This window comes from Salmo trutta, chromosome 28 (genome assembly GCF_901001165.1).
Source record: "Salmo trutta chromosome 28, fSalTru1.1, whole genome shotgun sequence".
In the NCBI taxonomy this organism is placed as follows: Eukaryota; Metazoa; Chordata; class Actinopteri; order Salmoniformes; family Salmonidae; genus Salmo; species Salmo trutta.
The window spans coordinates 34,788,377-34,859,977 of NC_042984.1; the positions used below are offsets into that span (position 1 = coordinate 34,788,377).

The 71,601-nt window shown below is 43.6% G+C and overlaps 2 protein-coding genes and 1 long non-coding RNA gene across 8 annotated transcripts; all 3 read left to right on the forward strand.

Moving 5' to 3' along the window:
• Positions 1–12,851: 12,851 nt before the first annotated feature.
• Positions 12,852–28,957, forward strand: plod1a (procollagen-lysine, 2-oxoglutarate 5-dioxygenase 1a). Of its 4 annotated transcripts, XM_029719764.1 has the most exons (20): positions 12,854–13,028; positions 13,207–13,747; positions 13,858–13,949; positions 14,125–14,258; positions 14,826–14,989; positions 16,002–16,114; positions 16,315–16,378; positions 18,252–18,349; positions 18,536–18,637; positions 19,556–19,687; positions 20,834–20,955; positions 21,206–21,310; positions 21,488–21,613; positions 21,861–22,002; positions 22,934–23,047; positions 24,916–24,981; positions 25,420–25,524; positions 25,641–25,787; positions 26,423–26,548; positions 27,943–28,957. In XM_029719764.1, the coding sequence occupies exons 3-20, from the start codon at positions 13,914–13,916 to the stop codon at positions 28,096–28,098; spliced, it is 2,052 nt and encodes a 683-aa protein (XP_029575624.1). In that variant the 5' UTR covers positions 12,854–13,028; positions 13,207–13,747; positions 13,858–13,913; the 3' UTR covers positions 28,099–28,957. The 4 variants fall into 4 exon arrangements, 3 of the variants coding, with proteins under 3 accessions (XP_029575623.1, XP_029575622.1, XP_029575624.1); XM_029719763.1 differs by lacking the exons at positions 13,207–13,747; positions 26,423–26,548 and adding an exon at positions 26,849–26,974 and having other exon boundaries at positions 12,852–13,028; XR_003870268.1 differs by lacking the exon at positions 13,207–13,747 and having other exon boundaries at positions 12,853–13,028; positions 26,423–26,974.
• A 749-nt stretch (positions 28,958–29,706) lies between these two features.
• mfn2 (mitofusin 2) lies at positions 29,707–54,515 on the forward strand. 3 transcript variants are annotated; one of them, XM_029719765.1, is made up of 18 exons: positions 29,707–29,920; positions 33,871–34,049; positions 36,108–36,243; positions 36,453–36,615; positions 39,154–39,278; positions 40,676–40,784; positions 40,909–41,016; positions 44,878–45,031; positions 46,459–46,526; positions 46,808–46,929; positions 47,093–47,219; positions 47,343–47,447; positions 48,069–48,171; positions 48,340–48,563; positions 50,146–50,301; positions 50,522–50,718; positions 51,555–51,689; positions 52,792–54,515. In XM_029719765.1, exons 2-18 carry the CDS (start codon positions 33,875–33,877, stop codon positions 52,859–52,861), a joined length of 2,277 nt encoding a protein of 758 aa, XP_029575625.1. In that variant the 5' UTR covers positions 29,707–29,920; positions 33,871–33,874; the 3' UTR covers positions 52,862–54,515. The 3 variants fall into 3 exon arrangements, with proteins under 3 accessions (XP_029575625.1, XP_029575626.1, XP_029575627.1); XM_029719766.1 differs by lacking the exon at positions 29,707–29,920 and adding an exon at positions 30,583–30,746; XM_029719767.1 differs by lacking the exon at positions 29,707–29,920 and adding an exon at positions 30,583–30,741.
• LOC115166093 (uncharacterized) lies at positions 41,023–41,582 on the forward strand. Its single transcript, XR_003870269.1, has 2 exons — positions 41,023–41,341; positions 41,379–41,582. It is a non-coding gene; the product is annotated as an uncharacterized LOC115166093 (long non-coding RNA).
• Positions 54,516–71,601: the final 17,086 nt, after the last annotated feature.

Sequence of the window (71,601 nt, forward strand, 5' to 3'; positions counted from 1 at the left end):
GTGCTCAGTTTCTGGTGTGCCTATAAAGCCCCAGTTGTCAAAGTTGTTAAGCATGTCCTGACTGATAAAGAGCTCTAAATCAGTCTTCAGCATCTCCTCTTGGTCTTCTTGTCAGTCTCTTCTTTTACTTGTGTGTCTACCTTTTTTATCATATCTTGTTGCATTTAGTTTATTTTTCTTTCATGACTTTTCTTTGCTTGTCCTTTTTACCATCTGCTCCCCTGTGCTTCATTCCACCATCCATCCCACTTCCCAGTAGCTCTAGCTCTTGCATGAACATGTCCTCGTTGCACTCTTCTTTTGCTTGTCTACAGTCGTGGCCAAAAGTTTTGAATGACACAAATATTCATTTTCACAAAGTCTGCTGCCTCAGTTTGTATGATGGCAATTTGCATATATTCCAGAATGTTATGAAGAGTGATCAGATGAATTGCAATTAATTGCAAAGTGCCATGCAAATGAACTGAATCCCCAAAAAACATTTCCACTGCATTTCAGCCCTGCCACAAAAGGACCAGCTGACATGTCAGTGATTCTCTCGTTAACACAGGTGTGAGTGTTGACGAGGACAAGGCTGGAGATCACTCTGTCATGCTGATTGAGTTCAAATAACAGACTGGAAGGTTTAAAAGGAGGGTGGTGCTTGGAATCATTGTTCTTCTTCTGTCAACCATGGTTACCTGCAAGGAAACACGTGCCGTCATCATTGCTTTGCACAAAAAGGGCTTCACTGTCAAGGATATTGCTGCTAGTAAGATTGCACCTAAATCAACCATTTATCGGATCATCAAGAACTTCGAGGAGAGCGGTTCAATTGTTGTGAAGAAGGCTTCAGGGCACCCAAGATCGGGGCACCACCAGTACAGAGCTTGCTCAGGAATGGCAGCAGGCAGGTGTGAGTGCATCTGCACGTACAGTGAGGCAAAGACTTTTGGAGGATGGCCTGGTGTCAAGAAGGGCAGCAAAGAAGCCACTTCTCTCCAGAAAAAAACATCAGGGACAGACTGATATTCTGCAAAAGGTGCAGGGATTGGACTGCTGAGGGCTGGGGTAAAGTCATTTTTCTCTGATGAATCTCCTTTCCGATTGTTTGGGGCATCCGGAAAAAAAACTTGTCCGGAGAAGACAAGGTGAACACTACCATCAGTCCTGTGTCATGCCAACAGTAAAGCATCCTGAGACCATTCATGTGTGGGGTTGCTTCTCAGCCAAGGGAGTGGGCTCACTCACAATTTGCCAAAGAAAACAGCCATGAATAAAGAATGGTACCAACACATCCTCCCAGAGCAACTTCTCCCAACCATCCAGGAACAGTTTGGTGATGAACAATGCCTTTTCCAGCATCATGGAGCACCTTGCCACAAGGTAAAAGTGATAACTAAGTGGCTCGGGGAACAAAACATCAATATTTTGGGTCCATGGCCAGGAAACTCCCCAGATCTTATTGAAAATTTGTGGTCAATCCTCAAGAGGTGGGTGGACAAACAGAACCTCACAAATTCTGACAAACTCCAAGCATTGATTATGCAAGAATGGGCTGCCATCAGTCAGGATGTGGCCCAGAAGTTAATTGACAGCATGCCAGGGCGGATTGCAGAGGTCTTGAAAAGGGTCAACACTGCAAATATTGACTCTGCATCAACTAAATGTAATTGTCAATAAAAGCCTTAGACACTTATGAAATGCTTGTAATTATACTTCATAGTAACATCTGACAAAAATATCTAAAGACACTGAAGCAGCAAACAATGTGGAAATTAATATTTTTTTCATTCTCAAACCTTTTGGCTACGACTGTACTTTGACTTTCTGTTCCTTTGAACTTTCTTGTGTGATTCTTTTGTTTGTCGTCCTTTTTAACTCTCACTGTTACAAACCGGCTCAGAGTTCGCAACAAAAGGGAGACAACGTGGAGACAAGGAGTATCAAAATATATATTTATTAAATAAAGTAACTAAGTAATTAACAATGGTGTGTGTGTAATCAGTAATCAGTAGTGTGAGTGTTTTGCATACCTGAATGTAATAATGCAGGGTGTTGAAAGGTGCCAAAGCAAATAACCAAAAAGCCACAAAACTACACAACCAAAATCAACAAAGTGTCTGCGTGGAGAGAGTCTTCTCAATGACTGGAAGAGGTGCCTTTATCCTGGGACACACCCGAGCCCAGGTGTTTCCCATTTAGCTGACGACCCTTCTAACTCCGCCCACCGGCATCCTAATAAAGAAACAAGAACAAAGAGAGAGAATACGGCAGACAGAGTGGGAGGGTCGTCACACTCACGAATTCCTTGTTCAGATCTTCAGTGTCACTTTATCTTTTAGACATTTAAAATGTTTCATCCATCTCCCTCACCCTTTCCTGAAATTCTCTGCTTCCTCTCCATTTTCCTCTTCTCTCTCCCTCCACAAAGGCTCTCCTCTTTCATCCTCTGCTCATTTTCAATTGTTTCTCCTCTGGTTTTCTCCTGTCTCCACCTCTCTTCCTCTCTCGAAGGCTTTTTCATTTTGTCATTTTCAATGTTGTTGCCGTTGTTCTCCATTTTCCTCCTCTCCTCTCCGTCTTAGTTTTTATTTTCCTTCTGAACTTCCTATTTTCTCAAGATTATTTCCTCTTCATTTCTCTCACCCATCACTTCCTTCTCTTTTTTCGTAACTTCACTGTCACTTGACAAGACTTTCTCCTCCATTTTATTGCTATCACTTTTCTGTCCCATCTCTTCATTGTGCCTTTCCAGATCTTCCATGACACTTCATGTATTTTCTGGTCATGTGGTTTTTGGTCTTCCCTTTTCTTTTAGACATTTAGATCTCCCACTCCTGCAAGCTCTCCTTAGTCATCCTCTATCCATTCTTCATTTTCCCACTCTTTACCTTATTTTCCTTCTGAACATCCTTCTCTTTTTCCAAAATGATCTCCTGAATCTCAGAAAATGTCTCTTTCTCCCATTATCACTGATTATTACCCCTTCTGTTTGAGGTTTTTTGCTTTTCTGCACCGTTTCTCTCATTCTTTTATCTTCCTTCCTCCATTCCTTTTGTAATCTATTGACTCTTTTATCCAGTTAACTCATTACAAGAACCTGGAGGTTATCAATTTGCTCGTCAACCCAAATCCTCTCCTGGAAAAACATGACCTCCATTGCCTCCCTATCCAAATGCTTTCTCATTATGAATGTATTCCACGACTGAAAGATAAATATGAATCGACATCAATGATTTTGAAAGTCACTTGTCACTCATACTAGCATACTAGGCCTTTATTATCAATGATAGAGGGAAGCTCTAGTGATGTGCGGGTTAACTCATGACCCCGCGGGTTAAGGTCAGAAAATATAATATTTAAGATCGGGTAGGTGGCCGGAAAAATCTTAGGTTAAAAGAAAGCAAATATATAGCCTATTCTTCAATAAATCAAATGTTATTTGTCACGTGCCGAATACAACAGGTGTGACCTTACCGTGAAATGCTTACTTACAAGCCCTTAACTAACAATGCAGAGTTGTTTTAAAGTATGAAAATATTTGCTAAAATAAATTACAAATAATAAACTAAAGTAATTTTTTAAAGTAACACAAAATAATAAGGCTATATACAGGGGGTACCGAGTCAATGTGGGCAAGTAAAGGTTAGTCGAGATAATTGAGGTACGGGAACACGAAGTGTGGTAGGTGGGGGTAACGTGACTATTCATAGATAATAAACAGCGAGTAGCAGCAGCGTAAAAAAGGGGGTCAATGCAAATAGTCCGGGTAGCCATTTGATTAACTGTTTAGCAGTCTTACGGCTTGGGGGTAGAAGCTTTTAAGGAACCTTTCAGACCTAAACTTCATGTTCCGGTACCGCTTGCCGTGCGGTAGCAGAGAGAATAGTATGACTGGGGTGGCTGGAGTCTTTGATAATTTTTAGAGCCTTCCTCTGACCCCACCGGTATTGAGCTCATGGGTGGCAGGAAGCTTGGCCACAGTGATGTACTGGGCCGTACGCACTACCCTCTGTAGCGCCTTTCGGTTGGATGCCCAGCAGTTGCCATACCAAGTGGTGATGCAACCAGTCAGGATGCTCTCGATAGCGCAGCTGTCGGACATTTTGAGGATCTAAGGACCCATGCCAAATCTTTTCAGTCTCTTGAGGGGGAATAGGCATTGTCGAGCCCTCTTCACGACTGTCTTGGTGTGTTTGGACCATGATAGTTTGTTAGTGATGTGGACCCCAAGGCACTTGAAGCTATCGACTCACTCCACTACAGCCGTGTCGATGTGAATGGGGGCATGCTCGGCCCTCCTTTTCCTGTAGTCCACGATCAGCTCTTTTGTCTTGCTCATATTGAGGGAGAGGTTGTTGTCCTGGCCCCACACTGCCGGGTCTCTGACCTCCTCCCTATAGGCTGTCTTATCGTTGATCAGGCCTACTACCGTTGTGTCGTTGGCAAACTTAATGATGGTGTTGGAGACTTGCGTGGCCACGCAGTTCTGGGTGAACAGGGAGTACAGGAGGGGATCATGGAGCAAAGAAGCCCTGGCGTGGCAGATGTGTTGTTGCCTACCCTTACCACCTGGGGGCGGCCAATCAGGTAGTCCAGGATCCAGATGGAGAGGGAGGTGTGAGCTTAGCTTAGTGATGCGCTTTGAGGGCACTATGGTGTTGAACGCTGAACTGTAGTCAACAAACCAAATTCTTACATAGGTGTTCCTTTTGTCCAGGTGGGAAAGGGCACTGTGGAGTGCAATAGAGATGGAATACTATTGGTAGGAGAGAATAGGGCACTGTGGAGTGCAATAGAGATGGAATACTATTGGTAGGAGAAAATACTATTGGTATTTGAATGGCTGTCAATTACCCATTGGATATTTTGACAGTATGAAGATCGCAACATTAAGTTGATTGTCTTTAGAATTCTACCTTACTGGCATATCAAAGAGGGAAAAAAGTCAGATATGAACAGCTATGAGAACTTACCAGTTTGTGAGTGTCCTCTGCCAGATCCAACAGTCTGAATCAACATCTGGGATCCAAACCACCCGTGGAATGTTTGATGTCATAGACCAACAATGTTCTACAATGCACCCGTATTTGTAATGTCATAGACAAACAAAGATCGCCAATTAAATGTCATCCTTGTATGACATAATGCCACCTCCATCTGTCCCTCTGTCAATATTTTTCACCCCTGTCCGCTGTTTATTTTTTTAACTGTTCTTTAATTTCCTCTGTATATACAGTCCCTTCAGAAATGATTCACACACCTTGACTTTTTCCACATTATTTTGTTACAGCCTGAATTTAAAATTGATTAAATTGAGATTTTGTCCCAATGATCTACACACAATACCCCACAATGTAAAAGTAGAATTAAGCTGAAATGTATTGAGTCAATTCAACCCCTTTGTTATGGCAAACCTAAACACGCTCAGGAGTAAAAATGTACTTAACAAGTCACATAAGTTGCGATAATAGTGGTTAACGTGGTTTTTGAATGATTACCCTATCTCTGTACCCCACACATACAATGACCTTACACAGCCTGAAGGTGTGTTTTGGGTCATTGTCCTGTTGAAAAACAAATGATAGTCCCACTAAGCGCAAACCAGATGGTATGGCGTATCGCTGCAGAATGCTGTGGTAGCCATGCTGGTTAAGTGTGCTTTGAATTCTAAATAAATCACAGACCGTGTCACAAGCAAAACACTATTACACCTCCACATTCATGCTTCACGGTGGGAACCTCATATGTGGAGATCATCCGTTCACCTACTCTGCGTCTCACAACGACACGGCGGTTGGAACCAAAAATCTAAAATTTGGACTCATCAGACCAAAGGACATATTTCCCCTGGTCTAATGTCCATTGCTCGTGTTTCTTGGCCGAAGCAAGTCTCTTCTTATTGGTGTCCTTTAGTAGTGGTTTCTTTGCAGCAATTTGACCATGAAGGCCTGATTCACGCAGTCTCCTCTGTACAGTTGATGTTGTCTGTTACTTGAACTCTGTGAAAGCCTTTAGTTTGCCTCCAAGCTGAGGTACAGTTAACTCTAATGAACTTATCCTTTGCAGCAGCGGTAACTCTGGGTCTTCCTTTCCTGTGGCGGTCCTCATGAGAGCCAGTTTCATCATAGCGCTTGATGGTTTTTGCGACTGCACTTGAAGAAACTTTCAAAGTTGTAATTTTCCGCATTGACTAACCATATCTTGAAGTAATGTTGGACTGTCGTTTCTCTTTACTTATTTGAGCTGTTCTTGCCATAATATGGACTTGTTTTTTTACCAAATAGGGCTATCTTCTGTATACCACCCCTACCTTGTCACAACACAACTGATTGGCACAAATACATTAAGAAGGAAAAACATTCCAAAAATTAACAAGATACACCTGTCAATTGAAATGCATTCCAGGTGACTACCTCATGAAGCTGGTTGAGGGAATGCCAAGAGTGTGCAAAGCTGTCATCAAGGCAAAGGTTGGCTACTTTGAACTATCTCAAATATAAAATATATTTTGATTTGTTTAACACTTTTTTGCTTACGACATGATTCCATATGTGTTATTTAGTAGTTTATGTCTTCACTATTATTCTACAATGTAGAAAATTGTAAAAAATTAAGAAAAATCCTGGAATGAGTAGGTGCGTCCAAACTTTTGACTGGTACTGTATATACTAAGCGGTGTCAGAGGAAGGCACAAAAAATGGTCATAGACTCCAGTCACCCAAGTCATTCTCTCTGCTCTCTCTGCTACTGCACGGCAAGTGGTACGGAGCGCCAAATCTAGGTCCAAGAGGCTCCTTAACAGCTTCTACCCCCAAGCCATAAAACTGCTGAACAATTAATCAAATGGCCACCCAGACTATTTACATTGACATCCCCCCCTTTGTTTTTACACTGCTGCTAGTCGCTGTTTATTATCTAGGCATAGTCACTTTAATCCTACCTACATGTACATATCACCTCGACTAACCTATACCCCCACACCCCCTGTTTATAGCCTCGTCATTGTTATTTTATTTTTTACTTTAGTTTATTTAGTAAATATTTTCTTAACTATTTCTTGAACTGCATTTTTGGTTAAGGGCTTGTAAGTAAGCGTTTCACGGTAAGGTGTTGTATTCAGTGCATGTGACAAATGCAATTTGATTTGATTTTAATAAAAATATTCAAAAACATGCATCCTGTTTGCAATAAGGCACTAAAGTAATGCTGAAAAAAATGTGACAAAGAAATTAGATTTTTGTCCTGAAAACAAAGCATTATGTTTGGGGCAAATCCAATACAACACATCACTAAGCAAGGTTACCACTTCATATTTTCAAGCATGGTGGTGGCTGCATCATGTTATGGACATGCTCGTCATGTCATCAGCAAGAGAGTATTTTTGGGGAATAACATTTTATGGAATAAGGCTAAACACTGGCAAAATCCTAGAGCAAATCCTGGATCAGTCTGCTTTCCAACAGACATTGGGAGACAAATGTACATTTCAGCAGGACAATAAGTGTCAGGGTGTTGGGTGCGTACTGGTAGCAAAGTCAGGTGCAGGAGAGCAGAGAGTTGTGAACAGGTGCACACTTTATTGAGGCAGGAGAAAACAGCAGACGGACGCAACTGCGTCAAAACCTCCAGCCACAATAGCAAAAGTGCAGAGCGCAAAACACCGTCACAAAAGCTAATGATATCAAAATAAACATACTACGTGCAATAACACGGATCATAAACACCAGCCTGGCGCGTAACCTCAAACACGTAACACAAAACAATTTCACACAATGACATGGGGGGGAACAGAGGAATAAATACATGCAGTGTGATTGGGAATGTAAACCAGGTGTGCAGGAAACAAGACAAAGCAAATGGAACAATGAAAAATGGAGCTGCGATGGCTAGAAAGCCAGGTGACGCCGAACGCCGCCCGAACAAGGAGAGGAGCCGACTTCGGTGGAAGTCGTGACAGTACCCCCCCTTGACGCACGGCTCCAGCGGTGCGCCGACACCAGCTTCGGGGACGACCCGGAGGGCGAGGCGCAGGGCGATCCGGCCGGTGACGGTGGAACTCCCACAGCAGTTCAGGGTCCAACACATCCGCCACTGGAACCCAGCACCTCTCCTCCGGGCCGTACCCCTCACACTCCACGTGGTACTTAAGGCCCCCCGCCTCGAATCCAGGATGGAATGAACGGAGTACGCCGGGGCCCCCTCGATGTCCAGAGGAGGTGCGGAGGAACCTCCCGCACCTCAGATTCCTGGAGTGGACCAACCACCACCGGCCTGAGGAGAGACACATGGAACAAGGAGTTAATGCGGTAATCGGGGGGGAGTTGTAACCTCTAACACACCTCGTTCACTCTCCTCAGGACTTTGAATGGCCCCAAAAACTGCAGGCCCAGCTTCCGGCAGGGCAGGCGGAGGGGCAGGTTTCGGGTCGAAAGCCAGACCCGGTCCCCCGGTGTGAACACCAGGGCCTCACTGCGGTGATGGTCTGTGCCCATTTCTGGCGCAGCACAGCGCGCTGAAGGTGGACATGGGCGGCGTCCCATGTTTCCTCCGCGCGCCGGAATCAGTTGTCCACCACAGGAGCCTCGGTCTGACTCTGATGCCAAGGAGCCAGAACCGACTGATACCCCAATACACACTGGAAGGGGGTGAGATTAGTGGAGGAGTGGCGGAGCGAGTTCTGGGCCATCTCTGCCCAGGGCACGAACGCTGCCCACTACCCCGGCCGGTCCTGGCAATAGGACCTCAGAAACCTACCCACATCCTGGTTTACTCTCTCCACCTGCCCGTTACTCTTGGGGTGAAAACCTGAGGTAAGGCTGACCGAGATCCCCAGACGTTCCATGAACGCCTTCCAGACCATTGACGTGAACTGGGGACCCCGATCAGACACTATATCCTCAGGCACCCCGTAGTGCCAGAAGATGTGTGTAAACAAGGCCTCCGCAGTCTGTAGGGCCGTAGGGAGACCAGGCAAAGGGAGGAGACGACAGGACTTAGAAAAACAATCCACAACGACCAGGATCGCGGTGTTACCCTGTGAGGGAGAAAGATAGGTCAGGAAATCTACCGACAGGTGCTACTGACAGGTGCGACCACGTCCGTTGTGGAATGGGTAAGGGTTGTAACTTACCTCTGGGAAGGTGCCTAGGAGCCTTGCACTGGGCGCACACTGAGCTCCTGCATAAAACATAAACCCTCACGTCCTTAGCCAAGGTGGGCCACCAGTACTTCCCAGTCAGACAGCGCACCGTCCGACCGATTCCTGGATGACCGGAGGAGGGTGTCGTGTGGGCCCAATAGATCAACTGGTCATGGACAGCAGATGGAATGTACAGACGCCCCGCTCACACGACTGGCGCTACCAGGCAGGAGGCCGGGAGTATGGGAGTCTGATCCATGGGCCGCTCCTCTGTGTCATACAGCCTGGACAGTGCGTCTGCCTTCATATTCTGGGAACCTGGTCTGTAGGACAGAGTAAACACAAAACGGGTAAAGAACATGGCCCACCTTGCCTGATGAGGATTCACTCTCCTCGCTGCCCGGATGTACTCCAGGTTGCGGTGGTCAGTCCAGATGAGAAAAGGGTGTTTAGACCCCTCAAGCCAATGTCTCCACGCCTTCAAAGCCCTAACCACAGCCAACAGCTTCCGGTCCCCCGCATCATAGTTCCGCTCTGCCGGGCTGAGTTTCTTCGAGAAGAAAGCACAGGGGCGGAGCTTCAGTGGCGTGCCCGAGCGCTGAGAGAGCACGGCTCCTATCCCAGCCTCGGACGCGTCCACCTCCACTATGAACGCCAAAGAGGGAACCGGATGGGCCAGCATGGGAGCCGAGGTAAACAGAGCTCTTAGGTGCCCAAAAGCCCTGTCCGCCTCAACCGACCACTGCAGACGTACAGGACCCCCCTTCAGCAGTGAGGTAATGGGAGCTGCCACCTGGCCAAAACCCCGGATAAATCTCAGGTAGTTATTGGCAAACCCTAAAAACCGCTGCACCTCCTTTACCGTGGTGGGAGTCAGCCAATTACGCACGGCTGAAATGCGGTCACTCTCCATCTCCACCCCTGATGTGGAAATGCGATACCCTAGGAAGGAGACGGCCTGCTGGAAGAACAGGCATTTCTCGGCCTTAACGTACAGGTCATGCTCCAATAGTCATCTAAGTACCCTGCACACCAAGGACACATGCTCGGCGCATGTAGCGGAGTATATCAGAATGTCATCGATATACACCACTACACCCTGCCCGTGCAGGTCCCTGAAAATCTCATCTACAAAGGATTGTAAGACTGATGGAGCATTCATCAACCCGTACGGCATGACGAGGTACTCATAATGCCCTGAGGTGGTACTAAACGCCGTCTTCCACTCGTCTCCCTCCCGGATACGCACCAGGTTGTACGCGCTCCTGAGATCCAGTTTAGTGAAGAAGCGCGCCCTGTGCATTGACTCAATCGCCGTGGTGATGAGAGGTAGTGGGTAACTGTACCTCACCGTGATTTGATTGAGACCTCGACAGTCAATGCACGGGCGCAGACCTCCCTCCTTCTTCTTCACAAAAAAGAAACTCGAGGAGGCGGGTGAAGTGGAGGACCGAATGTACCCCTGACGCAGGGATTCAGAGACATATGTCGCCGTCTCTGCTTGCGACAGGGGATACATGTGACTCCTGGGAAGTGCAGTGTCTACCAGGAGATTTATCGCACAATCCCCCCATCAATGGGGTGGTAATTGAGTCGCCTTCTGTAAGCCAAATCAGCATATTCTGGGGGAATGCGCATGGTGGAGACCTGGTCTGCCACCGTGGTAGCATCAACGGAAACCCCTACACACCTCCCCGAGCACTCTCGCGACCACCCCGTGAGAGCCCTCTGTTGCTATGAAATGGTGGGGTCATGATGAGCTAACCAGGGAAGGCCTAGCACCACGGGAAATGCAGGAGAGTCAATGAGGAAGAGACTGATTTTCTCCTCGTGAACCCCCTGCGTCAGCATGGCCAGGGAGATGGTGGCCTCCCTGATTAGCCGGACCCTAATGGCCGACTGTCCAGAGCATGTACCGGGAAAGGTCTAACCACAGGAATAATGGGGATCCATAAACTAAGGGCGAACACTCTGTCAATGAAATTCCCAGCCACGCCTGAATCGATGAGCGCCTTGTGCTGGGAATGCGGGGAACTCTGGATGAGAGTGGTGCAGACTCACCTGGGGTGACGACAGAGTGCCCTGCCTGCTGCCTCGACTCCCAGAAGGACCAACCCGGCACCGACTGGCAGTGTGCCCTCTGCGGCCACAGATGGTGCACGTGAAGACCCCTCCTCCAGCCTCCCTAAGTGCAGCCCCTCCCAGCTCCATGGGCACCGGAGCGGGGGTGCTGGAAGATGGAACCGACAGAGCCCTCTCTGGACGTCCGCGGGTGACCAGCAGGCTATCCAACCGGATGGACAGATCCACTAGTTGGTCAAAAGTGATGGTGGCTTCCCTGCAGGCCAACTCCCGTCGGACGTCCTCGCGCAGGCTGCATCGGTAGTGGTCGATAAGGGCCCTGTTGTTCCATCCTGCTCCGGCGGCCAAGGTCCGGAATTCCAGGGTGAACTCCTGGGCGCTCCTCGTCCCCTGCTTCAAGTGGAAGAGCCGTTCCCCCGCCGCTCTACCCTCGGGCGGATGGTCGAAGACAGCCCGGAAGCGGCGGGTGAACTCCTCGAAGTGGACAATGCGATCCATCGTGGCACCGAGATGTTGTAGCATTGCCGAGTGTTCCCGGACGCGCTCCTCGACTCCTCTGACCGGGGTACCTGCTCCTGCTGACTGAATGGGTGGTGTGAAATTCTGTCAGGGTGTTGGGTGCGTACTGGTAGCGAAGTCAGGTGCAGGAGAGCAGAGAGTTGTGAACAGGTGCACACTTTATTGAGGCAGGAGAAAACAGCAGACAGATGCAACTACGTCAAAACCTCCAGCCACAATAGCAAAAGTGCAGAGCGCAAAACACCGTCACAAAAGCTAATGATATCAAAATAAACATACTACGTGCAATAACACGGATCATAAACACCAGCCTGGCGCGTAACCTCAAACACGTAACACCAAACAATTTCACACAAAGACATGGGGGGAACAGAGGAATAAATACATGCAGTGTGATTGGGAATGTAAACCAGGTGTGCAGGGAACAAGACAAAACAAATGGAACAATGAAAAATGGAGCGGCGATGGCTAGAAAGCCAGGTGACGTCGACCGCCGAACGCCGCCCGAACAAGGAGAGGAGCCGACTTCGGTGGAAGTCGTGACAATAAGTGAAAACTCAAGGCCAAATATACACTGGAGTTGCATCCCAAGATGACATTGTATGTTCCTGAGTGGCCTGGTTAGTTTCGACTTAAATCGGCTTTAAAATCTATGGCAAGACATGAAAATGCTTGTCTAGCAATGTTCTACAACCAACTTGACAGAGCTTGAAGAATACAAAAAAGTGCCAATATTGTACAATCCAGGTGTCCAAAGCTCTTAGTGACTTGCCCCTAAAGACTTGCTGCTGTAATGGCTGCCAAAGATTATTCTTAACATGTATTGACTCGGGGTTGAATACTTATCTAATGAAGATAGTGTTTTATTTTTTACAGAGTATTTTGAGTAGATCTTTTTGCTTAGCCTATTTCTTTTATTTTCATGTTTGCCTGCGCCTGGTCGGCGGAGGTCTCACTTTAAAGACTAATGGTGCAGTAAAAATCGTGCACTTGATGCAGCTGTTCTGGCCAACCGGGTCAACAAAAAATCTCATCAAGCGTCTCCAAAGTGGGCTTATTTTAGTGGGTTGGGCGGGGTTTTGTGTCTGATTGGTCTACTAAGTGTCAATCAAATCTGGAAACACTTTAAGTACACAACTTTTTGACTAAAATCATATGATATCGCCAAGGAAGTGTTAGGCTGAGCATTGGTGAAGATTTAAACCGAAAATGAGAGCTTTTTCCTTATTAATATTGGCCTGGATGTCCTTGCTTGTGGTTTTACCAGTGATACGTTGTAAAGATCAGCGAGAACTATCCGAAGGTAGGACAGCTCAAATAGCAACTAAACTTGCATTCCAACTTTCCATTTTAAATGTTGCTGAGTAATTAGCAATCTCGCTAGATATAAAGTTGGAGTCATGGAAGTCGCTATTCAAACGTTATTACATTGTAATTTGCATGTAACCCTCTCGGACTGATAAAAAGCAATTGCATTGCAGATACAAAGTTCCACCGGGTGTTCTCGAGAGTTCCATGCCGCTGACGTGGACTGGATCGCGTCTGATTTAATTCAGACTTGTGCCTAATGTTCTGTTGAACAAAAAATACATGACAAGAAAGATGCCTACAATGCTTGATAGTATATTATGGTTTTCATCAGAGGTTGAAGTATTTTATGCGCAAGTGGCAGAGAGAAGTTAACATTAGATTACTTACTTTTAGCCTAGTCTAATGTTTTTTTTCCTGTAGGAATTTTCTAGCTACTGTACACGTCCGAATGTTTTTTTCTCCTTCAGTTTAGCATAATGTTTACCGAGCTATAAATCAACATTGCATGTGTGCTGGAAATCTTTTTTTTATTGATAGAGATTGATGGAAAGTATCACTTCACAGTTTTAAGAAAAGACTCATTAAACATACACTAATAGCGTACTACACAGTATGCTATCATAAGAGAGAAGGGGAACATTTCAATGGTCAAGTAGACACATCTATACATTCTCAGAGACCACCTCCGGATATATTAACCAATTGAGCATGGTTGGTACAGACATTTACTTCAAGTTTTATGTGATTTTACATTGCACAAACACTACACGGGCCAATTTTCGCATCAATTACATAAGTCCATTGTTTTTAATTTATTTCAGGCAACCTTTTAGTTGTGACTGTTGCGACCAAAGAGACAGATGGCTTCAGGCGTTTCATGAGGTCTGCCCGGCACTTTAACTACACCATCAAGGTATGGAAAGTTCTGACAAGATACAACTGATCCAACACTTGTGTCCAGACAATGACTGTGACAATGACTCTGGAAAATATCAATGCCTTAGTGAGGAAACAAGCCTTTTTGAAGAAGGTATCTATCTTTTTGTTGTGGAGAATGTGGTTTGCAGTTGTTCTCTTTGGGTTTGAAGGTGCTTGGCAGAGGGGAGCCATGGAAAGGTGGGGACTATATGACCACGCCAGGAGGGGGTCAGAAAGTGCGCCTTCTTAAAGCTGGTTTGCAGGAGATAAAGGAGGAAGACAAGGTTGTCCTCTTCATTGACAGGTAGCCTTCAATTTGCCTTCACTCTTATAAGCATTATTTAATATATTATTGAATATATTCACACATAAAATTCAGTGTACATCAAAATTCAGCTTGCCCAACGACTGGTTCAGCACTGGTCTTACCCCACCAGACATGCCACCAGGAGTCTTTTCACAGTCCCAAGGTCCAGAACAAATTCAAGAAAATGTACAGTATTATACAGAGCCATGATTGCATGGAACTCCCTTCCATCTCATATAGGGAAAGTGAACAGCAAACTTGGTTTCAAAAAACAAATAAAGCAACACCTCACGGCACAAAGCCTCTCCACCATGTGACCTATTTGTTGTGTGTATGTACTGACATGTATGTGTAACTGATAGATGCGGGCACACACACAGTAAATGTTAATGTTTTTAAATGTATGTCAATTGTAAAGTATTTAGTCTGTAATGTCTTTTTCGTTATGTGTCAACTCCAGGAAGACTAGCTGTCGCTATTGGCGTCGGCTAATGGGGATCCTAATATACCCCCCCCCCGAACAATGAGGCTCATAAAGGTTCTCTTTTATCTCACTCTGACCAGCTATGATGTTGTCTTCGCCTCCGGTCCCAAAGAGCTGCTGAAGAAGTTCCAGCAGACAAGGCACAAGGTGGTCTTCTCCGCAGAGACCCTCATCTGGCCCGACAGACATTTGGAGGACAAGCACCCCCACTTCCGAGAGGGAAAGAGGTTCTTGGGCTCGGGGGGTATGTAAACACACTCCTCTTGATAACCTAGCAATGGAAGGCAGCCATTTTTGTTAACTGTCAACAGCAAGTGGTCAGTTAAACACTAATACTAACAAACACAGCTTTGCTTTTTAAACGTTGACATGCAACAGTCCAGTTAGAAGTTGTCTCAAGTCTTAGTCATTTTTATAGAAAGGAGGACATTGGGCCTAAGACATAGGAACATGGCACGAATTCACCTGGCAGTTTATCCACTAAGGTTTGAGACTGTGAATGGCAGTTTTATAATCTTAATGTTTAAGTCAGCTGCTGAAAACCAGAGGGACCCATGTCCAAACAGGAATATAAAATCACATTAATTGGACCTCTTTTACATTGACCATTTGTTTTAGAAATTCCGGTTCTACTGTTCAAACTGCTTTGTATTTGTCAAATCAACTTTTATTTGTCACATGTGCCGAATACAACAGGTGTAGAACACACAAGCCCTTAACTAACAATGCAGTTTTAAGAAAAATAAGTGTTGAGTAAAAAATAGTTAAGTAAAAAATGTCAATAATTGAAGGGCAGCAGTAAAATAACATTAGCGAGGCTATATACAGGGGGTACCGGTACAGTCAATGTGTGGGGGCACAGGTTAGTCGAGGTAATTGAGGTAATATGTACATGTAGGTAGAGGTAAAGTAAGTGTTGAGTAAAAAATTTAAATAATTGAAGGGCAGCAGTAAAATAACATTAGCGAGGCTATATACAGGGGGTACCGGTACAGAGTCAATGTATGGGGGCACAGGTTAGTCGAGGTAATTGAGGTAATATGTACATGTAGGTAGAGGTAAAGTAACTATCCATAGATAATAAACAGAGGAGCAACAGTGTACAAGAGGGGGGGGGGGGGGGGGGGGGGGGGGGGGGGGGGGGGGGGGGGGTGCAATGCAAATAGTCTGGGTAGCCATTTGATTAGTTGTTCAGGAATCTTATGGCTTGGGGTTAGAACCCGTATCGTTCACACACGTTCTATCTTTGTCCCTAGGATTCATTGGCTATGTTCGTAACCTCAAAGAGATGGTTGCTGACTGGACAGGGGAGGACAATGACAGTGATCAACTTTTCTTCACCAAGATTTATATCAACCCAGAGAAAAGAGTAGGAATCTACCTCTATACTGATCTTGTTATGGCTCTTTAAGTGGTCTCTCTCAGAACTACCTCAGCACTTTACTATCTATGCATTTCTTCTTGGTATGAGTACTGTATGTGTATTATACTGTAACATTATATCTATGCAGTATGTTTCCTCATGCTGTTTTTGTGTTCTTAATAAGTGATATGTTTTTGTTTCTCCAGAAATCCATCAATATAACACTGGACAACAGATGCAGAATGTTTCAGAATCTTCATGGATCCCTTGGTGAGTTTTTAACAAATTACACATCTCTTTAGACTTAGAGCATGTCTCGCCATTGTCTCCCACTTCACCTCTAGCCAACAAGTATACACATGTACTTCAACATTTTCGAATGAAAAGGTCACTGCACCACTGAAACCTGCTGACATCAGCTTTTAAATTCTTGATCCTCCCGCCTCCTGGGACATCAAAACGGCTGTTTCAGTTTACGCTTTTTCCCATTCTGTAAAGAGATGCTTGGAGAAGAAAAGAGGAAAGTGCCACCTCCCTCTGGTTTCACTTCCTGTCTGTGTTAGTCGTGATTGGCTGATTGAGGCTTTGATGAAGGTGTATGGGTGTGATGCAGGTTGTCATATCCTTAGGCTTTCTGGTTCAGTGGCAGGCAGCCCCCTTTTTGGACAGCTGACAGACTGCTTTGAGCCTTTCTTCCCTCTCTTTTACTCTCTTTCTCTCTCCTCCTCTTCCCCCCCTCTTTTTCCTGTATGCCGCTGGCTGAGGCTGAGCCTGCGTTAGGAATTTATGAGTTTGCTGTGAGAGAGGGATGTGTCTGAGCTCACGTAGACCAGAGAGGGAAGGGGGAGGGGGTCGGGCACAGCTCCTCCATGCTTTTCCCAGATGCTCCCAAAGCACAGGGCTGGATGTGTATAAACTTTTTAAGCAGCTGCAGTTAGGTGGGCGTGCTGAGTAAACGCTACATCCTACCAACTCCACAGCAACGGCTTCCTGTTAATAGCTATAGACTTCCCTATAATAGTCAGCTTCTTGAGAGGGACAGCAAGATCATGCTTGATTGTGTTCGTCTTGAAACCTACTTGAGGTGAAAAGGAGAGAGCTGAAATTGTCACAGCATCGTTGTAGAACCCAGTCTCCCAGAGAGAGACATGCAGTCATTCGCAAAATGTAGTGAGTGGTGACGTCACTGGTGGTTTGCCGGTTTCAACTGCAACGCCCCACAGTTGCTAAATGTTTCTTTGGTGCAGGTCAGCTTTGGAATTTTCTTTTGTATTTTTAACCTTAATTTACACAGGTAAATTACATTGAGACTTAGGCGTTGTTTATAAGTGAGCCCTGAACACATTAAATACATAGTTGGTTAGTTTTGTAACAAAATCTGTTGAATTATTGTGTAATGGAATCCATCTCCAATACATGATGTTCTGATGGTTTGGATGTTTCAGTACTGTGGATTGATTAGCCACTGACTAGCATTGAGTGGCATGCTTCAAGTCTCTCTTGGAAGGCACGTGGCCGGCCAACAATTGGCAGGCTTTACTGACTTTATTGTCCCCACAGGGAAAATTTGTTGCAGTGTCATGTACACGTTTTCTTTTTTTAATTTCACCTTTATTTAACCAGGTAGGCCAGTTGAGAACAAGTTCTCATTTACAACTGCGACCTGGCCAAGATAAAGCAAAGCAGTGCGACAAAACAACAACAACAGAGTTACACATGGAATTAATAAACATATAGTCAATAACACAATAGACAAATCTATGTACAGTGTGTGTAAATGTAGTAAGATTAGGGATGTAAGGCAATAAATAGGCCATAGTGGCTAAGTAATTACAATTTAGCATTAACACCGGAGTGATAGATGTGCAGATGATGATGTGCAAGTAGAGATACTGGGGTGCAAAAGAGCAACAAAAAAAACAAAAACAATATGGGGATGAGGTAGTTGGGTGGGCTATTTACAGATGGGCTGTGTACAGGTACAGTGATCGGTAAGCTGCTCTGACAGCTGATGCTTAAACTTAGAGAGGGAGATATAAATCTCCAGCTTCAGTGATTTTTTTTTTTGTTGTTGTTGCAATTCGTTTCAGTCATTTTGTCGCAGGACTGGTACTGATGTTACGGTTTGTGTGTTTGCGCACAGATGAGGTGGTGTTGAAGTTTGAGGACGGGCAAGTGCGGGCCAGAAACGTGTTGTATGATACATTACCCGTCGTTGTTCATGGCAACGGGCCCACCAAGGTAACCTTCCAACTTTTGACCATTTGACCCCTATTGACCATTGTAATTCTATTGACCATTGAAATTCAGACACAATAAATAGAATGTAAATGTAAGACCAAAAAAATCATCCACATATTTGGAAAAAAGTAGGTAAACAACAGTATCAGGAAGTGGTAAAAATAAAATAAATGTTTTTTGTTTTAGCTCCAGATCAACTACTTGAGCAACTACATCCCCACAGTGTGGACGTTTGAGACGGGTTGCAGTGTGTGTCTTGAGGACCTGCGGCCACTCTTAGGACTCAAGGTGGGTTGCCTGTCTGTTTATGTAAAGTATTCTGGTAATACACTCTTAGGGCGTATTCTCATTGAAGAGAGTTGTAGCAGAGGTATCGTGATGAAATTTCTATTTACCTAATATGTACATAAACTTTTCAATTGACATGAGCAACAGAATTTCATGTGCCTAGAGAAGGTTCGGGGGATTGGCGAAGGACATTCTTGCTTCACAGCTTAAATTTACCGTAAATATCCCAGTATAGCCACCAGCCAGTAAGCATCCTTTTAACAAACTATTCAACTATGCAAGCAACTTCATCTTAACCAACTTTTCATCTTAAGCATATTACACTCTTGTATAATGCAACAATTCACAACCACGTGCAGAGTATTAAAGGGGTTATTTTCTTGTCCATACACTCATTACATTTCAGGTTAAAAAAAAGTCTTAAATATAAGGAACACATTTCAGCTGTTTCAAAAGCATTTCTCTGCCATTTAGATTTTTACTGTAGGAGCATTTCGCTTGAAGAGACCATTCTGTTTACTTCTGACTGCTCAGATATGGGTGACTTTCGAGCAAGGCTCGCCTGCGACCTCCGTAGGAGAAGTGACAAGTTGACATTACACTAAAAGGTCTAGCCGAGGTTATTTTCTCGAAACCTCTAATGTATCTCTCGTAGTGAGAATACACTCTTAAGCTGAATTGTAATACACCTGCGTCGGAAACGACACACACGGCCGACACGCAATCTATACCGGTGCGATTAATGGTCACCTGTGGTGTGTGCCAATGTAGCTTGATTGCAGGTTGGGTGACAAGATTCTCTGGGGGAATTGGATGAAAAGGCATTTGATTTTTATATGCAAGGTTTTCAAGTCGACTGCAATGTACATGACAATGACATTACATGACTATTTTTAAGAGGTCTGTTTGTCTGTACAGGAGAGCGAATACCCACTGGTGGTCATTGGGATCTTCATCCAGCAGCCCACCCCCTTTGTCAGTGTGTTCTTTGAGAGCTTGCTCAAACTGGAATACCCAAAAAACCGACTCAAACTCTTCATCTACAACCAGGTGAGAGAAATACATTTTATTACATAGTACCATCGATCTAACGTTTAAAGGGACACTTTGTTTTTTTTTCAGTGAAGCCTTTTATCTACTCCCCCAGAGTCAGATGAACCCATGGATACCATTTTGATGTCTCTGCATCCAGTATGAAGGAAGTTACAGGTAGTTTAGCGATTGTTAGCGCAGCTAGCTGTTACCATAGACTTCTAGTCATTGCCCTATCGCTAGTTAGCAACTTCCTTCAAACTGCACACAGAGACATACAAATTGTATCCACGAGTTCATCAGGCTCTGGGCAAGTAGATCATTTTAAGTAGATACAAGTATCCCTTTAATAAATGTGTATAATTAAATATTTTCCCTTTTGATTTGAGTAACCGTTTGGTCTTATATGAATGGAACACAGTGTTAGTTACACCCAGTAACCTCTTGTGCATTTCTCCTTCCGAATTGTTGCCAATCCACACATGTGCTCACATGCCTCTGTGTATAGTATAACAATGACAAGGAATGTGTCAGATCTGTGCAGGTACCAGTCACGGGTCAACCAACTTAACTTCAGGGTCCGTGCATGAGATATGTTGACATGAATCAAAGTTGTATTACAACACTTGACATTTGTTGTTAAAAGTTGATCCTTTCATAAGTTATATTCTTCCAGAATTAATGGGAATATATCAAGAATTGAAGTAGAGAGGAGATTCAGCAACTCTTAGTGGACAATGGAAGTTCGGGAAAACCCTGAAGAAGGCCAAAAGCTGGAACGCGTTGGTTTTCCTTTCATAAAAAAAAATAAGCGTTTTTATTCACTTCCAATTTCCATCAAGAGTTGCTGAATCTCTACTTCAGTTTTGCTCCTCAATTCATACACCTTGGTTGGAGAGCGAGGTAGTGTCAGTACTCCCAGTGCTCCCTTCCATATTTATCAAGAATTGAAATGACAGATTTCATTGAACAGATTCCCATATCCCACATTGTAGTTCATTGGTAAGCACAAAGGGCTTTGTTTAATTTCAACCTCAAACATCTGGTGGGCTGTAATGCTCTCATTGTAACTCTTTATTTTTCCTATGTGTGAATGTGACTGAGACTGTTACAGAAGCGCAACAACTCTTGTCTTTGCTACTGTCCCACAATGTCCTTTTACAGGAGCAGCACCACGAGGTAGAGGTCAGCTCTTTCCTGAAGGACCATGGGAAAGAGTACCAGGATGTAAAGGTCATCGGGCCCGAGGAGAACATGGACAGGGTGGCTTCCCGCAACCTCGGCCTGTGAGTTCACCTTGGCTTTCTCTCTCACACTAGCTTTGGATGCGCACATACAACCTAGCTTGACATCATTCCTAAGTTTCTCAAAGATATTCAGCATGTGATCTGGGGTAGTTTACTGGTTAGGGCCGCTGCCTTCAGTGCATACATGTACTGTATCGATCTGGGTTCGAATCCCCAACGAAGAAAAAAATATGTTTGGGACTGCCCCATAAATGTGTGTTTATTACATTTCCTATTTTTTGGTTCCCAGTGATATGTGCCGACAGGACAAGGACTGTGAGTATTTCTTCAGCATGGATATCGAAGTGGTTCTGAAGAACAAGGACACCCTAAAGATTCTCATCGAGCAAAATGAGTAAGCAGCAATAAAATGAGCCTGTCGATTATGCCTGACCAGATTCCCGATCTCTGACGCATGCTATAACTGCTCTCCTAAAAATACTGGACACACACGTGTATTTGGGTGGATACACTTTCAAAGCTCAGCTGGTTTTCAGTGGGACGTGATTAATCATCCCCTGTCACCCTTCAGGCCTATAATTGCACCCATGATAACCCGAGAAGGCCGCCTATGGACCAACTTCTGGGGAGCACTCAGTGCTGATGGTTACTATGCTAGGTCGGAGGACTATGTGGACATTGTGCAAGGACGCAGAGTGTAAGTCACACACACATTATTTCCCATAACTGAATATGCCAATATGGTCATTATGGAACAATGTTATTTTATAGAGAGCTGAGGTCTGATGGGTTTTTGTTATGACTCTCCCGGGGGGGGTGCTCGTTTTGCTAAACTCGGCAACACTACTACAGCTTCCATGCCAGTACCATAGTCTTGTTTTAGAGAGCGCTTTCAGCACAATGTATGGGAAGCCGGTTCTAAATATCGTTTCTTGTCACTACAGTGGTGTGTGGAATGTCCCCTACCTGGCCAAGGTGTACCTGGTGAAGGCCAGCCTCCTTCACGAGGAGCTCTCCGACAACGACCTCTTCAGCTCGGGCACCCTGGACCTCGACATGGCCTTCTGTCACAACGCCAGAAACAAAGTCAGTGTTGGAAAGCTATGATTGATTGATTGGTCAAATGCTCCATTTCATTTTGGGTATTAAAAATACATGACAGGCCTCCAAGTGGCGCAGTGGTCTAAGGCACTGCATTGCAGTGCTAGCTGTGCCACTAGAGATTCTGGGTTCGAATCCAGGCTCTGTCGCAGCCGACCGCAACCGGGAGATCCATGGGACGGCACACAATTGGCCCAGCGTCGTCCGGGTTAGGGGAGGGTTTGGCCGGCAGGGATGTCCTTGTCCCACTAGTGACTCCTGTGGCGGGCCGGGCGCAGTGCACGCTGACACGGTTGCCAGGTGTATTGCGTTTCCTCCGACACATTGGTGCAGCTGGCTTCCGGGTTAAGTGGGCATTGTGTCAAGAAGCAGTGCGGCTTGGTTGGGTTTCAGAGGATGCACGGCTCTTGACCTTCGCCTCTCCCGAGTCCATACGGGAGTTGCAGCGATGAGACAAGAATGTAACTACCAATTGGATACCACGAAATTGGGGAGAAAAAGGGGTAAAATATAAAACAAAAAATGTAAGAATACTTTACTCTCCATTACCTTGCAGAGAACTTAAATGTGTATATATGCTCACAACATAAAGTGAGCATAAAGCAATGGGTCAGCTGCATGGCAGCACCCCTTGGAGAAATTGTAGTAATTAAGTGCCTTGCTCAAGGGCGCAATGGCATGTAGGATTCCATCGGAATTTATTCTGAAGTCTCGGCTTGCTCTCAGTCCATCAGTGTCCAGTATCAGTCACGGGTGCTTAGGTTTCAAAACATAGCAAAACTCTGATTAGAAGTGAGACACCAGTGTCGAACCCGTAGAAGTCCCAAAACTTAGGCCAGGTATCAAATATTTTAACGTTATAGCTTCAAACTATATTATTAAAAAAAGGTTAACGCCCTTTGCTTCGATTTCTCAGGGAGTCTTCATGTATGTTACGAATATGCACACCTTTGGACGGATGCTGTCGACAGAAAACTACCAGATGAGCCATCTCCACAACGATCTGTGGCAGATCTTTGAAAACCCTAAGGTGAGAATTGGGTTGTCAAGTAGTCATTGGGGGGGAAAAAACTAAATTCAAGCCTAGATGTACCTCAATTCAGCATGTACCTCACAACTTTTATTTAGTTTGTTTGAAGACTAATTGCATCACTCAGCTGCAGAAGAGCTTATTGCATGTCATTACATGCAAGTGTATGTTCTGCAGTGCTTTACAACAGTAAGAATGCCATTGTCTTTTATATAAATCTGCTTATGTGGACACTTTGTATCTGTTCATGTGTTAACTTGTCTAATCACAATAAATATAGTAATGCATCTCTACACTGAGTATACTAAACATTAAGAACACCTTCCTAATATTTAGTTGCTCCCCCTTTTGCCCTCAGAACAGCCTCAATTCGTTGGGGCATGGGCTCTACAAGGTGTCCAAAGCGTTCCACAGTGATGCTGGCCCATGCTGACTCCAGTCTGATCGCCTTGAGATAGAAGCTGTTTTTCAGTCTCTCTGTCCCAGCTTTGATGCACCTGTACTGACCTCGCCTTCTGGATGATAGCGGGGTGAACAGGCAGTGGCTCGGGTGGTTGATGTCCTTGATGATCTTTTTGACCTTCCTGTGACATCGGGTGCTGTAGGTGTCCTGGAGGGAAGGTAGTTTGCCCCCGGTGATGCATTGGGCAGACCGCACCACTCTCTGGAGAGCCCTGCGGTTGCGGGCGGTGCAGTTGCCGTACATGGCGGTGATACAGCCCGACAGGATGCTCTTAATTGTGCATCTGTAAAAGTTTGAGGGTTTTAGGAGCCAAGCCAACCTTCTTCACCACATTGTCTGTGTGGGTGGACCATTTCAGCTCATCAGATATGTGTACGCCGAGGAACTTGACGCTTTCCACCTTCTCCACTGCGATCCCGTCAATGTGGATAGGGGGGTACTCCCCCTGCTGTTTCCTGAAGTCCACGATCAGCTCCTTTGTTTTGTTGACATTGAGTAAGAGGTTATTTTCCTGGCACCACTCTCCCAGGGCCCTCACCTCCTCCCTGTAGGCTGTCTCGTCATTGTTGGTAATCAGGCCTACTACTGTTGTGTCGTCTGCAAACTTGATGATTGAGTTGGAGGCGTGTGTGGCCTGCGGTTATGGGTGAACAGGGAGTACAGGAGGGGGCTGAGCACGTACCCTTCAAGGGCCCCTGTGTTGAGGATCGGCGTAGTGGAGATGTTGTTTCCTACCTTCACCACTTGGGGGCGGCCCATCAGGAAGTCCAGGACCCAGTTGCACAGGGCGGGGTTCAGACCCATGGACCTGAGCTTAATGATGAGCTTGGAGGGTACTATGGTGTTGAATGCTGGGATAGGGAGAGATTGAATATGTCTGTAAACATTCCAGCCAGCTGGTCTGCACATGCTCTGATGACGCTGCTAGGGATGCCGTCTGGACCGGCAGCCTTGCGAGGATTAACACACTTAAATGTCTTACTCACGTCGGCCACGGAGGAGAGCCCACAGTCCTTGGTAGCGGGCCACGTCGGTGGCAATGTGTTATCCTCAAAGCGGGCGAAGAAGGTGTTTAGCTTGTCCAGAAGCAAGACGTCAGTGTCCGCTACGTGGCTGGTTTTACCTTTGTAGTCTGTGATTGTAGACCCTGCCACATACGTCTCGTGTCTGAGCTGTTGAATTGCGACTCCACTTCGTCTCTGTACCGATGTTTTGCCTGTTTGATTGCCTTACGGAGGGAATAACTACACTGTTTGTATTCGGCCATATTCCCAGCCACCTTGCCATGGTTAAATGCAGTGGTTCGTGCTTTCAGTTTAGCTTTCAACTGGTCAGTCCATGTCATGGAAAGAGCAGGTGTCCTTAATGTTTTGTACACTCACTGTATATTCTTAATTTTCCTCAGGATTGGGAGGAGCGTTACATCCATGAGAACTACACAAAGATAATGAGAGACAAACTGATTGAAACTGTGAGTACTTGTTTTTCTATCAAAGTATAATATTTCAACGCTCACTCAAGATCACCGACATTGCCTATTGCTACATATAAAATTATTATGATAATGGCTGATAAAGGTGATAACCGAAGTTTCTTAATATATAATAATATATACCATGTAGCAGACCCTTTTATCCTAAGCGACTTACAAATCATGTGTGCATACATTTGACGTACGGGTGGCCTCGGAAATCGAACCCACTATTTTGAGCGCCATGCTCTACCAACTTAGCTACAGAAGACTATTTCCGGGTGGTCAAAGTCCAGTTGGCTACAAATGAAGACCACAAACTGCATGCTCAAAATATTTCTAGAATGTACTGTTTATGGAGAGAGTAGAAATTCCATGCCTATCTGCTACTCTTTGAAAATGCAAGGTCACTCAATTGTACTTCCCCCCCCCTTCCAGCCTTGCCCTGATGTATACTGGTTCCCGCTATTCTCTGATATCGGATGTGACCACATTGTTCAAGAAATGGAAAACTTTGGACAGTGGTCAGGTGGCCGAAATACGGTATGTATTTATACTCCTAAACCAATGTAGCCTACAATATTATCTTACCTAACAAACCTGTAAATGTAGTAACTTGAGCATTGTATCATGTTTTTACATTTCCTTATTTACTGAAGGACACAAGGATCCAGGGCGGCTATGAGAATGTCCCCACCATTGATATCCACATGACTCAAATCAATTATGAGAAAGAGTGGCAGAAGCTTCTGTTGGATTACATCGCCCCAATCACAGAGACAATGTATCCTGGATACTACACCAAGGTATGGTTTTAAAAAACACATTTGTACTCATTTTAGATGGATTTATGCGCAGCTCAACAGAAATTCATATTTTCATTACTCTACACATTTTTCATGGATTTTAACTCCTGAATTATATCATTAGAACGTGGAGAACAATAGAGAAAATGCATAAATGATCAGTAAAGTTTTATTTTACAGTCCACGTTCAGCTGGTGGGTTGTTTGTGTGGTTATAATGGTATATCGTGGTTCTTGCTTTAGTAACTCCCACAAAATGTAAATATTTGTGCACCATTTTGTTACATATCGCCACTGTGTGGCCTGATATCTGTTAGTTTAGCCAAGTAGAGTTATGTTTGTTTATCTAAAAATGTTTAAATGCACATCTGTTATTTGATTAACTTTTGAAAATTACTTTGTTCACAGGTTAACAATAATATTCTTATTTATGTTTTCAAAATGTAGAATTGTACTGTATGCTGCTGATTTACAGTAGAATAGTCTACATTTATACAAGTCGTCATTCATTTCATTCAAATGCAACTGACGTGTTAAATTATATTGCAAATATATTTTTTAATAGAATCTTATGTATAGAACGGGGTCCCTCTGTGCTACCATGTTGACCCTGACATGCATCTCTTCTCTTATCAGTGTATCTCTTACCTCAACTTCGTAGTGAGGTACAAACCTGACGAGCAGCCCCTGCTCACCCCTCACCACGATGCATCTACTTTCACTATTAATGTAGCTCTCAACAGCAAAGAAATTGACTATCAGGTAAATGAGTATTAGGTGTCCAGTCCAGCAAGACACACTAAACTGGCAGGTAACCTAGAACAAATACCCCTTAAGCCCTTGTTTTAGGACAGGATGCAGGTGTTCTGTCCTCTTTCCTGTCTCTTCTCTGGGAATGTATGCTGGAATCAGGGAGCTCGCTCTTTCTCTTTCTTAGCTGAGGTTTCAACCAGGAGGTCAAGGGGCACGCGGCCTGTCCCGGCAGCCCTCCCGGCTCGTTTGTGAATGCTGCATGACTCTTTGCATCACTCTGGTATTTTCTGTCTGTCTCTCTCTTTGCAGGCTCAGTTTGACTTGGCGTTTGTAGTTAGATATAAGCCAGACGAGCAGCCCTTTTTAAGGCCACACCATGACGCGTCCACATTTACTATAAATATTGCACTCAATCAAAAAGTGCTTGATTACCAGGTGAGTGTGTTTGTGTGATGATTAACACATTGACTTGGGGAGTTGGCCTCTAAAGACTGGGTTGGACCAACTTTGATATGTGAACACTTGTAGGGCTACCCCCATGGTAATATTTGTAACACTTATGGATGTGCCCTGATTTGTTAGACCCTCAGGCACCTCTGTAATTCAAACCCTGTGTCCCACTATTAACATCTATTCAAATTGGTTAGGATAACCCGACTACTGTATACGGTCATTTAGTGTGAAATTGGAACAGAAAGTTCAGTGAAGTTGTGTATTTTCCTGAAATGTTGCAATCAAGTTTGCCAATCAACTTATTTCAAGTAGGAATGCAAGTATATGTATGTACAGTATGTCTTCTGAAATGTTCTGAGCATGCAGACCATTAGTTGCTTTGTATGTTTTCATCACCGTTTGTTTCTATGAATACAATTATTCCAGGGTGAGTTTCCCAAAAACATCACGTTCATCTTTAGCATTAAGATACTCGTTCCTCCATTGCCCACCAATGGATTTAAGATGATCTTATTGCTAAAGATGGTCTTTATGTTTTTGGGAAACTCACCCCAGATTGTTTTCATCAGAATCATTTTGGTGACTCTCATTCTTTCTCCTTTGCACGTAAAAAAACAACCAACATTTGAAAGGCTTCTGAAGATGTGTTGTATTGCATCCGTGTCATTACCCTGCATCTTTCAAACTTGGACTAGAATAGGTGCATAATCTGGTTTGTTTTGAGAAGAAAGTGCTTTCCGCACAGTTACTGTTTCTCCATTGTTCACAATGTGTTATTCGCACATAGTTATGTACCTATGATGAAAGCCTTCAGTGTTCTCCTGTGCAGTATGACCTTGAGTCCTAGACAAGTTGACGTTTCTCTGTGTATAGAATGTGAAGTATGTGTGAATCTCCTGGCTGGATATACCTTTCCTGACTTCATCTTTCTGTTTGCTTTCCCATTGAAGGGTGGGGGATGCAGGTTCATACGGTATAACTGCTCCGTCGAGGCACCCCGCAAAGGCTGGGCCCTCATGCACCCTGGACGGCTCACCCACTATCACGAGGGCCTGCGAACCACTGCAGGCACTCGATACATCGCAGTGTCATTTGTGGACCCCTGAGTTCCAATGGCAATGAGCTGCCACTTCCAGGTGTCAGCTTTTGTTTCTATGGTGCCTTTACTGAACTTTTGTTAATTCAGGAAAACTCCATTAACCAAATCCAAGTGGGTGTTGCGGGAGACCTTTTCTCTTGAAACCCCTTTCCACTGAAAGTCATTTGAAACTTTTGTGAGACAAATGTACTGTTTTAGTATTATTATTTTACCTGTCAAAATAACTTGTTTTGTTGAATCAAGACACTCCTACATACAGTATGAGGCAATAAGAATAACTTTATTTGTAAAGAGCCCTTCATTTCCAAATACACTCCTAATACAATATGCAATGCACCATGGTCTAGGAGATTATTAAAACATCTGTCCTATTTATTATTTTGATATTTGTATAATAGGAATTTATTCCAAAGATTCCGTGTTGCTTTTCGAATGTGTAATATCTAAAGAACACAGCTCGTAACACATTATCGTTCCCCTTGTCATTTTCATGTTGAAAACAAGTCCATGTTCAGCACCCAAACATTGCCAAACATTGTAGATAGAGATGCAATGAATAGAGCCGACGTGAGTCCTTATTCTACATGTCAGACAGGCATGTTTGTTCTACATTGCCTATTTCTATCAGAATGTTCCAAAACGTTGCATCATGCTGAAAGCGCACCAGAACATATACTGTATGCTTCTCTTAAATAACTATACATTTTTTTACATTCCATGACAAGTAATCATTGAGGACAAAGTTTGACTGAATTGATCTGATGCTGCCTGGGCATACTCTGAAAAATGTTGTAAATGTTAGTAGAGATAGTTGTGAAAATTTATATTTTGGTCATTTGTCAATAAAACACTGAACCAAACTGTGATTCCATTGTGCAACCAATCTTTTGAGTAGTTGGTTCTGTATCAAAAGCCAAAATACCGTTTTCATTATGGCCCTAACAAAGATAGCGGAATGAATGAGACAATTACAGAATGGACTCTTCAGTCAGAGGTTATTCCAATGGCATGTCCTAAATAAATGTATCTTCATTGATTGGTCCCAACATAGTGTATACAATACCTGCTTCTCCACAAATCTCATGGCCAAATGCCTTTACTTTGATGAATATTTATACAGCAGCTGCTGTTTAGGCTGGGGTAGGGTGAAGTTGCCCCTAAACTTAGATTCTGATCTTGGGTCAGTTTAGCATTTTCCCCACTAATGGTTAAGGTTCGGATTGGGGGAGGGGAAAATAATCCTAGATCTGTATTTTGGGGAAACAGCTTTTAGGCTGTGACTTTTCAACTGATGTGTTGTCGTTATAGTGATTACAGTTTGTTTATTGATTAATCTATTTCCATACATATTTTTGAAATATTTATTGATAGATCTTACTAGTTAATTATTGTATTTTACTCTAAAGCCACAAAGTGTTGTCTCTCGAGATACAAGGTGTATATGGTTTCTTTATCTGGAATTATTTCAAAATGTGTTGGTTTATCGATATTTTATTTATTTGCGTACTTCTTTCTGTATACCCACGTTTACGTTTAATGGTTGATTTATCTATTTACAGTGATTTTTAGGTACTCCATAGTTACACTCCACTCCAGTAGGTGGCGATAATGTGCCTTTGCTGTAGTTGTCAACCACCACAAAAATAATCAAGGACGTGAAAATTACAAAATGTACTCCTTTTACATTCATTGGGTAGGTCATTTAATTGTCTAGGTCGGCGAAAACAGCTAACTAACTAGATTTTGTAACATTTGAGTACATATTCATTGCTATAATCGAAGGACCAAGATGCAAGAAGACTGGTTATAAATCAGTCCACCCTTTCGTGGTAAGACTTCTCCAGTGATGCTAAATCTAGCTAACGTTAGCTAGCTGCTAAAGTTGTTACATTCACGTGAGACAACGTGAAGCATCGGAGCCTTCTAGCTAGTTACGTTTGTAGCGAACTCTTTAGCTTGCTATGTAATGTCCAAAGTCAGAGAGAAACTTGTAAACCAGCGCAAATGTCACTTGTGGTAAGTTAACGGCAGCTAGCTACCCGCCATTAGCCAGTCTTTGGCAAATGACAGGAGTGGGATGTTAGCTAAAAGACTGGTAACCCAGACTATACAAACGTAGCTAGCTACCCCACAATAATACCAAAGTCAATATCAGCATGTGAAATATTTAGCTAGCTATAACATTTCACAATTGTCAACGTGGTTCCAGTTTTCGCAAGGCCAACGGCCCTTTCACACAGAAACAAAAAGGGCGAGTAGGACAAGACGAGAAGCGAAAATCACGTTGCGTGATGGTACTTGAAGGAAAAACTGAGCTGATTAATTGGGTCCACTGTTTCGTTTTAGCACATGTCTATGAAATATATACACTTTTGTCATGACGATATACAAGGCCTGTGTTCTATCTCTAGGCAAATGATCCCCTATCTCCAGTCATGAGAACGTTATCATGACGTAGCACGTTTCATTTTTAGGGTGGATTATCCCTCAGGTCACTGCGGTAACGTTAATGTAGCTAGCTTGTCCACTGCAGCCTCAGCTGAGTCTCTTGCGAAATGTAGCTGAATGGTAACGATCAAGTTCTTGTCTAGCTACCTAGATAAAGTAACATTAGCCAAGTATTTTCCCTGAAGGTTGATCTAACAAGTAGGTAAGGTAAGTGGCACCTACCCTCTGTTTTACTCAATGCTGAATCGCTTTTGATGGGAATTTTTCTACTCTTTACACAAAAGGTCAAATAGGGTCCGCTTCTAGTTGTCCTTTTTCACATATGTACAAGTGTGAAATGTAAATGTTTTTTTTTCCATATCCAGCTCTCTTAGACACCATCGGACAGTTGGGTCACTGCCAGGGATCACAGGCAGTCATCCGGGGGAGTGGTGCCTATGCACATAGTCAGTTAGCTACAGATTGTACATACACCAAATGTGATGGGTGCTTTCAAGTCAACTAGGAATCCATTAGTTAAAATTTGCATACGCTTTTTGCACATAGCTTCCTATTAGTTGATTCTGATATTTTCCAAGTGGGAAACGGAGCACATTTTTTTTGTCTGGAAAACGGCATTAAAGGGAAATTCTATCTTTTTTTTGGTCATAAGTCAACTGTTGATTTAGTCCGAAATTGTTTTGCATGTCAGCGGTCACATTTTCAAGATATTGCACATTTGACTGCCTAAAATGCAAAACACATTTGAGATTGCAATTGAGAATTGACTGCAAAGAATAGACTGGCTGAAAAAGACATCTGAGTTTTACATGGGCTACAATATGCTTGTCGCTTGAGCTTTGCCATTACTGACAGGGCAGTAGTCCATGTGAACCACGGCTGTCTGACACGGGAATGGGGACAGCTGCCAAAAGCAAATCATGCTTGTCCTTACAGTGTAGGCCTACTGAAGGTGACGCACAGAGCTGCTCTCTCTCTCTCTCTCTCTCTCTCTCTCTCTCTGTTGAACACTCATTGACTGAGTCACTAGGGTTGGGTAGGTTTAGGATCATATTGAACAATAATAAATTAAGATTCTGTACTTGGAGTTCTTTACTATCATTATTAAGAGTGCATTCTAAGATCCTGTTGGATATCATGAGTTGATGCATTGCTTGCTGATGTCAACTCTACAATATGACAGATAAGGTTTCAGGAGTTGTTAACTCACTCAGGCACTCTAATCACAGATTACCATGGAGTTTTGGTAGATTATCAGATGGCAATGTCTAAGGCTTCATTTAGGTTGACACCTGACACTAGTAACCTGGTGCCAAGAGCTCCTGGTGACAGTCAATTGGCTGTGAAGTCTGGCACTCCTGCAGAGCACGTACCACTGCATGTGCTTTTTGCCTTAGATCTGTAGGCCTATACTGTCTCTGTCTCTAGGACTACAAAAATGCTTTGATAGAAGACGCATTCTTTTTATATCTATCAGGAAGTGAAATGAACCCGGTTGAGATGTTTATGATGGTTGTGTGATTGACTAGGCTATGCATCAGTAATATAGGCTATATGACGATGTCATTAGTTTAGATTAAAACTAGGGCTGGGAATTTAACCTTTATTTAACTAGGCAAGTCAGTTAAGAACACATTCTTATTAAAAATGACAGCCTAGGAACAGTGGGTTAACTGCCTTGTTCAGGGGCAGAACGACAGATTTTTACCTTGTCAGCTCGGGGATTCGATCTAGCAACCTTTCGGTTACTGGCCCAATGCGCTAACCACTAGGCTGCCTGCTAATATGACATTATCACCGTACTTAGGTGCCGATACTATATGTAGGCCTATTGCGATTCTCAAGATTTACTGTGATTTGATGTTCCAAAAGTATTGCTCACCATATGTTTTCTGCAGTGGGCCAATTCCACGGTAACAAAGTGATGCTGAGACTCGCATTATACACTTTAAAATGTATGCCAAACAAAAAACAATGATTTCAAAGTGAAAACAACTATGCACAAGTACTAATTAAAAAATTAAATCCTCGAACTTTGACAAACACATTGTACTTGAAGAACAGTGCGGATGCGAAGTTTGTTAAAATTATGACATTTTGGGCTTTTTGTGCCGTCATTCTGTTACCAAATTTTGCATCTGCACTGATAAACATTTTAAAGTGAAAAATCTGAATCGCGGCATCACTCTATTAATGTGGAATTGCCCAGAGGGACAAGAGAGCCATGAGAAAACAAGTTTTGATCCGTCATGGAAATAAAAGTGCTGAAAACAAATTGGCTCACTATTGAAAAAGATGGAGAACAAGATATGTATGGAAAAATACTGCAGTTTTTGATGCAGTTACAGCCAACTAACACAAAAGTTATATTGTTAAATAAAATCCCGATATGTACCCCCCCCCCCCATCACTAGTTAAAAGTAAGCTGATTGACCATTAGCCTATTGTTTGTCAATGTTATTTATGGAAACTAAACTGATGCTATTCTAGCTGGTTTTCATTCTGAAGTCGATTTTTCTCCTGTGTAATTATGTCATCTGATAATGAGGTGTGTGTCGTTCAGCTCCAAAAATATTCACAATCTATCTTGCATATGGTACCCAAATCTAAAGCACTCTCCTGAAAAAGTAAACTGTAAAAAAAAAGTTTAGAGTGGATATTAGCCTATAGCCGAGGCTTACTAGCTGAAAAGGGATCTGGAAACATCCCGGTTTCCATTCTGTGGGATCCTAATAGGAGAGTGAATGTATTGTTTACATCCTCACCATTTTGAACAGGGCAGCATTTTTCCTATTAGCGGCTGGCATTCAAAGGACCGTTCTACTCTACATTAGACTCCCCAATGAACAATGTAGCCTATGTTTTAAATAGTTTTTCATTGAAACGTAAGCCATTGTTGTGCTACTATTTGACTAGTAAGGTGTCTTGTCATTCCTTCCGTTTTCACTGTTGAAACACTTCGAATGCCTTCTACAATTTGTATTTTAAGCAGGTAGGCTAAGAAATGTAGACTTATAACGTAACATGGTATTATCTTTTTTAAAGACCTTATCAACTGGAATATGATAAGGATTTGGCTTTGTTTTTCTCCCTGGGTTTTGAACTTTGTTGGGATTAGTCGCTCGCTAAGCCTATCCTTCCAATATCATCACCGTTTCAGAGGAAGCTAGGGCCTACATGTTAGTGACAGCCTACATTTGTAAATGATTTCATCCTTTTTTTCCCCCTCTATTTTTTTAAATAAAAAAACAACAACAATTTAAATGTATTTTTTACCTAGGATGATCTGTTCTCAGTAATACACGTTTTTTCTCTTTGCTCTCTTTTTCAGTGCAATGTCTCTGGTTTTCACGCGACCTAACCCCAACGCTATTGGCAAGAAAGACAAGAGACTCATGGCGGAGGTGAACGCCAGCCCGCTCAAGCACTTTGTCACGGCCAAGAAGAAAATCAATGGCATCTTCGAGCAGCTGGCCGCGTACATCAAAGAAAGCTCCTACTTTCTGGAAGGTAGCTACTAGCCTTCCACCTTACCACAAGTTGTGGTCGATAAAGCTGGCTTTCTTTTACACGTTTACACCAATGAAAAGCACAATGTTTTGTGGTGTGGAATTGATTGACACTTGCCTGTTCTATTGGCAGCAAGGTTTCAGTCCAAACAGTACCGTGTGTGGACTACAATGGAAATCTGTCTTTGGCACTCAACACCCACACGTCATTCACTAAGTGAATTTGCCGCCTCAAGTTTGCGTCGTAGGGCTGATTACAATGTATTTTCTCAGTGTTGGTCTAGTTTAGAGGTCGACCGATTATGATTTTTCAACACCGGTACCGATTATTGGAGGACCAAAAAAAGCCGATTTTAATATTTTTTATTTTTATTTATTAGTAATAATGACAATTACAACAATACTGAATGAACACTTTTATTTTAACTTAACATAATACATCAACAAAATCAATTTAGCCTCAAGTAAATAATGAAACATGTTCAATTTGGTTTAAATAATGCAAAAACAAAGTGTTGGAGAAGAAAGTAAAAGTGCAATATGTGCCATGTAAGAAAGCTAACGTTTAAGTGCCTTGCTCAGAACATGAGAACATATGAAAGCTGGTGGTTCCTTTTAACATGAGTCTTCAATATTCCCAGGTAAGAAGTTTTAGGTTGTAGTTATTATAGGAATTATATGACTATTTCTCTCTCTACCATTTGTATTTCATATACCTTTGACTATTGGATGTTCTTATAGGCACTATAGTATTGCCAGTGTAGCTTCCGTCCCTCTCCTCGCCCCTACCTGGGCTCGAACCAGGGACACATCGACAACAGCCACCCTCGAAGCATCGTTACTCATCGCTCTACAAAAGCCGCGGCCCTTGCAGTGCAAGGGGAACAACTACTTCAAGGTCTCAGAGCGAGTGACGTCACCGATTGAAACGCTATTAGCGCGCACCCTGCTAACTAGCTAGCCATTTCACATCGGTTACACCAGCCTAATCTCGGGAGTTGATACGCTTGAAGTCATAAACAGCTCAATGCTTGAAGCACAGCGAAGAGCTGCTGGCAAATGCACAAAAGTGCTGTTTGAATGAATGCTTACGAGCCTGCTGCTGCCTACCACAGCTTAGACTGCTATATCAATTCATAGACTTAATTATAACATAATAACACACAGAAATACGAGCCTTAGGTCATATGGTCAAATCCGGAAACTAAAATTTCGATAACAAAACGTTTATTCTTTCAGTGAAATACAGAACCGTTCCGTATTTTATCTAGCGGGTGGCATCCCTAGGTCCAAATATTGCTGTTACATTGTACAACCTTCAATGTTATGTCATAATTATGTACAATTCTGGCAAATGAATTACGGTCTTTGTTAGGAAGAAATGGTCTTCACACAGTTCCCAACGAGCCAGGCGGCCCAAACTGCTGCATATGTCCTGACTCTGCTTGCACAGAACGTAAGAGAAGTGACACAATTTCCCTAGTTAAAAGAAATTCATGTTAGCAGGCAATATTAACTAAATGTGCAGGTTTAAAAAAACATACTTGTGTATTGATTTTAAGAAAGGCATTGATGCTTATGGTTAGGTACACATTGGTGCAACGGCAGTTTGTTTTTTCGCGAATGAGCTCGTTAAATCATCACCCGTTTGGTGAAGTAGGCTGTGATTCGATGAGAAATTAACAGGCACCGCATCAATTATATGCAACGCAGGACACGTTAGATAAACTAGTAATATCATCAACCATGTGTAGTTAACTAGGGATTATGTTAAGATTGATTGTTTTTTTTATACGATACGTTTAATGCTAGCTAGCAACTTACCTTGGCTTCTTGCTGCACTCGCGTAACAGGTAGTCAGCCTGCCACGCAGTCCCCTCGTGGAGTGCAATGTAATCGGCCACAATCGGTCTCCAAAAATGCCGATTTCCGATTTGTTATATGAACCTGAAATCGGCCCTAATTAATCGGCCATTCCGGTTAATCGGTTGACCTCTAGTCTAGTTCCTAGGGGTTTACAATGGTTGTGTGATTTAAAAAAAAATTCTACCGCTCACAGACACATATAGGAATGAGGAGCTGGACCCAGTCACTACAGAGGAGCAGGTTCAGGAGGTGCACGGTTACCTGTCAAAGGTGGCAGGGATCGGAGAGGTGCTGGCACGCAGACACATGAAGTGTGTCTTCTTCGGAAGGTACGTTCCCTCCACCGCGTAATGACCACTGGCAATGCCGCCACCAGTCATTGGAGTTCGGAAGCTGCATGTATTCCCCGCTATTCATTTTTCAATGAATCACACAAACAATTTTGTCTCTCCAAAAATGGGTTAGATTACTGCACATTTCTGGAAAATGCTCTAGACCTGTGTTAAATGTTCCTCACTCGGTGTGTTCTACTTTATAGGACAAGTAACGGGAAGAGCTCGGTGATCAATGCCATGCTATGTGATAAGGTGCTCCCCTCTGGGATAGGACATACCACCAACTGTTTCCTGCAGGTGGAGGGGACCGACGGCAACGAGTCCTTCCTGCTCACAGAGGGATCAGAGGAGAAGAAGAGCATCAAAGTCAGTACCTCCACACAAGGTTAAAGAGAGACTTTAAAAAAGCAACAGGGACAAGTGTTTACTTTTTGTAATAAATTAATTGGAGGTAAAAAAAAAACAAGACGTTACTTAAAGCTCCTTAAAGGTGGATACTGCACCCTGGAAGACTTCTCTGAACTCTTAGCATGCTAGCTAAGTGCACACACACCCAATAAGTTTGTGGCGCTGAATAACGGAAGAAAAAAAACGTTATAAAAAATAAAGTCGCACATGTGTCCTCCCAAACATTTAATGAAGATAACAAACCTTTCGGCACTGCGCCCTCCTCGGGGTTTGCTCAGCACAACACAAATCCTTTAGAGTAAGTTTAGATTTAAATTGAATGTAGTTGGATGAGAACATGCTCTCAACCTTTTGATGTGTTCAAATCTCCCTAGCCCATCTTAGTTTAGGCATTGTAATTACTGTGATGCAATGCCCATCTAAGTATAACAGCAGTAAATGAGATTGATATACAGGTGGCTTGTAATTGTCTGTACTGTATGAATTCATTTCTGTTTGTCCAACAGAAGATGAAGTCAGATCTGTCACAGTGGCTTTCTGTTGAGCCGTTGTCTTATTCAGTAAACGGTGGGTGGCCCGGTAAACCAATAGTCCTCTGTCAAAACCATGACTCTCACTGGCTATCCAGCACCTATTTTTATTGTACACAAGCAACCTTGCTTAGCCAGTTGCACCACAGTTTAACGAGTACCACACCTTTGTCTCTTGTGGAAAGTAGACATCTCTTAATGTAATATCTTTATTTTTTCTTTAATTTAAGCTACTTCTTATCAATTTTATTCTTTAAAATACCAGCATCCCGGTTACTTGTTATTGTCCGTATCGAAATGCTGGTGCAATGTATCACATAATCACCTAAAGGAGCTCAGAAATGTCCCCTTCCCTGTTGACTGCAGTTTATGACCCAGATATGGCTGCGTGCCTATGAAATGCATCCCGATCAAACCTGTTACTGACCCGCGTGTCCAAACATAGCAACAGAATCAACAAAACACCAGCAACCCTGAATGCTCTGTCGCTCTTATCGTGTGTTCGCATTCCAGCTGTGTAAGTCCAAACCAGATGGGATGGCGTACCGCTGTGGTAGCCATGCTGGTTAAGTGTGCCTTGAATTCTAAATAAATCAGACGGTGTCACCAGCAAAGCACCATCACACCACCTCTTCCGTGCTTCACGGTTGGAACCACACATGCGGAGATCATCCGTTCACCTACTCTGCGTCTCGCAAAGACACAGGGATTGGACCCAAAAATCGCAAATTTGGACTCATCAGACCAAAGGACAGATTTCCCCTGGTCTATGTCTCTTCTTATTATTGGTGTCTTTTAGTAGTGGTTTCTTTGCAGCAATTTGACCATGAAGGCCTGATTCATGCAGTTTCCTCTGAACAGTTGATGTTGAGATGTGTCTGTTACTTGAACTCTGAAGCATTTATTTGGGATGCAATTTCTGAGGCTGGTAACTCTAATGAACGTATCCTCTGCAGCAGAGGTAACTCTGGGTCTTCCATTCCTGTGTTGGTCCTTATGAGAGCCAATTTCATCATAGCGCTTGATTGTTTTTGTGATTGCATTTGAAGAAACTTTCATAGTTCTTAATTTTCCGTATTGACAGACCTTGTCTTAAAGTAGTGATGGACTGTCGTTTCTCCTTGCCTATTTGAGCTTTTCTTGCCATAATATGGACTTGGTCTTTTACCAAATAGGGCTATCTTCTGTATACCTCCCCTACCTTGTCACAACACAACTGATTGGCTCAAACGCATTAAGAAGGAAAGAAATTCCACAAATTAACTTTGAACAAGGCACAGCTGTTAATTGAAACGCATTGCTGGTGACTACCTCATGAAGCTGGTTGAGAGAATGCCAAGCGGGTGCAAAGCTGTCATCAAGGCAAAGGGTAGCTACTTTGAAGAATCTCAAATATAAAATAAACAAATCAAAATATAACTTTTTTTTTTTGTTACTACATGATTCCACATGTGTTATTTCATAGTTTTGATGTCTTCACTGTTATTCTACAATGTAAAAATAAAAACCCTTGAATGAGAAGGTGTATCCAAACTTTTGACTGTACTGTAGGTCTGGGTGAAGCATGCTGGCTGCTTACAACTTTCCCAGGTCTCTCCTCTCTCCCCGTGGGGGACGAAAGCCAGTCATTTCCGCTGGCTAATGATCAACACAGACCTCTGCTCTGCTCATAGGAAAAATCTCTGCCTGGCTACTTTATTTGTTGGCACAGATGAGTAACCTTTTTCCATAGAATCCTTATCTCTATGGAAATATGTTATGTCATCGTGGTATCGTTGCTATGGGTTTAAATAGGGACACATGCCAATAGATTATGAATCTATTTCCTTCCTAGTAATCTGTCCTTTTATTATAATGACTCATACAATCAAATGTAGTCCAAGTTCAAATGTGAACACATGTTATTGCATGTTTTCTCTCTCTTGCGCAATCACTTTCTATTTCTGTCTCGCTCACTGTTTCTCAGACGGTGAACCAGCTAGCTCATGCTCTACATCAGGATGAGGACCTGGATGCAGGAAGCCTGGTGTGTGTCATGTGGCCCAAAGTCAAGTGTGCCCTGCTTAGGGACGACCTGGTGCTGGTGGACAGGTGAGGGCAACAAACACCACACATCTAAAAGGATCAGGTAGACCATTCCCTTTTGGCATTCTTTTTTTTTTTTTAGCACAACCAGGGGTCCTCTGGAAGTGCTCGGGGGTTGTTGGCGTGGGTACCACTCTTCACTTCGCCCTTAATCTTTGTATGCATACTCCTCTTCTACAAACTACAATATCCTCATATACTCTGAACAAAAATGTAAACGCAACATGTAAAGTGTTGGTCCCATGTTTCATGAGCTGAAATAAAAGATTCCAGAATTGTTTCATACGCAGAAAGTGTATTTATCTCAAATTTTGTGCACAATTTCTTTTTACTGTTGGTGAGCATTTCTACTTTGCGAAGATCATCCATCCACCTGACAGGTGTGGTATATCAAGAAGCTGATTAAACGGCATGATCATTACACAGGTGCACCTTGTGCTGGGGGACAAGGCCACTCTAAAATGTGCAGTTATGTCACACAACACAATGCCACAGATGTCTCAAGTTTTGAGGGAGCGTGCAATTGGCATGACTGCCGAAATGTCCACCAGAGCTGTTGCCAGAATTTAATGTTCATTTCCCTACCATAAGCCGCCTCCAACTTTGTTTTAGAGAATTTGGCAGTACGTCCAACCGGCCTCACAACCGCAGACCATGTGTATGGCGTCGTGTGGGCGAGAGGTTTACTGATGTCAACATTGTGAACAGAGTCCCCCCTGGTGGGGTTATGTTCTGGGCAAGCATAAGCTACGGACCACGAACGCAATTTCATTTTATTGATGGCGATTTGAATGTACAGAGATACCGTGACGAGATCCTGAGGCCCATTGTTGTGCCATTCATCCACAGCCATCACTCCATGTTTCAGCATGATAATGCATGTTGCAAGGGTCTGTACACAATTCCTGGAAGCTGAAAATGTCCCAGTTCTTCCATGGCCTGCATACTCACCAGACATGTCTCCCATTTGAGCATGTTTGGGATGCTCTGGATTGACGTGTACGACAGTGTGTTCCCGCCAACGGCTGGGCGAAGTTACTGGATATTGAAGAAGAGTGGGACAACATTCCACAGGCCACAGTCAACAGCCTGATCACCTCTATGCGAAGGAGATGTGTCATGCTGCATGAGGCAAATGGTTGTCACACCAGATACTGGTCTGGTTTTCTGATCCTCGCCTCTACTTTTTTTTTTTAAGGTGTCTGTGACCAAGAGATGCATATCTGTATTCCCAATCCATGTGAAATCCATAGATTAGGGCCTGTCATTTACTTCATTTGACTGATATGACTTGTAACTCAGTAAAATCTTTGAAATTGTTTCATGTTGCATTTATTTTTGTTCACTATAGTTTCTACTGTGGCCTTGTGACCTGAAGTTACCCCATATTTCTGCTCCTACAGCCCCGGTATTGACGTCACGACAGAGCTGGACAGCTGGATCGACAAGTTCTGCCTGGACGCCGACGTCTTTGTCCTGGTGGCAAACTCTGAGTCCACTCTGATGCAGACGGTAAGAAACATGTTTCTACTCTAGAAAGAAATCCACTCGGCCCGAACTTGCATGTTGGCCAAATGCCAGTCAAGATGTCTGAGGGTATATTGGATTTTGAATAGACAAATACTACTCTTTGCAGGAGAAGTCATTCTTCCACAAGGTCAACGAGCGTCTCTCCAGTCCAAACATCTTCATCTTAAACAACCGCTGGGATGCCTCTGCCTCAGAGCCGGAGTATATGGAGGAGGTGAGTTTGCAGTCAGTTGTTACGCTGAGGTTAGTTTTAGCATTGGCGGTCATTTGTTACGCTGAGGTAAGTTTTAGCATTGGCGGTCAGTTGTTACGCTGTGGTTAGTTTTAGCATTGGCGGTCAGTTGTTACGCTGAGGTTAGTTTTAGCATTGGCGGTCAGTTGTTACGCTGAGGTTAGTTTTAGCATTGGCGGTCAGTTGTTACGCTGAGGTTAGTTTTAGCATTGGCGGTCAGTTGTTACGCTGAGGTTAGTTTTAGCATTGGCGGTCTTTTGTTACGCTGAGGTAAGTTTTAGCATTGGCGGTCAGTTGTTACGCTGAGGTAAGTTTTAGCATTGGCGGTCAGTTGTTACGCTGAGGTTAGTTTTAGCATTGGCGGTCAGGGGTAAACGTATTTTATTTTAGAACTAATCTTCCATGAGTCTTTAAAACATTTACAAAACAATTTTATAATACAATCACATTTTTACAACACACTGTTCCAAACAACAGAAAGAATACACTGACATGTAAGAAAAACACTGGTTCAATACAGACCGCGGACCCTGACTACTAAAAAAAAATATATATAAATATAAATAAAGGAACTCGGGCAGGCTTCGACCCCCCCCCCCCCTCCCCTGGTATCATATAAACACACGACGTGGATTTCCCCTAAGAATTGCAGTAAATTAGCTTTTAAAACGGCAACATTTTAACCGTGAACAGTTTGGTTTGGCTTTGGTTGTGAGGTGAGGGTTTGTTTCTACGCTGATGAATGACAATATCCATACGGACCTTTGCCACCAAGGAAATGTATGTGACCGGATTAGGGGTGTGACATTTAAACGAAATTGGGATTGTTAACGTTTCTACAACTTCATTTACATTTTTTTTTTTTTTTTACAGAGTTAGGATCACAAAGCTGCCACTAACAGGTCCTGATCATCATCATCATAAAGGGAAAATGTTTGATTAAATACTTACAGCATTGTTACATTTAGTAGGAGGAGATATGCATCTTTCAAATGATTTGCCACGGATATAAAGCGCTCCGCACGTCATCGTTGTTAACAGTTGGAAAAATTGTCAGTGAGACAGGGAAGCGACAGCAAAGTCCTGTATGACAATACTTTGAGAAGTTTTTAAAGGAGAAGGTGGTGAAATGCAAACGTTGCGAGGTGAAATTGAGCTACTGTGGCAGTACAGGTGCAATGCTGAAAGGGAAGCACCGTGAGACACAACCCATTGCTGGCAGCATTGCGATAAGGGACAGGCTGAGAAAATCACAACACTGATTACAGAAAGGATTGCATTTGATATGCAGCCATTGTCAAAGGTAGAGGATGTCAGCTTCAATGTTGCCCTAACGGAATGTCTAGAAACCTACTACAAGATGCCATGTCGAAAAATCGTGATGGTCCGGATGGAGAAATTGTTCAAAGCGCACCATACGACGCATTAACGGATTGTTGGACGTCTATGAACACGCTGTTACATATATCACTGGAACGATCCATCACAATGATAAGTGAGAACATGGAGGAGAGGCACACAGCAGAGAATTGTTGCTGAATGGGTGGGGAACACTAAGGTGAGCGCCGTCTGGTAGAGGTTTGGACTAGATGGCACAACCACAGTCAGAATTGGCTATATTGTAAAGATTCATGAATATTTGTTGCTTTTTGGTCTTAACTTTATGCCTAACCTTAAATTATCCGTGTGGTTAGGTTTAAAATCACTTTTTAAGAAGATCAATTGTAGAAATGGACAGGTTTTATGACTTTGTGGCTGTGGTAACTAGTGACAACCCTATGGTAGGTAGCCAAAATTGAGGTAGATTGATTTGCATTGCCCCCTAGCGGTCATACACAGGACCATATCTGAATTGTGTATTCACGTCATTTCTTTTCTTTTTATCGTTTGAACGAGAGAGAAGTTTGAAACATGAAGAACGTTTTTACATTTGTCACATCCCCAGACCGGATCTTCTCAAATAATATTTAAAATAGATGGTGGACAATCTATTCCTATTATTGGCTGAATCTGTCTTACCAACTGAATCCGGTTGCGAATGGAGTTTGGACGGTTTTAAAATGGTAAACATTGTGAAAGAAAGTGAACTGTGAACTCTCAGGTGAGTTAGAATTAGCCGTCAGGGTTACAATGAGAATTCTGAGGTGAGTTAGCGTTAGCTTTGACCCTTAGATCACTGTTACACCAAATACCAGTGTTTTGGTGAGCATTAGCTATAGTTTTTTGGGCTAATAAATGGAATAGGTGAAAGGTGTTCTGGGTAACATTATACAAGGAGAGGCTAGATGGGTTTGTGCCAGATTCTAAGTCGTGGTTGAGCCGAGTATATGGGGTAACTACTGCCTGCAAGAGTACAGTATTATATTCAGCAATTAAGTTAATGGTGAGGTAGGGTTGGCACTAGGGTCTGCCCAAGTGTTGATTTCAAGTATAGGGTTGCAACTCACATGGCTGTATCATGCCGGTGGTTGAGCGAGACCTTGTGGGACTTGCCTGTCTTTCTGACTTGTGATACTCAACCCACCTCTCCCTGTGCTGTCTACTTCACCCAAAGAAGTTGATATTTCCTTATCTTGAACGTCATCTATGGGCCGGGAGAGGTTGTATCCACCAGTCTTATTAATAACTTATACATTTACATTTGAGTCATTTTAGCAGGTGCTCTTATCCAGAGAGACTTACAGAACCAATTTTGGTTGAAGTGCCTTGCTCAAGGGTTATGACATTTTAGGTAACTTGGGTAAACTACCCATTTTTTTAAACAGTTATGGGAGTCATCCAGCGAGGGAAACACTTCAGATGTTTGATCTAATACAACCCAATACAGAATCTGAGGACACTATACCTGGAGATTAGCCAGGAGACTGATCTGGGACTGACTGCCCTCAGTCTGGCTTTATGCCCTTGAAATAAATGTCAGGTTGAACATGAGGGCTGTAACGATGCCAGTATCACAATACTTTTTCCATGGGGACAAACATGAAACGGACTCTTTGGTCTTTTTTTAAAAGCCTGCTATATGTAAAATATTGTGTGCTATAGACTTGAAAATAAATAAATGTGACTCTGGATGACAACATAATGATGTTTGTTTTCAACATTAGGGCTGTATTCCCGAAGAAGTTAATACCGCTTGGTGTTTTGTTTCCTTGGCACGACACCAACAAGTATCGCGATACTGGTAACGTCCCAGCCCTTAGTGAACATCCCATATTTTGTGACCATTTCAGGTCTGCCAATACAACTTGTTAAAGGAAGAGCGCTTTTAATTTATATATATATATGTGTGTGTGTGTGTGTATGTATGTATGCATGCATGCATATATATATATATATATATCTATGTATATGTGTGTATGCATGCATGCATACATACCAGGAAAAATAATAGTAAATATATATTTATTGTCCTGGTGTGTGTTAGACCCCGTCATGAAAAGTTGCGTGCGCATCAGAAAGCGGTTTGTTTACATGGAAGTTGATACGACCACTTGCAACTTCAAATGGCGCTCGTGTGAGTTAACATGTAATCAGACTGTCTACATATGTCATTAGAGGTTTGATAACCTAGAAACCTACTACATGCCAGTGAGGCAAGGTACAATATTCCAAATAAAGCTAGATGAATAATATTGTTGAAAAATAGCCATCAGTCTTGCATGTCCTCATGGTCCTTACTCACGCACTGCAAGTTTGTCAAGGTCCTGACATCATCGTCAGCTATCCAGCTACAGAGCTTTTTCACGTTGGGATGCGCACACATCACTCAAACGTGACGTTTAAGGGTAAACAGAAATGGCTCTATTGAACCCGGTCTCCCTGTCACTCTGTCCCCCCCCCCAGGTGAGGAGGCAGCACATGGACCGCTGCAGCAGTTTCCTGGTGGACGAGCTGGGCGTGGTGGACCGGGCCCAGGCCAGCGACCGCATCTTCTTTGTGTCTGCAAAGGAGGTCCTACAGGCCCGTGTTCAGAAGGCCCAGGGGATGCCAGAAGCAGGTACATACACACACTTGTCTATGACGCTACATACACACACTTGGGTATGACGCTACAAGCTTTGCACACCTGTATTTGGGGAGTTTCTCCCATTCTTCTCTGCAGATCCTCTCAAGCTCTGTCAGGTTGGATGGGGAGCCTCGCTGCACAGCTATTTTCAGGTCTCTCCAGAGATGTTCGATCGGGTTCAAGTCCGGGCTCTGGCTGGGCCACTCAAGAACATTCAGAGAATTGTCCCAAAGCCACTCCTGCCTTGTCTTGGCTGTGCTTAGCGTTGTCCTGTTGGAAGGTGAACCTTTGCCCCGGTCTGAGGTCCTGAGCACTCTGGAGCAGGTTTTCATCAAGGATCTCTCTCTACTTTGCTCCGTTCATTTTTCCCTCGGTCCTGACTAGTCTCCCAGTCCCTGCCGCTGAAAAACATCCCCACAGCATGATGCTGCCACCACCATGCTTCACCGTAAGGACGGTGCCAAGTTTCCTCCAGACGTGATGCTTGGCATTCAGGCCAAAGAGTTTCATCAGACCAGAGAATCTTGTTTCTCAAGGTCTGAGAGTCCTTTAGATGCCTTTTGGCAAACTCCAAGCAGGCTGTCATGTGCCTTTTTACTGAGGAGTGGCTTCTGTCTGGCCACCACTGATTGGTGGAGTGCTATAGAGATGGTTGTCCTTCTGGAAGGTTCTCCCATCTCCACAGAGGAACTCTGGAGCTCTGTTAGAGTGACCATCGGGTTCTTGGTCACCTCCCTGACCAAGGCTCTTCTCCCCCGATTGCTCAGTTTGGTCGGGCGGCCAGCTCTAGGAAGAGTCTTGGTGGTTTATAACTTCTTCCATTTAAGAATGATGGAGGCCACAGTTCTTAGGGCCCTTCAATGCTGCAGAAATCTTTTGGTACCCTTCCCCAGATCTGTACCTCGACACAATCTTGTCTCTGAGCTCTACAGACAATTCCTTCAACCTCATGGCTTGGTTTTTTTCTCTGACATGCGCTGTCTACTGTGGGATCTTCATATAGACAGGTGTGTGTGCCTTTCCAAATCATGTCCAATCAAATGAATTTACCACAGGTGGACTTCAATAAAGTTGTAGAAACATCTCAAGGATGGTCAATGGAAACAGGATGAACCTGAGCTCAATTTTGAGTCTCATAGTAAAGGGTTGTATACTTGCGTGAATAAGCTATTTGTTTATTTTTTTTAATACATTTTCAAAAATGTTTATTCGCTTTATCATTGTGGGGTATTCTGTGTAGATTGAGATTTTATTTAATCAATTTTAGAATAAGGATGTAAAGTAACAAAATGTGGATAAAGTCAAGAGGTCTGCATACTTCCCAAATGCACTGTATGCCACACAGGTAGACATTCACAGAAAAACAAGGATGTAATATCCAAGAAAAATAAAGTTAAACACTCTCCTTACTTGTTCAGGTGGTGCTCTGGCCGAGGGATTCCAGGCCAGGATGTTTGAGTTCCAGAACTTTGAGAGGCGCTTCGAGGTAAGGCTTTCTAATGAAAGGACCTCTCGGAGTGAATGTGGTATACAGTTTACAATACTTCGTCTAGGTTCCCATTAGCGACGTACTGAACTCTGCTCAAGTGCTGAACTCTGCAGTTCACTTCCCGATCCAACACCATTCTTTTATCACTTGTTTCACATGTCTGCATGCTCTAGTTAGGAGAGCGTGAGCTCTACAGTTGAAAGCCATTGAACGTCTGAGGATATTTCTGCCCCTTCACTAGGCCCTCTTATGAAACTCTCTGTTTTTCCCTGTTGTAGGAGTGTATCTCTCAGTCTGCGGTGAAGACCAAGTTTGAGCAGCACACTGTGAGGGCCAAGCAGATCTCGGAGACCCTACGGCTCATCATGGACTCGGTGCACGTGGCGGCTCAGGAGCAGAGGTGACTTCTCGTGTCACGCCACGTACCCAGGCTGCCTCAATTGTCAAAATGTCTGCCTTGTCTCCTTTCCTTCATTTGAACCGATATGATAGAAGTGATGGGGAATGGCTGCCGTGCGAGGCAACCAGTTGTGCTCCATGTTTTGTGAACCTTGTGTGTTCAGGATTCACTGCCTAGAAACCAGGGAGGAGCGCCAGGACCGCATGGAGTTCATCGACAAACAGCTGGACCTGCTGACTCTGGACTGCAAGAGCAAGATCAAGAAGATCACAGAGGAAGTAGAGCGACAGGTAGGTCACGTTTAAAATGGGCTTCCGCGCTACGATCGAATTCTAAGAATGGTCTAGTGAATGTTGTTGTTCCCTCACACCCTGTGTTTACCTGTGTGTGTTTACCTGTGTGTGTGTGTGTAGGTGTCCAACGCCATGGCAGAGGAGATCAGGCGACTCTTTGTGCTGGTGGATGACTTCCACATGGACTTCCATCCTTCTCAGGTGGTGCTCAAGGTGTACAAGAACGTGAGTGATTCCCTGGCCTCCAACACAAACAAGCACACACACACACACACACACACACACACACACACACACCTCCTCTCACTCCTTATGCTACTGGGTGTTTATGCTTGATTCTACTAATCGGCTGTCATCGTGACTTTGATTAGCTGAATCAGATGTTTGAGCAGGGCTGGAACAAAAGCCTGCATACCCAGTAGATCTCTAGGAGGAGGATGGGCCACCGCTGCCGTAGGCCTCAATCCTTTTCAGAGTGTTAGTGGAATTCTCCCTAGAGTCAGTTTTGTCCTGGTGTCTATCATCTCTAAGAGAACAACCCTTGCAGGGAATTCCCTGAACACACCCTTTGACATTTTAGGGTGTGTTCAGATTGGCAAACTGCCATGAACTTGGATTGTTTTACATTTTAGTGTATGTTCACAACGTCATACTGTACAGTTTCTGTTTTCTCTCTGACCAAATGTGTTGCACTATGTACAGAATAGGGTGTCCATTTTGGAAGTGGCTGTAGTGTAAGGGTCAGGCCAAAAGCAGTGCATTACATAGGTAATAGGGTGTCCGTTTTGGACTGAACCATTGCGATTGCGGTGGTGATGTTGTACTGTGTGTGTGTGTTCGTTCCAGGAGCTCCACAGGCACATTGAGGAGGGCCTGGGCAGGAACATGTCTGAGAGGTGTTCCACAGCCATCACCGCCGCCCTGCAGTCCACCCAGACAGAGATGATCGGTCAGTCCCGCAGCAGCTGCACTCACACAATTCCAAACCCCATCCCATTCTTAAAGGAACCTTTTGGTCCACCAGCCACACTGGCTGAAATATTCCCAGTAAATTAAATTGTTGTTCAGTTGTGAAACCACGTGGAGATGTTGTCAACTAGCATCCCCCCCCTCTCAGATGGTCTGAAGCCCCTGCTGCCGGGGCCGGTCCAGGAGCAGGTGGACAAACTGGTGCCGCGGCAGCAGATCTTCACCCTCAGCTACGACCTGGCCTGCGACAAGTTGTGCAGTGACTTCCAGGAGGACATTGGCTTCCACTTCTCCCTGGGCTGGACCATGCTGGTCAACCGCTTTCTGGGACCCAAGAACACACGACGTGCCCTCATGGGCTACAACGACCAGGTGTGTGTGAATTCCCTAAGGAAAGGGTTAGGTAGAGGTAACCCTTCACCACACATCTAGGATCAGATTTACACCAGCCCCCAATCCTGACCATAAAGGCGTCATTGTGATCGCTTCCTCAATTTTTCGACTTATAAATGTATTTATTCTTAAAAAATATAATATACAATGCCTCGAGTTTAGTTACATTTTCTTACCACATCAGAACCCCCAAAATAAATATAAGCTTGTTTTACTCCTTTGTAAATTATGTAATTGTACGCGAACACTCTATAGGCTCAAAACATGGTTAAAACTATCATTTTGATCTCATGGATGCTCATCCATAGCTCTGTCTATTCGTTTGAGTGGTTACATTTCTCCAGCACCATCCGTCAGCTATTTACCAAGTCATTGGCTGGGTGACTGCTTTGTTATTGTTTGAAAAGCATATTGTCCCTGTAAAGGGATAAGATAAAATAATACCTTTTCTCAGTGGAACAAGGGGCGAATCCTCTTTGGTAGCAGACACGCGTCCTCCATTCTGGGTTCTTATTCCTGTGCTTGCTCAGTGCTTTGAGATAACGCTGATGTAAGTTAGTCCCCCATGAAGCCAGTAAAAAGAGCCACTATTGGTACAGTAAACCTAGGAACTGGTTCACTCATGGATAGGTTGGTTGTTCAGCAGAGAGATTGTTGACATGTAAGATGCGTTTCATCTTCTATGTTTATTGAAAACAAATACATTTGAGCACTTGTCTCTCAAATACATTTGTTACAGTTGTTGGTTAGCTAGTGAATTTTTGCCAAATTAACTTTGACATGAAATCCAGTCAAAACGCCTCAAAACAAGACATGGTGTCAAGAACAAAATGAAATGAGCTGAAACGAGCCACTTACGAATCCCCACATGGCAGTTTGTCATTCTTGCAAACAATCTGGCCCTCCAGAATCACAACAGCACGCCGACTTCTGCCCCATTTGAAGCGCGTCTTTTTGTGGCGTTGTCGGCTAACCCATCTATAGACTGTAAACACTGGGTTCACTGGTGGCCTTTTTCCATACAGCATGTCATATAGCAGCACCAGGCTGGCTGCTGATAACTCCATTCATTGTCAATGCACAATATTTGTTCACCAGCTGTGAAAGGATTAATAGAAATCCATAAGAACAGCCGTTCAATTGCCCACGCGTATCGCCACGTCATCCATGCTTTATATCGTTTTGTAAGCTAGCTAGCATACAGACATTTACTTACGTGCGTTGCTGTGGTTACACTGTACCACAGACTGCTCCTGACAGCTTATCTCTTCAAATGGACCAAAAAGTACTACACTAATAATTTCGATACTTGCATATGAAATGTCTTCCCACATCGCTTGAATTGGTGCTGGCTGCATCCATATTCCGCACATTGTGGCATTGTTGACAAGTTGGTTATTTTAATGTGGGGATATCGTTTTTTCCCCCCCTGATTCACTTATCAAATCTCCGAAAGGAGGAGTATGATAATGGCGAAACGGTGGATTTAAAGCCTCTTATTGGTCAAGACATAGCATCAGCTGTGCAGGGTTTATATACGTCATTGGTGTCTGTCCTGTAGGTTCCTCGGCCCATGGCCCTCACCCCGGTCAGCACCAGCATGCCCCCGTTCCCCCAGAACTCCATGACCCAGGAGGAGCTGATGGTCTCCATGGTGACCGGACTGGCCTCCCTCACCTCCCGTACATCCATGGGCATCATAGTCGTCGGTGGCGTGGTAAGGATAGAGGAAACACGTACTGTGAAGCCTTTAAAGAATGTACAAATGGTTGTTGACAAAGCCCTAAACCAAAAGTGTCGTCTCCAAAAACAAGTTGGAAAGGAGTTGACACTTTCAGTGTTTTCCCCTGTTTAACCCAGGCATGAAATGTATTTTCTTCCTTTGCACTCAACAACGGTTCATTTGAAAATCAAAGTATTCAAAATGTGTGTGTCAGATCTGGAAGGCAGTGGGCTGGCGTCTGATTGCCCTTTCGGTAGGGTTGTACGGCCTGCTGTACGTGTACGAGCGCCTCACTTGGACCACCAAGGCCAAGGAGAGGGCCTTCAAGCGCCAGTTTGTGGACTACGCCAGCGAGAAGCTGCAGCTCATCGTCAGCTACACCGGCTCCAACTGCAGCCACCAGGTTCAGCAGTGAGTAATGGACACCCCATCCACAGCGGTCTGTTTTGTCTGACTCACTCACTCCTTTTCTCACTACATCTCCTTTCTTCCTATCTATCCCTCTTTCACTACCCTCCATCTCACTTTCTCCCTCTGTCCATTTGCTCTTTCCATCTATTTCTCCATCTGCCCGCTGCCCTCTTACGCCACCACAACCGGGTCTTACAAGGCCAATATAATCCCCTCAACAAAGAGATGGCATGTTTGGCAGGGCTCCACACTGCCACTCTCCGTAGTTCAGTTCCTGCATGTTTGACAGCTAGTGTAGAATTTGCTAAAGCCTCTTCGTAGAACCACTGGCCAGTCAATCTGTCACAACGTTATGTAAGCCTATTTTATATAAATAGATTGTCTCCTGCAGTGTGGGAGCTGTTCTCTGAACATGCCTCATAGAGGCCCTCTGGTGGTGAGAGGAGGGACTGGCAGTGGGATCCGGTTTGCCTATAAGCTACCGAGTGAGCCTATTGCTCTTTGCAGTTGTAGGTCATTCTGAAAACAAAGCTGACTTAACAGTCGCAAGTAGGACCCAAGGACTCCTGATTTACGATCAGTTTTTGTTTTTTATATCACAAGGCCTAAAAGGACACGGATAGGGGCAAACTGATCCTAGATGAGCACCTCTACTCAGAGATGCTCGGTACACATATGGCCCCTGAATCTCAGAGCGCTATTCCTCAAAATGCCTAAATGCTTGAGGCCATGCTGAAGTTGACATGGCTCCATAGGAATCTTGTTCAGCGAGTTCACTAAGTGAGTTGAGACTGCGTGGCCCTGAGCTTCTGGTGTGTGTCTGTCTGTCTGTGCAGGGAGCTGGCCGGCACCTTTGCTCAGCTGTGTCAGCAGGTGGACGTGACGCGGCAGAACTTGGAGGATGAGATCACCGACATGAACACGAAGATCGAGCTGCTGGATGCGCTGCAGAGCAAGGCCAAACTGCTCCGGTAAGACATGACGTGCGGTAACACACTGATCGCGTCTGAAATGGCACCCTATTCCCTATGAAACCTAGTGCCCAAAAGACTCTGGGCGGAAGTAGAGCACTGCATAGGGGATAGGGTACTATTTCGGACACTGCTCAGTCATCGTTGCTCAGTGATCAAGGCTCCTTGGCATTCTCAATAACTTCAACTCTCAACGGGCTCATAGTAAAGGGGAAAAAATAATTGGGCATAACTGCACTGAACAAGAATATAAACGCAACACATAGTGTTGGTTTCATGAACTGAAATAAAAGTTCCCCGAAATGTTCCATATGCACAAAAAGCTTATTTCTCTAAAATTGTGCACAAATTTGTTTACATCCCTGTTAGTGAGCATTTCTCCTTTGCCAAGATAATCCATCCACCTGACAGGTGTGTCATATCAAGAAGCTGATTTAACAACATGATCATTAAACAGGTGCACCTTGTGCTGGGGACAATAAAAGGCCACTCTAAAATGTGCAGTTTTGTCGCACAACACAATGCCACAGATGTCTCAAGTTTTGAGGGAGCGTGCAATTGGCATACTGATTGCATGAATGTCCACCAGAGCTGTTTCCAGATAGAGAAATTATCTACCATAAGCCGCCTCCAATGTTTTAGAGAATTTGGCAGTAGGTCGAACCGGCTTCACAACCGCAGTCCACATGTAACTACACCAGCCCAGGACCACTACACCAGCCCAGGACCACTACACCCGGCTTCTTCACCTGCGGGATTGAGAGGGGTGGGGGGTGCTGAGGAGTATTTCTGTCTGTAATAAAGCCCTTTTGTGGGGGGAAAACTCATTCTGATTGGCTGGGTCTGGCTCCCACCCATGGCTGGTTCCCTGCCCGGTCATGTGAAATTCATAGATTAAGGCCTAATGAATTCATTTCAATTGACTGTTTTACTTATATGAACTGTAACGTAATCTTGGAAATTGTTGCATGTTGCGATTTATTTTTGTTCAGTATGGTATTAAAGTACCGTCGGTTTTCATTGAAGACGAGGCACTACTACTGTCTTGATGGTGTGTACCTATCTCTGTACCTGAGTGTGGTGTTGTCTTGTCCCCTGGCAGGAATAAGGCTGGCTGGCTGGACAGTGAGTTGAACATGTTCACCCAGCAGTACTTGCAGCAGGGCCGGTAGAAGTGACCACTGACCGGCCGTGAGATGAACCGTGGAGAGAACGTTGACCGCGAAAAGACCAAGGCTGTCCTGTGTTAACCAGAAGGGGAGAGTCCTCACTACCTAGACAATGGGGTCGGGGTCAATTTGGTTTTCAATGTGGTCAAATCAGGAAGTGAACTGAAATTCAATGGATGAATTTGAAAATGTCATATCGTAAAAAAATACTTTCAAAAAAGTGGAATGGCTTGAAAATTAATTGACACTCAACCCTGCTAGACATGGACAGCCCCTCAAATCATTCACTCTCTCCTTTAGGACATTTTAGAATATTTTTTTTGCGCTCATATTAATTTAAAGATAACGTCTTTTATCAGTGCATTTTATGGAAGAGGAATTTATTTGATACCGAGTACAGCCATATGACATGTTGTCATGTGTTGCAAAAGAGGTTGCATATCGTTTGTGTACTTGATTTGTCGTTACATGCCTTTTGAACACGGAAGATGATTAAGTGCCACCCTGAAATAATGGCAATCTGAAGATGGTCACGAAAAAAACCCTTTGTGTTGTAAATACCAGGGAACATCCAAAAAGTGTAGCAGAAATGCAAAGTGATTTATTCCTATAAGCTTACTGCACCACGGTGTGGTGGTAACTCTATATTCAGACTGAAATGACACTGGCTATATGAAACACTGGCTATATGAAACAGAGTAGACTAGCATTCTAGGTGATGGAGACGTTAGGCTGTTCTGAATGCACTCGCATGCCTTGGGCTCGTGCACTGTATTATGTCATTCTTGCTTTCTTTGATTTGTCTTCTGCTCCGTGTAAATCAATGTTGGACAGAGTGGATCACGCTCTGTCCGAGCTGTTGCCTGTAGCAATTCAGCGATCATTGTTGAGAAGCCGTAGCTGTTTAGACTGCTTGTTTAGTGCTAAGACACTAAACAATCCTTTTGGGCTTTCTAATCATTTACAAACAGGCTTCTATTTAAAATGACAAAAAAAATGCAAATAAACTACAAGTAAGGATCTTTTTAAAAAGAACTTGTAGTGTGTGGTCCATGACCCTGTGCTTTTTCATCGTAGTGACTCTAAAGGATCGTTATAGTGGAAACATCACCGTTATTTATCATGATCAAACCTCTGCACCCCAAAGCCTTGCTTCTCAGTAGGTGAGATTTTAGATTGCGAAAGCTACATGTACTTGCTATGTTGGCATATTCCTTTTTTTCCTTTTTTTTTTAATATGATATTCAGGCATTAGCACTATCATTGAAAGGCCTATTTATGACTTGTAAATGTCTCTCAACCTTAATGTCCCTGAATAGTGTCACTAATGGCAGTTGTCCTTCAGGTGTATGTCTGGCTGTGTGTTTGCTTTGGGTCGTGGTTGTGCCAAGGCAGTTGGAAAGTGGTCTGGAAAGTTCTGAATGAAAATGTGCACTTTATACTTTGCTGCTTCTGTTTAATTTTTTGTACTTGACAATTTGGCTTTTAGTTTATTTTCCCCCTAGTTACAAAGCAAATACAATGTTGGATAGATGTTTGAGGTAGATTGTAATGTGTAAACTTGCATGCAGTGACTGTTTTGTAATTTTGTTGTCATGTTAACCATTAATGTAAAAAGGTACAGTTAAGTGCATTAAAGAAGTGATGATGATGATGATGAAGAATGAAATGTGCATGGAGAAGGTGTTCATTTTATTTTGCTTAACCCTTCGAGTTGCAGGGATCTGCGTTATGGTGGAATCAGTGACTTGTATTGATTAACATTAGTTTCAGCTCAGGGGAGCATAATTGAATACACAGGATAATGACATTTACAGTCCAATTAGCTCCTTTGCTTTAAGATACATTTTTATTGGCTGTAAATCACAGTAATGAGTCCCCTTGCACCTGTCAGGAGCTGGATATGGAAATATAGTGCTTAATTAAAGAACTATAGGATTTAAAGTGATAACTTATTTAAATTGCTGTTGAATGTAATATAGGAAAAAAAGTTTCACCAAATGTATAATGTTACTATACCAGAGAGAATATTCTATTGTATGAGTACTTCATATGTATACTGAACAAAAATATAAATGCAACATGTAAAGTGTTGGACCCTAAATTTCATGAGCTGAAATAAAAGATCCCAGAAATGTTCCATACGCACAAAGATTTTCTCTCATTTTGTGCACAAATTTGTTTACATCCCTGTTGGTGAGCATTTCTACTTTGCCACGATAATCCATCCACCTGACAGGTGTGGCATATTAAACAGCATGATGATTACACAGCACCTTGTTCTGGGGAGGATAAAAGGCCACTAAAATGTGCAGTTACAGTTGAAGTGGGAAGTTTACATAAACTTAGGTTGGAGTCATTAAAACTCGTTTTTCAACCACTCCACAAATTTCTTGTTAACAAACTATAGTTTTGGCAAGTCGGTTAGGACATCTACTTTGTGCATGACACAAGTCATTTTTCCAACAATTGTTTACAGATTATTTCACTTAGAATTCACTGTATCACAATTCCAGTGGGTCAGAAGTTTACATACACTAAGTTGACTGTGCCTTTAAACAGCTTGGAAAATTCCAGAAAATGTCATAGCTTTAGAAGCTTCTGATGGGCTAATTGACATAATTTTTGTCAATTGGAGGTCTACCTGTGGATGTATTTCAAGGCCTACATTCAAACTCAGTGCCTCTTTGCTTGACATGGGAAAATCAAAAGAAATCAGCCAAGACCTCAATGTTTTTTTTAGACCTCCACAAGTCTGGTTCATCCTTGGGAGAAATTTCCAAACGCCTGAAGGTGCCATTTTCATCTGTACAAACAATAGTACGCAAGTATAAACACCATGGGACCACGCAGCCGTCATACCGCTCAGGAAGGAGACGCATTCTGTCTCCTAGAGATGAATGTACTTTTGTGCGAAAAGTGCAAATCAATCCCAGAACAACAGCAAAAGGACCTTGTGAAGATGCTGGAGGAAACAGGTACAAAAGTATCTATATCCACAGTAAAATGAGTCCTATATTGACATAACCTGAAAGGCCGCTCAGCAAGGAAGAAGCCACTGGTCCAAAACCGCCATAAAAAAGCCAGACTACGGTTTGCAACTGTATATAGGGACAAAGATCATACTTTTTGGAGAAATGTCCTTTGGTCTGATGAAACAAAAATAGAACTGTTTGGCCATAATGACCATCATTATGTTTGGAGGAAAAAGGGGGAGGCTTGCAAGCCGAAGAACACCATTCCAACCGTGAAACACGGGTGGTGGCAGCATCATGTTGTGGGGCTGCTTTGCTGCAGGAGAGACTGGTGCACTTCACAAAATAGATGGCATCATGAGGGGAAATTATGTGGATATATTGAAGCAACATCTCAAGACATCAGTCAGGAAGTTAAAGCTTGGTCGCAAATGGGTCTTCCAAATAAATGGACAATGACCCCAAGCATACTTCCAAAGTTGTGGCAAAATGGCTTAAGGACAACAATGTCAAGGTATTGGAGTGGCCATCACAAAGCCCTGACCTCATCCTATAGAAAATGTGTGGGCAGAACTGAAAAGTGTGTGTGAGCAAGGAGGCCTACAAACCTGACTCAGTTACACCAGCTCTGTCAGAAGAAATGGGCCAAAAATCACTTATTGTGGGAAGCTTGTGGAAGACTACCCGAAACGTTTGACCCAAGTTAAACAATTTAAAGGCAATGCTACCAAATACTAATTGAGTGTATGCAAACTTCTGACCCACTGGGAATGTGATGAAAGAAATACAAGCTAAAATAAATCATTCTCTCTACTATTATTCTGACATTTCACATTCTTAAAATAAAGTGGTGATCCTAACTGACCTAAGACATGGAATTTTTACTAGGATTAAATGTCAGGAATTGTGAAAAACTGAGTTTAAATGTATTTAGCTAAGGTGTATGTAAACTTCCGACGTCATCTGTATGTCACACAACACAAGGCCACAGATGTCTCAAGTTTTGAGGAAGCGTGCAATTGGCATGCTGACTACAATAATGTCCCCCAGAGCTGTTGCCAGTGAATTGAATGTTAAATTCTCTACCATATACCGCCTACAATGTTGTTTAAGAGAATTTGGCTGTACATCCAACCGGCTTCGCAACCGCAGACCACATGTAACCACGCCAGCCCAGGACCTCTACATCCGGCTTCTTCACCTGCGGGATCGTCTGAGAGCAGCCACCCAGACAGCTGATGAAACGGAGTAGTATTTCTGTCTGTAATGATGCCCTTTTGTGGAGAGATTGGCTGGGCCTGGCTCCCCAGTGGGTGGGCCTATGCCCACCAATGGTTGCGCCCCTGCTCAGTCATGTGAAATCCATAGATTAAGGCCTAATTAATTTATTACAATTGACTGATTTCCTTATGAACTGTAACTCAGTAAAATCATTGAAATTATTGCATGTTGCGTTTATATTTTTTGTTCAGTATAAATTATAGGACTGACTGGCCATTCACTTGAGCCACCTAATTAATGAGCATTAACTTTGTCTCATCAAACATCAGTATAGCTGTCACTTTGCAGAATCTCTTAGTTGGTCTAATGATTAGTTCAAACAGAGTGTAATAACCACTGTCTACTTCACCTTTACAGTATATCAAGCCAAGTAAGTAAAGCGCTCAATGGCTGTGGCATCAGTTTGCTGGGGCACCAACAACAGAGCATTTCTCTAGGTGTCATAACCCTAATTATTGTCCTGCCCATTACCTGAAATGCTCCCATTTATAACCATGATATTCCACTGTTCAAACAGTAATTAAGTCAGTAATGAACAGAGAACCGCTGTGCCTCCTTTACGATCCCCAGACTCATTTGCATGTTAATTATCATTAGTGGTGGGGGAAACAAGCCCTATCAGCCAAATTAGCAATTTAATAATTCTCTCCACCAACATTTCTCTCAGATTTGAAGTCTTCGCTGTAAGCCCCGGGAATGTATTAAATCTGATTAGGGTTTTGCTACCTTTGTTACCATTGATTTGGATGGCTCTGAGGTCAACATTACATGCCAACATTACATGTCATTTACCCATAATTCATTCTCTATAAGCTATATCTCTTAATTGTGCTTTGATGCAAATCACCTTTAATGTATTTCAATGAAAAGACTCACAAATGTGCATTTAAGTAGTGGTAGTCTGAGAATAAAGAATACAGCATATACTACAGCATATACTGTCTCTATTATATCTAACCCAACAAAGTCTGAGTGTGTGGTAAGTCATAGAACATAGAACTCTTTTTTTTTTGAATGTCTGTATATGTAAAAGTGTAAAATAGTATGTATATTACTGTACAACCCTTCAGTTTCTGTCTTGATTTTTTACTATGTATTTGCTGCTCTGTGGTGATGCGTGGCCCACACTTACCAGAGGATGGCGACAAAATCTAGTGTTTGGCCACTAGACTTCCTCCGTCTGAGAGAGGAGCAATATGTGTCCAACTGAAACAAACCTATATTTAAGAAGATGAGCGACTTACATTTTAATGTCATATACTAATGCTTTTTATTATGGTAAACATCAATATAACATTTGCAGGTTAATATTTTTAGGATTAAAACCTAACTTTCAAAGTACAGATATTTCAAATAACATGAGGGACAAAATTGTTTAGAAGATTAAATGTAATCTGTCAAATATATTTATATTTATTGAATATTATATTAATAGGCTATTAGTATTTTTTATTTAAGGACGCATACCTGAATTAATCGTGCGTAATGGCGTAAAACAGGTAATAATATTTTAGTTAAACAGGCGAGCATTGAGGAGGAACCACGACAATAGCAACATTTTATCAACGGGCTATTTGAACGATCCAAAACCATTAAATTACAAATGTCTGTTTACAACTCAGTGACCGTAGTAGTAGGTAATTTATTCAATCTCGGTGGATTTGTGGGGACTGGGGATAATTGAAGTTTCCAATTAATGAAAAGACGCTTAAATGACAACGAAAACCTTTTGCGCGAGACCGAATCGACAAGCACCAGACAGGGTGAGTAATGATTTTTATTTTATCATTAGATTGAATTTTGGTGTAATTTCGAAACCTAAATTGAAATAGTTTTTTTTTTTGCTAATTCCATTTTATGCTTATATTGGATAGTTCAGTCAGGTCGTTATCCCTTCAATTGTAGTAGGCCTAGTCTGGTTTTATGGGACCTTTTTAGGCCTATCCACCAAATGTTTACCCTCCTGGATTATAGATTAGAACAATTATGCTATCAATATGACAATTAACACAGATTGTAGAGGATGAGTTTCTCCCATTCACTTTTGTTGAGTGGGCCAGGTACAACCCCATAACACCTGGGGTCTAGGCCTATTCATTAGTCAGATTCCGTTGCAAAACGTTTTATGTTTACCGTTTACACTAGGAATCAAATTAAAGCAAACCGAGTAAGCGAAACGGGGCAGGACCTTCATGAATTTGTCCAATAGAAACTCCCGTTTTGTGGCAAAGCGTTTTCCAAATGTACCTATTGTCCGTCCTCGTTTCGTCCATTTGCTTCCGTTTAAGAGACGTTTTGCAACAGAATCGGCGTAATGAATACACCCCTGGTAGGTCCCGTTCAGTTTGATTCCGTTTGGTTCCTAGAGTAATGGTAAACAGTTTTTGCAACGGAAACCGTTTACTCTTAAGAGTTTCTTATGGACAATGTAGGTAGGTCCCTCCCTGTTTGGTTGAATTTGTGTCCGCTTGGTTCCTAAAGTAAACAGTAAAGGATTTCCGTTGCAAAACGTTTTGCATCGGAATCCAATTAATGAATACACCCATATAAAACCTTAATTACTGTAGGCCTAGGCCCTACTTTAAAGGGACAATCTGTGGGTGCTACATGCATTTTTGGACTTCTAAATTAATGATTCGTAGCAAATGATTGTTGAAGAATATAACTTATAAAAATGCCACATAAGCTTAGTTCAACTGTTGTACCCCATCAGAACTCAAAATATAAGCTTTGCTTTACTCTGTTTGTGAACAAAGTAAATGTAAACAAACACTATATAGCCTCTGCATGATTAAAACTATAATTTTGATACACTACATGGCCAAATGTATGTGGACACCCTTTCAAATTAGTGGATACGGCTATTTCAGCCATACCTGTTGCTGACAGGCATATAAAATTGAACACACAGCAATCTCCATAGACAAACATTGGGGCAGCGGGTAGCCTAGTGGTTAGTGTTGGATCAGTAACTGAAAGATCAAATCCCCGAGCTGACAAGGTAAAAATCTGTCGTTCTGCCCCTGAACAAGGCAGTTAACCCACTGTTCCTAGGCCGTCATTGTAAATAAGAATTTGTTCTTAACTGACTTGCCTAGTTAAATAAAGGTTAAATCAAAAAATTGGCAGTAGAATGGTCCGTACTGAAGTGCTCAGTGACTTTCAATGTGGCACCGTCATAGGATGCCACCTTTCCAACAAGTTAGTTTATCAAGTGTCTACTCTGCTGGAGCTGCCCCGGTCAACTGTAAGTACTGTTATTGTGAAGTGGAAACGTGTGCATGACAATCCCCCTGTGCACAAAGTGAGGTCCATACAGAAATGGTTTGTTGAGATCGGTGTGGAAGAACTTTACTGGCCTGCACAGAGCCCTGACCTCAACCCCATCGAACACCTTGATGAATTGGCACGCCGACTGCGAGCCTGGCTTAATCGTCCAACAACAGTGCCCGACCTCACTAATGCTCTTGTGGCTGAATGGAAGCAAGTCCCTGCAGCAATGTTCCAACATCTAGTGGAAAGCCTTCCCAGAAGAGTGGAGGCTGTTATAGCAGCTAAGGGGGGACCAACTCCATATTAAAGGCCCATGATTTTGGAATGAGGTGTACGACGAGCAGGTGTCCACATACTTTTGGCCACGTAGTGTATCATGGATGCTCTCTCCTTGTATCCATTGAACTGTTTAGGAATTTAAGTGGTTACTTTTCCCCAGCCCCATTTCTCAACTTTTATACCGAAAGCAGTGCCGGGGAAACACTATTGTTTCAGCTGCAGATTATCGCTGTGAATCTGACTTTATAGTAGATTGCATGTTATGGCATGAAAGTGAAACCAATGCAATGACGCATGTGAACTTTACACATGCACACTTATCACATCACAGACATTTCAGCTGCCTGTGTTCACATGTCAGCAGATAAGAAGCTTTGAGGGTGATAAAACAGAAAAATGTCAATTTTATTCACATTCATGTTTGATTTGTGAGATCTGTCAAAACTAAAGCAACTGCACAGATGTCAAGCTGAATACATGAAAATCTAATGCCTTTACAGAAGCATTGAGATCTGTGTTGATATTATGCGCTTTCCCGCCGAGCCGAAGTCTCAAGTAATAACAATGGCATAGCTTTGGACACCAGCAGGTGCGAGGCTTCGCCAGCCGGGCGCTAAACCTTACACGCAGTCATGTCGAACAAATGCCACCTTTCGGCTTCTCCCAAGCTGAGCGGAGATGTTTTTGACGCGCTCCTCTCTTCGTGCTGCAGAATTCCTGTGGCTCTGCTGCTCTACTCTGACCTGGCTCCATCTGTTGGTATGTTCAGAGGTTGGAGGGCAGAGTGTGTGTCACATGTTTCTGGCCCGGTTAGATGATGCCTCCCATCACATGGAGAAAGTGATATGGACATGGTGAAGGACTATGTGGGTACTGGCTTAGGTAGATGTGTATGTCTGCCCAGGTAAATATGTATGTCTGCCCATCAACCAAGTTCAAGTGGTTTCACCTATACTATGTGGGGTATCAAAGTACCAGCATCAGAAACTCTGCAAGGTTTATTTTATTGGTGTAAAATATTCTCTATCAATTGATACAGTATCTGGATCATGGTGTGGTATCATAACCATGGACAGTAGCTTTCAGTAAGAGGTGAAATCCCCGTCCATTATGAGTATTGGCTAACAACCAACCCATGATGGCTAACAACAATGGCTAACAACCAACCCATGATGGCTAACAACAATGGCTAACAACCAACCCATGATGGCTAACAACAATGGCTAACAACCAACCCATGATGGCTAACAACAATGGCTAACAACCAACCCATGGTGGCTAACAACCAACCCATCCGCAACCGCCCGACTATATGTGAAAATCTGAAGCTACAGTCAGACAGTGGAACAATTTTTCGACAGGGGGTGCAGATTTTTTGGGGGAGTGATTTTAGATAAGAAGTAGCAATAATCTATTTTTTACTTCAGTTTATTTTAGTAAATACTTTAACACTTATTTTTCTTAAAGCTGCATTGTTGGTTAAGGGCTTGTGAGTAAGCATTTCACAGTAAGGTCTAAACCTGTTGTATTCAGCGCATGTGACAAATCAAATTGGATTTGATGTTGCTCTAGAAGACAACATAAACCCTGACTCACCAGAATATCATAAATCAATAGAAGGAATGTTTCAATGAATGCTGGTTGAAATACTATCATCTTTTATGATGTTGATGAAGATAGCACCTCTACAGACGGTACCTAACTGCCAGTTGTATTCTCTTAAGATGCTGGAAGAAAGCAATCATATTTCTCCACTACAGTTCCCGAGTAAAAAGGTAGCCTACAATTGGTGTATCATTTTACTGCAAGAAATGCTTCATTCTGCAGGAGTTAATATTAAGGCTATGTGAGAGGTTATAGACCTACAGTCAGTGTCCAGATTTCAGTTTCCATTTAAGCTTTCTGAACAGTAGGCTACAGTTCCCTTGACGTGCCATACGCCTATTTGAAGTCCCCGTCTTGTGAGTGTTGAATTTGGATAGCATCCTCACCATCACACATAACATAGCCAGCACTGCTATAATCCTATTTTACCACTTCACCAAATCTTTCCCAAACAGTACTTTTCCTGCCCTCCCTTCTCTTTAATTTTCAACTCTACATTTCACAGCTTTTCTCTTATTGAATTAAACTCTGATGTTGCCCTTTTTGCCTCCGTGGATCAATGTAAACTTCTTCTGCCCGTTCCCAAAAGCATTTGGCGATTGGCGTGTAGGCAATTTGGCGAGCGTAGACTACAGTTAGGCCAGGGTTTCCCCAAACTCGGTCCTGGGGACCTCAAGGGGGGCACGTTTTGGTTATCGCCCTAACACCACACAGCTGATTCAAATAATCAACTAATCACCCAGCTTTGTTTATTTGAATCAGCTGTTAGACCCTAAAGCTTAGGCTTACACACTAATGCCAGATAGCCTAAAATAATGAAAGGAAAACCTCAATTAGACTATAGATATAAATTGCACTAGAATGATAACTTTACCTTTAAAAAAAAAACAAAAAAAACAAATGTTTCTCTGCATTCAACCCGCCCGCCACCCACCCGCCCTTCATCCACACAATATTTCATGGCCCTAAACCTGCCCTCCCCACGGATATAACCGGGTGGATTGTGGGTTACGAGTCAACCCGTGCATCACTAGCCATTACATACAGCAGCTGTGTCAATGCATGTGAATGATTCTTTTTGAGCCATGGAGAGGTGCTGAGAAACATGACAGGAGTGACGTCATGCCAGGCCTGGCCCCCTGGCCCCCTGCACCCCTGCACCCCTGGCCCCCTGCACCCCTGCATCCCTGGCCCCCTGCACACCTGGCCCCCTGCACCCCTGGGTGTGCTAGTCACCTGCTCTCATCATCATCATCATCTCATTCACTTTACACCTTTTTGAATGAATGGAACCACATTAGTCATGTTTTGCTGGTCACATTGAATACTTGTCTCTTGAAGTTGTGCCGTTTTTCTCGCAGTATATTGGCTGTTACGATCCCATTGTTATAATTTGGTAATTTGTAATTCCCTTTGTAGTTTTATTTGGCTTTTACATGCGCCTATGTAATTCAATTTTTTTTAGTTCTTGTTTCATTATTTTTTTATACGACCCTACCGCTCAGTACGTCTGATCTTTATTCGTTTCAGTCCGGAGCACTTGGCTCTCTGCAGCATTCTGCTGTTCTCACTTTGATCCAATGATCCATCTGTCATAGAGCAGGGGTTTGGTAGCTTGTGCTCAGTCCTTTTTACAAGCAGGACCTGGTGCAGCAGGGGCAGCAGCAGACACACTTCCCTTAACATCACCTCACTGGAAATGGACACATCAGCACACAGACGTCAGTCAGACAAAGGAAAAAAGGGAGGAATTATGAGAATACGAGGGGCACGGCACTAACACACTCACTCTGATAGGCGGGTGAAAAAGGCTTTATCGTCGTGGGCCTCGCCAGCACGGGCTGCTGATGTCATCATGGCCCAGTGTGTGTGTGATGGGGCGGACTTCTTCCCGTGTGGGCACCAGGGACAAAGTGCCCTTTATGCGGTGTGCCGAGCTCCAAGGCAGACACATTGTTCAGCAGTAAAACATTCTGTAACCAAAACCACATGTTCCAGAGTGGAGGACGCAGGCAGGCAGGCAGGGAGGCAGGCAGGCAGGGAGGCAGGGAGGCAGGGAGGCAGGGAGGCAGGGAGGCAGGGAGGCAGGGAGGGAGGCAGGCAGGCAGGCAGGCAGGCACCTGCAGTATGCTCCACAGAGCAGAGGGGAGCTGTTGTCCTGTCTGGGACTGTGGGGCTCTCTGACTCCAGTGCCACATTCTTGTTAGACGTTGTGCATTTCATGTGCATCAGGAAACCAAAATGAAGACCCGATTGTCTCACCATCAATGATGTGCAGACAAAAAGCACATTTGGCTCAACACATTTGAACCACAGTTGAACATGTCGTTTACCGCTGAATGTTTTGACGTTGTAAAATATATCTTATTTTGAACAGAAGCCTGGCATTTTTACCACGATGAGTTTGGATTATTAACAGAATGAAACACTTCCTAGACTGTCATATTTTCTGAGGCTTTAAGCGTCATTGCAAGTGTTGCTGGTGCTGCAGATGCGTGACTTTCGCATGAACACGTAATGTTATTTCCAGTGAAACCAATTTAATGATGCATGTAAACTTTTTACACGCACACACAGCAAGGCCATGCCCCTTGGTCTGGACCAATGTTGCAAATCAAATCGTGTCGATTTACAAGCGACGCTCTCAATGCCACATTACGTCTCGACCTTGTGACCTTTTTGTATTCCCTGATGCACTTCCCAGCTCAAGCCAAATCAAAACACTTCCTATAATTCACCAAAATACTATTCGACAACAGTCCATTTGACCAACAGAAGGAATTGAAGTGTGCAAGATAATTTGGCTTCAAAGTACAACTTTTAAAGCAAATCGTCAATGTCAGCTGGCATATTGATTTGACCAATGCAGAGAAGATCATGCATCAGTTAGCCGTTTCTAAAGTCAAAGTTAACACAACAAAAGTGTATATAGGGCATCACCCATCACTTGTAACTGTTTTAAATGGCCTGGTTTGAGATGAGACAAAATTCCTAAATGCTTGGGATCAACGGGGCAAGGTATATTATGTAGAGGTAGTCACCTGTCCTCTGGGAACAAGCCTGCAGTTTCTGTTGAAGCACGAACCTCACTGCTTGACATCCTCTGTTCCCGCTCACTTCCCCTGTTTAGATCTGAGGTCAGAGGCAATTAGCCTAAATGCAAATGTTCTGATTTTAAATTCCTACCTCTTTTATTTTCTGTCTTCTTACTGTTCACATAAAGTATATGTAGGCAATTGATGGAGGCCTGAATATTTGACCTATTCAATAATGTTGGATGTTAGTAGATTAAACTGGAATTTATTGATCAGAATCTTAATGTAAATTCATTTTAAATGTCCTTCATTTAGTTCAGCTATTCCTCCCTTCCTCTCAAAGTTTCTCAGGGGTCATATCATCTTAGGTGTTGTAGGCTGTCTTGGCCTGAAGAGTGATCCCGATCTCCTCTCTCCCTGTCTCGTAACCTGTGCCATTACCAAGTCACCAGAATTTAGGATTAATAGCAGAGCTGCTGCTTGTGCTTAACGGCCGCTGTCTTAACAACCAGCACAATTTCTGCTTGTGCTCTTTTTCCTCGTAAAACTGACGTGCTGAGAAATCCCTAAAAGCGAATGGTTAGCTGCTGTTCCATGATGCGCTCAGTCAAATAAAGTTTTTTTACAATGATTCCCCTCACAGAGGGTTGCCTGGCCAGGTACATGCAAAATACGCAGATGAACAACTTAAATCCAAGTGTTGGGTAAATTCGAAGCGGTCCCCGTTCTCAAGATGCCCGGCTGTAAAACGCCAGTGACTCTACAGGAGGTCAGCCCTAATTAAAGGGACAGCGCGGCACATTAGTCATGCATGGAGTTACAGTCAAGCAGGTAACAGAATTTAGATCAGTCTGGCCCCGGGCGGCGGCTGAACCCCTGACCCCCTTTTTGCGGCCCACTTGTGTTTACCTTAGTTGAGCTGCCTGCCTGCCTGCTTTCGCTTGAGCAGGGGACTAAACAGTTTCTCATTTCCTCGTTCTCCCTCCCTCCCTCCCCCTCTCTTTCTCCTCAGTGAAACAGGCTCTCTGAGCTCTATCTGTTCTCAGAGGGCACCTCCACCCCAACAGGCCTGCCTGCAAAATAACGACGACAGAAATCACTGAGCTTCCTCTTCTTTGACATGGCAGTGCACCTCTGAGGAGGAGGGAAGACAAGGGTAGGTCTTCCAGTGCATGTATACACTGTGTTATGGGGAGAGAGGGAGTGTCTACAGGTATTTTTGTTTGGATGTCTGATTATTAGCTTGTGGATACTGGATAGTTACAGGATTGTTAATGACCCCCCCCCCCCCCACCCCCGCACCAATTAACACCTGCACCAATCCCTGGGGATTGGTGCAGGTGTTAATGAGAAAGGTATTGAGATTCTTGCGGTAGTGCAGGTGTCTGTACTCCAGCTTTGATAACAATCTAATTCCAGCCCTAAACCAATTCTGTGACCCTTTAGGGTCTGGGAATGACAATGAAAATTCAGGTTTAATTTGAACTTGTGTTATGGAGTTCAGCAGTGTTTTGACAGAAGATGACCTTGATATGTACGGTAGATGTGTGTGCAGCAAACATTTCTTTATCTTGTGTGATTTGAACGATAGTTCTACAGGTCTGGTCCATGTTTAGAAAAATCCAATACTGGAATCAACCTCCAAATAAACACTCTTGGAAATGTTGGCTTGAGTTGTGTGATATCCTCATCACTGATATCCATCTAGGAAGTACATGCAGGTCCACTAGTCCTATACTATATGTGCTGGAGCCAATTCAAAAATCCAATCAAATTGTATTCGTCACATGCGCGAATACAACAGGTGTTGTATTACCGCGAACTGCTTACTTACAAGCCCTTAACCAACAATGCAATTCAAGAAATAGTTAAGAAAATATTTACTAAATGAACTAAAGTAAAAAAATATATAATAATAATAATGAAAAAGTAACAGGAGAATGACATAACAATAACTACCGGTAGGCTATTTACAGGGGTACAGAGTCAATGTGTGGGGGGTACAGGTTAGTCGAGGTCATTTGTAAAGTGACTATGAATAGATAATAAACAGCGACTAGCAGCAGTGTAAAAACAAAGAGGGGAGGGGGTTTGTCAATGTAAATAGTCCGGGTGGCCATTTGATTAATTGTTCAGCAGTCTTATGGCTTGGGGGTCCTAGACTTGACGCTCCAGTACCGCTTGCCATGCGGTAACAGAGAGAACAGTCTATGACTTGCGTGACTGGAGTCTTCCTCTGACACGGCCTAGTATATAGGTCCTGGATGTCAGGAAACTTGGCCCCAGTGATGTACTGGGCCGTACGTACTACACTCTGTAGAACCTTACGGTCAGATGCCGAGCAGTTGCCATACCAGGCGGTGATGCAACCGGTCAGGATGCTCTGAATGGTGCAGCTGTATAACTTTTTGAGGATCTGGGGACCCATGACAAATCTTTTTGTGTTGTCGTGCCCTCTTCACAACTGTCTTGGTGTGTTTGGACCATAACAGTTTGTTAGTGATGTAGACATCAAGGAACTTGAAACTCTCAACCCGCTCCACTTCAGCCCCGTCTATGTTAATGGGGGCCTGTTCAGCCCTCCTTTTCCTATAGTCCATGATCAGCTCCTTTGTCATGCTCACATTGAGGGAGAGGTTGTTGTCCTGGCAGTCTGACCTCCCTATAGGCTGTCTCATCGCTGTCGGTGATAAGGCCTACCACTGTTGTGAGCAAACTTAATGATGGTGTTGGAGTCGTGCTTGGCCATGCAGTCGTGGGTGAACAGGGATTACAGGAGGGGACTAAGCACGCACCCCTGAGGGGCCCCAGTGTTGAGGATCAGTGTGGCAGATGTGTTGTTGCCTACCCATAACCACCTGGAGGCGGCCCGACAGGAAGTCCAGGATTCAGTTGCAGAGGGAGGTGTTTAGTCCCAGGGTCCTTAGCTTAGTGATGAGCTTTGTGCATACTATGGTGTTGAACGCTGGGCTGTAGTCAATGAATAGCATTCTCACATAGGTGTTCCTTTTGTCCAGGTGGGAAAGTGTGTCATCTGTGGATCTGATGGGGCAGTATGCGAATTGGAGTGGGTCTCGGGTTTTCGGCATGATGGTGTTGATGAGAGCCATAACCAGCCTTTCAAAGCACTTCATGGCTACTGACGTGAGTGCTATGGGTCGGTAATCATTTAGGCAGGTTACCTTCACTTTCTTGGGCACAGGGACTATGGTGGTCTGTTTGAAACATGTAGGTATTACAGACTCGGTCAGGGAGAGGTTGAAAATGTCAGTAAAGACACTTGCCATTTGGTCTGCGCATGCTTTGAGTACACGTCCTGGTAATCCGTCTGGCCCTGTGGCTTTGTGAATGTTGACCTGTTTTAAAGATCTTGCTCACATCGACTATGGAGAGCGTAATCACACAGTCATCCGGAACAGCTGGTGCTCTCGTGCATGCTTCAGTATTGCTTGCCTCGAAGTGAGCATAAAAGTCTGTTAAAGGTCCCCAAAGCACACAAACACTACAAACACTCAAACTGGACAGTTGTATCTCAGTCTCTTCATTCAAAGACTCAATCATGGACACTCTTACTGACAGTTATGGCTGCTTTGTGTGATGTATTGTTGTCTACAGCTTCTTTCCCTTTGTGCTATTGTTTGTGCCCAATTATGTTTGTACCATGTTTTGTGCTACCATGTTTGGCTGCTGCCATGTTGTGTTGCTACCATGTTGTCATGTTGTGTTGCTACCATGCTCTGTTGTCATTTGCTGCTGCCTTGCTATGCTGTTGTCTTAGGTCTCTTTTATATAGTGTTATGTTGTCTCTTGTCATGATGTGTGTTTTGTCCTTTATTCTTTTTTTGTTTATCCCAGCCCCCGTCCCCGCAGGAGGCCTTTCGCCTTTTGGTAGGCCGTCATTGTAAATAAGAATTTGTTCTTAACTGACTTGAATAGTTAAATAAAGGTTAAATAATAAAAAAAGGGCATTTAGCCCGTCTGGTAGGCTCGCGTCACTGGGCAGCTCGCAGTTGGGTTTCCCTTTGTAGTCCGTAATAGATTGCAAGCCCTGCCACATCCGACAAGCGTCAGAGCCGCTGTAGTAGGATTCAATCTTAGTCCGGTATTGACGCTTTGCCTGTTTGATTTCTTATAAACTTCCAGATTAGTGTCCTGCTCCTTGAAAGCGGCAGCTCTAGCCTTTAGCTCGGTGCGGATGTTTCCTCTCATCCATGGCTTCTGGTTTCAATATGTACATACGGTCACTGTCGGGACGACGTCGTCAATGCACTTATTGATGAAGCCGGTGACTGAGGTGGTATACTCCTCAATGCCATTGGATGAATCCCGGAAAAATATTCCAGTCTGTGCTAGCAAAACAGTCCTGTTGCGTAGCATCTGTGTCATCTAAATTAGGAGGATAGAATTATGGTCAGATTTGCCAAATGGAGGGCGAGGGAGAGCTTTGTATCCATCTCTGTGTGTGGAGTGAAGCTGGTCTAGAGTTTATTTTTAAATTTTTTGTGTTTTTTTCCCCCTCTGGTTACACGTGTGACATGCTGGTAGAAATGAGGTGAAACAGTATGGGATGAGGCTAGGTCTAGGAACAGACTAGTTGAAATTCAGTCAAAGGTAGGTGTGTGTGTGTGTTATCTGTGATCTAGTCTGACAGAATACTTTCCATCCCTAATGAATGTTTGGTTATCACTGTGCATTTTGAAACGCTTTGACTAAGGCTGGGATTGTCTTTGTCTGTCAGTCTGTTTGTGTCGTTCAGATCATCTGAGAGCCCATTGTTTGGAGACCTCACAGGTTCCTACTAATCCAATCTCAGATGCCTGTCTCAGCTCAGGACCTTTAGCCATGCTCTGGGGATTGACAGGGGTTGGCCGGGGGTTGAAAAGTCACAGCCTTGTTTCATTACAAGGGGAATGCACGGCTATCACCGCTGATATATCCCGATGTCCGACCCCTGCCCGCTCCGTCTTTGGAATCCAGATATTCAAATCCCCACCAGAAGGAATCTCTATCCAAATAGAAAATGGATTTGGGTCTCTTCTCCCTCTCGTCCCAAAGCCCTTAAGCGCTTTCTCCCTCTCGTGTGTTTCTCCTTCATTTTGCCAGTGACATACCTCCCAGCCGGTTCTCCGTCCAACCTAAACACGAGAGATCCTCTCCTGCTATTACTTACACCGCACTGCAGCCTCCCTCCTCAACACCAGCCCCCCTCCACACCCGCTGCCCCAAACCCCACTTCCATATTCCGAATTGCCAATCCCAATCTAATTTATGGAATATTTTGGAGGTAACTGTATACGCTGGCGATAACATCTCCAGGCCCCCGTGACGGACAGGAACTAGGCAGCGTGCGGTTAATAACATAAACTGCTGAAAAAGGGCCCAGGCCGGTGCGCTAGCTGGCAGAGGAGCAGGCTGGAGCAGGAGGGGAGAGAGGGAGAGGGTACTGCGGAGGAGAACCAGTGTGCTGGGGTAATTGAGACCATGTGAGCCTCCCCCAGTGGAAGGATTAAAGAAGAAACGGAACTCTCTCAGCCCAGAGATGGCTTTCAATTAGATGCGCCCAGGGCAAGGGAGGTTTTTGGAGAAGGGGAAACCTGGCCAAAGATTGGAGAGAGGAGTGAGAGGTGAAAGAGGGAGGGCATGTCGCACCCCCCCCCCCCCCCCCCCCGACAACCACCGCACCAGACTGATGGCAAGTGAGTGGAAGGAAGTTGTGAGGCCAAAAACATATCCATTTAAACAACGTGCCTTTATAAAAGGCTCTGTATGCGTTTGGAGCAGGTGGAGGGGGAGGCTAGGACTAATGGATACTAGCTTGTGTCAGTTTGGCTTCACATGGCCCACTTCAACATAATCAGTGGTGGCACATTCACATTTGTGCTGAGTTTCCATGCCAGCCTTACGATGCCGTTTTCAATCTGAAAACCAAGAATAGAACGAACGTGGGTTGGAGGCAATGGAACATTTCACTAATGTCACTTAGGCATGTTACAGGCAAGCTGACCAATGTACAATCTCTACCTCTAGCGCTAGGGAGACTCCAAAAGATCAGAATGTCCTGTACATCTGTCGCATGTTCACACTTTAGGTGACTGCCGGAAGACACCTTTTACGTTGACGTTTGTACCACAATAGTTTACGTTCCTCATTAACTTCTGGAACATAATGGAACATAACCATTTACTGTAGTAGTTGTACAAGACGGGTCATTCATTCAAAAAGTAAAAGAATTGGGTATGATGATGGCCCCACTCTGCTTTAAACCAAAGCAGTTGGAACAACGTAGCCAGAGAAT

Bases quoted from the DNA above. Each gene is read 5' to 3' on its own strand.
- plod1a (XM_029719763.1), top strand. From the start codon at position 12,935: ATGAGAGCTTTTTCCTTATTAATATTGGCCTGGATGTCCTTGCTTGTG. The intron at 19,688-20,833 runs GTGAGAGAAATA...GTCCTTTTACAG, and splicing joins AACTCTTCATCTACAACCAG to GAGCAGCACCACGAGGTAGA. The intron at 25,788-26,848 runs GTATGGTTTTAA...CTCTCTTTGCAG, and splicing joins ATCCTGGATACTACACCAAG to GCTCAGTTTGACTTGGCGTT.
- mfn2 (XM_029719765.1), top strand. From the start codon at position 33,875: ATGTCTCTGGTTTTCACGCGACCTAACCCCAACGCTATTGGCAAGAAA. The intron at 45,032-46,458 runs GTACATACACAC...TTACTTGTTCAG, and splicing joins CCAGGGGATGCCAGAAGCAG to GTGGTGCTCTGGCCGAGGGA. The intron at 48,172-48,339 runs GTCAGTCCCGCA...CCCCCCTCTCAG, and splicing joins CACCCAGACAGAGATGATCG to ATGGTCTGAAGCCCCTGCTG.